We start from the raw sequence: 72089 nt of genomic DNA on the forward strand, positions 1-72089 counted from the left end.
TTGGATGCCACCGTACTTTAGTGTATGATCACATTGGGGTTCAAGTTTGGGGTAATTCTTGAAATATTCCCTATAACAACCCACATCTCTCTTTCGAGCAACAGATGCATCTCATGAATGCCGGTTTCACCCGCATGTCCACCGAGTTTGAGACTATGAGAAAGTCTCACAAAGACATGAAGCTCTATTAGGGAATTGGTTCTACTTGTATCTTATGTAATAAGTGGCATAATAAGCCACATGTTTCGAAAAAAAGAAAGAGCCGCTCACTATTAAAAGAGGCGAGGGCAATGTATGTTTGAACAAAAAAAGAAAAAAAAGGAAAGAAAAATATACTACCTCCGTTACACGTTAAGTGCAACATTTGCCAAATAAGGAAGCTACACATTAAGTACAACAAAGTGAAAATTTCCTAATATAGTAAAAAAATTTCTGCCAAATTACAATTCTGCCTTACTTAATTTTCTTAAAAAACAAATTAACACAAATTTACAGATTTGATTAGAATCCATTCCTTAGTTAATTTATCAAATGACTCCCACCAAAATCAAAACACAACCCTCCCAACTACCCACATTTAATTCAATCAATTCACATTAAATCAACTCCCACCTTCATCATTCATCTTCATTCATCTCATGAACCCAGAAACCCTAACCACAACCATACGCCCCTCTTTCTCTCTCTTCCATCCATCTTTGTCTTCTATCAATCTCTCTCTTCCATTCGAGTTTCCCCCATTGATTTTCCGATCAGATCTGACCGGAATCAACGCTTTTTCCCTTTTTTTTAAACAAATTTCGCTGATTTACTCGTTTGTGTACACTTGAGTCCCTAAAAATGGCTGATTTGACCCCTTTACATGATGCGTTTTTCGCTTGTGATGATGACGACGAACGTGATGTTCTTGATGAGCTTATTGTGTATCTTGAGGATGATTTGCCTTGGCCTTTTCAATTTTACAGATCCGGTGAAGCTAAGGAGGCGTTGTCTGACCATTCTTTTGAGTGTTTGGGAAGGGTCCTTAATTCTATTCAGATGGCAAAAGGTGAAGATCCTGTGGTGGATTTAGAAGAGAACTACCATCCTAGGGTTCCAATTGTCAAACCGACAAGACCCACCTTTAAACCAAGAAGGCTAGGTAGAGCTACAATTATGCGGAGGATAAGTGGGAAGGGGGTGAAAATTTGTGATGCTGAAGAAAGGGACAACGGGAACGAGGGAGGTTCAGATGGAAAGGGAGGGGGAAAACACGGGGGTAAAGGGAAGGAGACGAAGAAAGGGGGAAAGGGTGGGGTAAAAGAAAAGGGAAAGGCTGTTGAAGAGGAGGAGTACTATGGTTTTACAATGAAAAATCCCCAGCCAAAATGATCTTCCCTTCTGAAGAAGCAAAAGATGGCAACAAAAGGATCAGATCTGGGTTCGTGGTTGATGAGGACCAATTCGATCCATGTTACCTCGATTTTCTGAAACATCTTGATCGAAAATTTCACCCTTCTCAGTGAATGGGCAGCGTATAATTTTCTTCACCCATATTTAATTTCTGTTTCTGTTTACCTTAGTCCCTTTGTTTGTTGCATGAAATATATGCTAGCTCTGGTTGTTATATTCTTCAATACATGTTTTGCTTTATTGTTATTGCTATTGCTACAATGAGATAATCTTTCTATGAGTCCCAATTGTGATGATTATCGATGTTGCTCCTATTTTGAATATGGTTGGCTTTTCTGGTGATATTGTGAATATGGTTGTGGTTTTCTAGTTGATATTGTGGATATGGTTGGCTATTTTGGTTGTGGTTTTCTGGTGATATTGTGAATATGGTTGTGGTTTTCTAGTTGATATTGTGGATATGGTTGACTATTTTGGTTGTGGTTTTCTGGTGATATTGTGAATATGGTTGTGGTTTTCTAGTTGATATTGTAGATATGGTTGGCTATTTTGGTTGTGGTTTTCTGGTGATATTGTGAATATGGTTGTGGTTTTCTACTTGATATTGTGGATATGGTTGGCTATTTTGGTTGTGGTTTTCTGGTGATATTGTGAATATGGTTGTGGTTTTCTACTTGATATTGTGGATATGGTTGGCTATTTTGGTTGTGGTTTTCTGGTGATATTGAATATGGTTGTGGTTTTCTAGTTGATATTGTGGATATGGTTGGCTATTATGGTTGTGGTTTTCTGGTGATATTGTGAATATGGTTTTGGTTTTCTGGTTGATATTAAGGATATGGTTGGCTATTTTGGTTGTGGTTTTCTGGTGATATTGTGACTATGGTTTTGGTTTTCTGGTTGATATTGTGAATATGGTTGGCTATTTTGGTTTATATTGTGAATATGGTTGTGGTTTTCTAGTTGATATTGTGGATATGGTTGGCTATTTTGGTTGTGGTTTTATGGTGATATTGTGAATATGGTTTTGGTTTTCTGATTGATATTGTGGATATGGTTGGCTATTTTGGTTGTGGTTTTCTGGTGATATTGTGACTATGGTTTTGGTTTTCTGGTTGATATTGTGGATATGGTTGGCTATTTTGGTTTATATTGTGAATATGGTTGGGTTTTTTATTTGATATTGTGTCTATGGTTGTCTTCTCTGTTTCACATTGAGAATATGGTTGCCTTTTGGGGTTTTTGTTGTGAATATGGTTGGCTTTTCTGGTGATATTGTGGATATGGTTGCCTTTTCTGTTTCACATTGTGAATATGGTTGCCTTTTTTGGTTTTTGTTGTGAATATGGTTGGCTTTTTTGGTGATATTGTGGATATGGTTGCCTTTTCTGTTTCACATTGTGAATATGGTTGCCATTTGTGGTTCATGAATGTTGATGAATATGGAGATGGTTGATTGATGAATGATGAATGTTGCCTTGAATGCATGTGTTTCATTGAATTGGGGAGGTCATTGTAATGCATGTCAGTCCTATTTTGGTTTATTGATCTCAGTGATACTTAGTTGAGAGATCAGTTTATGTTGTAGATTTCCAGATGATGAAGGGACTCAATTGACAAAATGGTTCATGTGTTTGATTTTGCTCCATTAAATTGTGTAACATTTGATGTTTGAGGTAACAAACCATGACTCATGTACTGAAAAAAAAATTACCTTATGATGGAAATGCTTAAAATAAATAAGGCACACACACACATAAAGAGTCCCTACTTGATTGCCTTACATGCCATTAGTTTAATTACACACAAAAGATGGCATAACTACATAGCAAATTTTACTAAGGGGCCCTAGACTAATTACATTCATAAAATGTGGTTACATGTGGCAATCAACAAATGTTACAACTTGTAATCAACTTGATTGCCTTCCATGCCTTTTCTTAACTGTACATACAAAAGGGCAGAAACACATAACCACATTATAAGGAGTCCCTATGACTATTACCTGCACAAAATGTGGTTCAAAATGGCAATATGTACTGTTGCATTTAGTCTGCATCCACTTCATTCCTTCCTTCTTCATTTCCTGCTTCTTGTTCTGCATTTGTGTCATTTGGTCGATCTGATGGCCCGAACCTTTCACTAAGATAGTGGATTGCCTCCTCTAAAATATACTTGTCCGCTGGAACATTTCTGGGCAAAATTCCTGCATTTTCCAGCCTTTCCTTTGCCATATGTGGAGTTCTGAAGTTGTTTCCCCCTTTATGATGAAGAATCTTTAGCATAACCATTTGTAATGTCAACCAACTGTTTCTGTTCACAATAGGGTCAAACTCAGTGTATGCATTCTCAACTTCCTTAATTAACTCAGACAAATTAGTTGGGAAAATATGATATTGCAGTGACTGAATTGAGTTGAATAGGCCTAAGTCTAAGACATTTAAATCAGGGGATTGGGCTGGTTGATATATCATTTGGATGTTGAGGCCCCTTTGGGTTGCTGCTGCCACAAACTCTGGATCTGTTGGTATTTTGTGTGGTCTAGCGTTGTCCCATTGAATGTACACATCCCTGCTTAATTGTCTTGGCCACTTCTCTAGAATACCTGGAATGACTTTGTTTAAAAGAATATCTCTTATGATATCTTTTGTGACATGTTGATGTGCTTTTAATTCCATTGTCCCAGCTTGCCTGTTCTTGCTACTTTTTTTTAGCCATTTGCTCATACACAAATGGGAAAATCCCATACTTCCCATCGTGAATAATTCTGCCTTGTTCATCTTGAAGTACTCTGCCAATGAGTCCCATGAACATGCCTTTCACTTTGAACCTTTTACTTTGTTGGCATCTGTATGGGTCTTCTTCTAGTGGACAGAGATAAAACTTTCTTGTCTCCGGGTTTAAATAAAACCATTTTTCGTCGATATGAATGACTTTATCCATATCAACAAATCTGGGATTTGTTGTGGGTGTGCCAGGGATGATATGGGATAAAACCCAATTCATCCTTGCAATCTTATGATCTGCACTGAGGGCTGGATGATTGTTGCTTGAATGAACCCTTAATTTGCCCTGTTTAACCAACCTATGAAGTGTGACATGTGAAATTCCCAAAGCAGCCGCATAACTTCTTTCGGTTGTCCGCAACCTTAGAGGGACTGACTGTAGTAGTGCATCTGGCCATTCTTTTGGTTTTGGACCAACCCTCCCCAATTTCTTTGTCCTGACATCAATCACCTCTCCATTTTCTCTCTGTTTTTGCATGTCCTTAAACACTCGATGTACTGTTGATCTGTGAACATGAAATTTCCTGGCTATTTTTTATTGTGCACCACGAGGTAATTCATCATCCTCTTGTAGCATAGCAAGAAGATGATCGACAATTCCCCTTCTTTGGTTGAGAGTTAATTGTTTTCTGCAAATCGTTGGCTGCCCCTGTTCATTTTCTTCATCTGTTTCTGTTTCATAACCATCTTCATCTGTTTCCATATCATCAAATTGTTGATTTTCTTCATCGATTAGCATTTGTTCAATACTCCAAAACCCATCATCACTGACCTCTTCCATTGCTTGCTGTCTTTTTTTTTTTTTTTTTTGTGTTGTTGTTTTCAGATTTTTTTGACAAAGCAGAAGGAACCTGAAGTTGGAATATAAGCTGCTGATGATGATTGCTGATGAAGCTGTTCTTGAATGCTGCTGTAGGAATTAATTTTTTGCTTCAATTTTTTTTTTTTAAAAAAAAAAAAAAAACTTTGGTTGTAATTTTATCTAACTCATGCTGACTGGTGGTTGTGTTATGAACTTATGGAACAATGAAATGCGTTTGTAGCTGCCTCTTTATAAAGGAGGTTGCCTTTTGGAACAAAGAATGTTTGACTTTGATATTTGGCAAAATATTGATTTGGAATTTGGTGAAAAGTGGGGCGGGAAATCCACTTCCCCCACAAAATTTTGGCAGACTTATTAAAAGTAAACCAAGGAATAATGGGACCCACTTTTCTCTCTCCTCAAACTAATCACATGCACTTATTTTATTTAATCACTCTTTCCATTTTTTTCTTGGGAAATGTGCACACCTCTTTGTTGCATTTAACGTGTAACGGAGGTAGTAGAAAAAGAAAGGGAGATAAAAAACTCTTCCAAAATTCTCAAAATTTTCACTTTTTCTAATCTAGAGGTCAACTTGGGGATGCCTCCCGCACATTGTCTATTTTAATGTTTCTTGTGTAATTCCCGACTTAGAGTGTAGTTAAAGGGGCTTGGGAGTGCATTTTGGGAGGTGAAATTGCATTTTGAGATTTTATAACCGAAATAGGGCTTGTTACAACATTGGAATATCTAGACGTGCTCTAATGAACTAGTAAAAGGTCTAAAGAAGTATCCTATTGCAACCTTGCTTAGTTCCACTCTCTACCCCCCAACTCATGTGCACATTTGTATGATCGGTAATTCTTGAAAGTCGCTCACTTGTCTTGCTTGTGATTTATATCCCGATGAGTCTACTTGGGCAATAAAAACATTGGTTTTGGTGTGTATTGATTACTTTGATAGTAATGACGTGTTTTGATAGTTTTGGCGTGGGTTGTGTGAGTTGTGGGTTAAGCTCAAGGGAAACCCTCACAAGATATAAACTCGTCCTCTTAGTCGACTTAGGGATTTAAATTGCTTTTGACTTGTGCTAAAAGTGTTTATGGTTGTTACCATGCGGTTTTGTGTTTCCTCTTTAGTACCTCTCCTTGGTTTGATCATTAGGAAGTTATCTTCCTTCTTTAATTGACATGCTTGTTTTTCTCAAGGTCTAACAATAGCTTAGCTTGGGGGGATTTGATAACTTGTTATTCGATATGATTTTAGGGTGATTTTGAACCTTGTTTCCTTGATATATTGGCATTTTGGTTCACTTCTACTCTATTTTTGTTCAATTTTTGTGTATCCCTTGCTTCACGGGTTGTTAGTGTTTTTGTTAAGTTTTTAGGTCCAAAGACAACCATTTGAAGTATATGGATGATAAACCGAGGTTAAAAGCCGAGAAAATGGAGCAAAACCGAAGAAAGAGTGAAGATAAGGGCCTTAGAGAGCTTGCACGGGCATGTCATACCTTGCATGTCCGTGTAGGAGAGCATCACAACGATCAGAAACTTCTGTCTGCTCCTTTCAAGACCTGCACGTCTTTGTGCAGAATACTCAGCACGTCCGTGCAGCTTGCCTAGTCCGAATTAGCTTCAAAACTTATTGTGTAGTTCAAGGCCTGCACGTCCGTGCCATATCTAGCACGTCCGTGCAGGATTTCAAGGGTAAATTAGTAGCAGATTGCCTCTTATCTTTTGGTTGTGCACGACTGTGCACATGGTGTCACGTCCGTGCAGATTAGGTTGCATGACCGTGCCGACCTGTAGCCGTGCCCGACTCTTGTTTTCTCCGTCTTTTTTATTTGGGAGTCTTTATAAATAACCCCTTGAGCTCATTTGTACGGAGCGAAGTTTTTAGAGCTTTCTCAAAGTTTGTAATTGTAGAAACACAAATATTCTCAAATCATTAGTTAGATTTTAATTACTAGCTTGGAAATTTCAATCTCAATCATTGTAGATGTTAAGTTCTACCATTGTTATTCAAGTTGAAGCTTCTAGTAACTTTTTCTCACTCTTCTCTTCCATTTTAATTGCTTTAATTGTTAATTATTTTGCTTAATTCTTGTATGCTTAGATTGTTATTTAGCTTAATCCTTAGTTTGAATCTTATTCATGAGTTACTTGAAATTCTTAATTGCTTTAATCTCCATGCCTTGTGAGTAGTCTAATTTTCTAGGGTTTTGGTAAAACTCTCAATGTAGTCACTAATTACTTGCTGCATGTGTTAATTTTGTAATTTTTGGGTGTTAATTAGTTGAGCTTAAGTGGTTTAATTGCTTAGTTCTTGTATATGGCCATTATTACTAGAACTATTATCCAAGCTTTCTCAACGAAGGATCGAGAGATGAACTTGATTTAGCTCCCTTATGCTTAATAAACTTGAAATGCCATGAGAATAGGAATTTCCAGTCAAGGGAATATTTTTGTCATCGTGATTATGCTTTAATACTTGTAGATATAGACTTTTCATGGTTGAATTTTCAGTGTAGATCTAGACTTTTCATTGTCGAATTTGACCTATTTAAACCAAATTCAAGAATTCAAAGCCAATTTCAGTTAATAAGGTATGTTTTTCGAGTCTTTAATTTTTTTTTTTTTTTTTTTTTTTTTTTTTTTTTTTTAATATTTTCGGTTGTTGGCTGGTTGGTGTGGATGTGGTGGCTTGGTGGTTTGGCTTTTTGGTCGTATTTGGTGGTTTGGTGCCGTGGTGATTTGGTTGGATCTGGGTCAGTTAAAGGGGCTAAGTGGGTGGGTCACTCTTTGTGTTAGAAGGTTAGGAGAGTGGGTCGGTTAGAAGGTTAGGAGGGTGGGTCGGTTTTAGGGTTCGGTGGGTAGGTCGGTTTTAGAGTAAGGTGGGTGACGACTGAAGGGAGGGAGGCGGTGGTGGGAAGATCTGGGTTTTGGGTGGGTGGGGATTTTTTTGATTTTTTTTGTTGAGGTGCGGTGGTTTGGCGGTGGAGGCAGATGGGTAGTGGAGGTGGTGGTATGTTTAGGCTGGTTGGTGGATAGTGGAGGTGGTGGTCTGTTTGGGGTTGGAGATGGTTATACGCCGCACCGGTGGTGGTGCGGTTAATTTCGGTTGGAACATGTTTCGACGGAATTACGGTCGAAAATTTCTGAGCGGATTTACTATTCCGTCGGAAATTTCCAACGGATTATTCTGGTATCAGAAATTATTAAATGATGCAAAATTCCATTGGAAATCCCTTCGGAAAAGTGTTTATGACAGAATTTTGTCGAAAAAGGTGGTTTTTCCTACCAAGGCATTTTCGACAACCACTTCCGACGGAAACCACTTTTTCGATGGATTTCAGGGTGTTTTCGACGGAATTTTTTCGTCGAAAATGGGCCTATTTGTAGTGGTGTGTGCACGATCGATAATTTTTCGCGCCTCAGGAATAACTTGTCTGATAATGAGAAATTACATGTCCACGCCTTGGGACATAATCGCCGACTTCTATGCCTCGAGAAGTGTGCAACGACCGACACTTCTCCCACCTTGGGAAAAACTTGTTTGATAAAGAGAAATTGCATATCCACGCCTTGGGACACAATCGTCGACTTCTACGCCTCGAGAAGTGTGCAACGACCGACAATGCTCCACGTCTCGGGAAAAGCTTGTCTGATAATGAAATTTTTTACGTCCACGCCTTGGGACAAAATCGCCAACTTCTACCCCTCGAGAAGTGTGCAACAACTGACAATTCTCTATGGCTTGGGAACAACTTGTCTGATAATGAGAAATTACAAGTCTCTTTGCCTCGAGAAACTTGTCACATGAATCGTTCTCGTCTCGAGAGATGATCACTAGGTGTTTGATAAATGATATTGGTTCAATTTTCCCCGAACGTGGGTTGTAGATGATGACAATTTGTTGCTTGTACCTGAGACCTGCAAAATAGAATTTGCTAAAGGACTCGTATGGACTGTAATTGACTTGACCAAGCTTGACTTGACATGACTCGACATTTGTATGACTTGTGACTGTGTGTGTATGTATAGTTTGAGTGTGTGCATAGACACAAACAACTGAAAATGCAAAAAATTCAGTCATTTTTTGTCATGAGTGGAGGGTACCGACTTTTCACCAGAAAAAGAAAGACGTGAAAAATGAAGTAAGAATTTTCGAACTTCCCTCGATAAAAATTTTGAAAAAGTTTTTGAACTTCCCCCAAAGAAAAAATATGAAAATTAGAAAAATTTTGTACGTTCACGCTGAGAAAATTTTTAAAAAGTTTTTGAATTTCCCCAACAGAAAAGACATGAAAAAGGGAAGAAGTTTTACGCTTCCTCGTTGAGCAAAGAGAGACAAATCACATGGATTTTCGTCTTGTCAAATTGAATTACTCATCTTGAAAATATTATATGCATGATGAATGTCCGTAGGCCAGGAGGTTAAGGGTAATTACATTACGTGACATAATCAATAAATGCCATGAAGTCATGAAGCTAAGAACGGTAGTTTGTTGACATGTATGTTGCTTTGGTCAGGAAGCTAAGTGTAGGCGTCATTCGAAGTGCGCCTACGTTAAGCATGTGGTGAATATGCTTGACACTCATAGGAAGTGGAAATTGACATAATACGATTAGGGACAAGGAAAGTAGGGAGCCGCCAACAAGTTTTTAAGGAACTTGTAAACCGTTCACGGATCATAAAAGGCAACCACGAATAAGGGACAACGATAGGCAACAACGATTGACCCGTGAAGGTTACACCCCATTCATAATCCATGAGATTACTAACTCCATATGGTTCGGGACCGCGAAAGGAGGATTGGGGATGATGGTACGAAGTGAGTCATGGAGTCACATTCGCCCGTATTGGCCTCTACTCGATTCTTATACTGAAAAGTGATTCCTGCGATCTCAAAGGCATGCAAACAAAGATTCTATTTGCTCCAAACTATTATTATACTAAATTGGTTGAATATTAATGCAACAAATAATTCTAAAATATCGTGATCACATGAATTAAACAACAAGATTAAAAAGGAACCTAAACCAGTTGTCCAAATTATCTTATTAGTCATGATTTTCAATTTCATTTTTCTTTTAAATATGCAATATGGTGATCATAAAAAAAAATAGAATAAACATTAATATTGGAAGCAGTTTAAAAATAATAACGTTAGTCAAATGAAATAATAATAATTACTCTAATCATGATACTAGCAATATTAAAATAAAATAAGAATAATTAAATTAATTAATTACTCACATTCTGCGCATTCCTTTAAATTGCTATATCATGAATAAATTGTTAGTAACTTCAATAAAAAATACAAATCAAATGAAAATTACATTAAATAAAAAGTAGAGTTGATTTGGTCCAAACCCTCAGTTAATTATATCTTTCACGCCTTGGTTTAAGGATGAAACCTCGGGTTAAGTATGGACTCCTTGGAGTGCTTAAGGGAAGAATGGTGTAAATAGGAATATAGGTTTAAGGCTTAGAATATGAGAGAGAGAGCAAAGAATGATTTTTGGTGTAAAAGAAAGGAAGCGAGAATGATTTCGTGCCCCGAACTGCAGAAAGGATGGTTCTATTTATAGGGAAAATGAGCAGAGGGAACACACAGAACCCTAAAAAGATAAAAACCCTAAAAATAACGTCGCGACACGGAAAAATGCACTGTGACATGGCAAGAGCATGCCGCGACACGGCAAGGATTCCCGTGATGCAGGGAAAATTGGTGTGACGCGGGACATATTTAACCTACATAGGATAAAAGCGCGTGAAGAATTACGCGGAGAAAACACGGAAAAATCCCGTGTCATAGTATGTTTACAACGACATTGTAAATATTGCCGCGACGTGGCAAAGTCCACCATGGCACGATACAGTATACCGTGTCACGGTGAAATAAGCACGCGTGAAAATGCGGAAATGAAGCGGGAAAAGCACTGTGTCACGGTATATGTACTGGGACATGGTACAGATTGCCATGGCACGGTACTATATGCCATGCAACGTCGGATATTTCCGCGTCGCGACAATTTTGCTGCTGCGCGGCAATTCCAGTTTTTTATGCGTTTTTCAAATTATCATAAATTTTGATTCGTAACTCAGAACAAGGCATATAATATGTCATTGGAAATCTTATCAAGTATACTTTTCAAAACAATTAGAATCAGGTAAAAATCATTTGTAAATTCTAAGATATGGCCGTTTTAGTAAAAGGGTGTTGGTTTTGGGTCAAGTTTAGTGTTTTGCTCATATCTTCTTCATTTTAAATCGGAATTGGGCTTATTATATATGGTTGGAAATCTTATTTTAAATAATATACAACCAAATAATAACTGGATCAAAATTATTAAGCCACAAAATCAGTTTCTCTTGGTTTTGTGACGTGGACACGAAAAGAGGAAAACAAGCTATGGTTTAGGGAAATGAGCTAGGAAATGGATTGGTTTATGAAATGTATTGGATAGAACATGGATTTAAGCACTCCAAATATTAAATACTCAACCCGACCAATAATGGTGGTGAAAGGTTGCTCATCATCGGGTTTGGTTTTGGGGAGACATTTTTAGGTGTCTACACTAAGCATCGTATATAGTGTGTCAATAAAGAACAAACAATCTTGAAAGTCGCTTAGGTTTGGAAACTAAACACGTATACAACGGTGATTGCTAAGTATTTCTTAATTAGTTTAGGGAGTTAAGAAAGTGTAATAATGAATCTTGATGAATGTACTTAGGTCAGGAAGCTAAGTACATTTGTGATAATGCTATAGAATGATGATGATTTTTCAGTATGCTGTCGTGAAGCATGCGTGGTGTGGGGTTATGGGAACAAGATTTCATGATAAGGGGTTCCTAAGGGAAAGGAGGATATGGACATGAATATGTGAATGAAGTGTGTGAAAGTTACTAAGATGAGGCTGCAAAGGTTATGGTGATGGAAAGAGATGTAAAAAGAGTCGAGATACTGACTCTTTAGGCAGGGTAGGATAAGTGATGTGGGTTCAAGCCCCTAAGTCTAGATCCAGATGGATAGGGATAAGCATTGGATATTCTTTGACTCGATCATGCATATGAATGTGAATATGAATGTGGCTGTACCTTGATGTAAGGTTACCTATGTATCCGTTAAGAATCAGTCCTAACGTAGCTCTAGGCGAACTTTGCACAAGTGTATGTACACCTCAAAGAGGTCTTTCAAGGGTTGTAATGTTATTAAGCTAATGGTTTGAAGAAGAAAAGGGTAAAAGGCTCAGACCCGAGAGAAGCCCCCCAAGATGTGTAATTGTGTGTTTAAAATTTAAATTCGCAAGTTTTATTTTTCACACAATTTTTTTTTTTTTGAATTTTTGGTCTTTTTATTCTTTTGAATCAATGTGAATAATCTCGGATCATGTTGTCCATCACTCACTTAGCATTGATGTTTCTCAGGAATGGTACCAAGCACTTGATGAGAGACGCAATTCGAGACGTGTTCATATCAAAGACATTGGAACACTAGCCTTTAATTTAGACATTGTTTTGTTTTATTTTTATTTCTTTTTTTTTAACTTGCATTTTAATGTTACACAAGTCACACATCTTCCCATCCCAAGTTTAAGTGAATGTGGGTTGAATAAATGAGGCCAAACGTTAGACAAAGCTCAAAGTGGTTGATGAAGAAGTGGAATATGAAACGTGCGTGGATGGTTAAGGGGAAATGATGGGATGCAAAGGGTGCCTCAAATCATTGGTATACCTTGTACTTGGTTCAATTTTTTTTATTTATTTATTTTTGCAAAAATAACATGATCGAGATGTAAAAGAAATGTTCATTTTATTAATGGGAAAAAGGTGAACAAACTATCAAAATACTCAAATAAAGATAGAAAAGAAAATCTATGCTAGAATTGAATGAGTAAAAGGGAAGTAAATAATTAAAAAAGAGAGAATAATGAAATCTTGTGCGAAGGAACCTTCTTGTGCCTTGCCTTCATTACTTCTTGCCTCCTGGAGGGATATGAAGTTTTTTTGAATCAACCAAGTCTTGAATGTCATCTTTCAGCTTCCAGAACTACTTAGTAGAGTGACATATTCCTTGGTGGAACTTGCAGTGGGCATTAGGATTCCACTTAGCACTCCTTTCTTCGGGTTTTGGCTTTGGGAACGGTCCAATAGGTGTAATCAAGACTTGATTGTAGAGGCAATCAAAGGCAGCATTGTAAATCATTCCCAAAGGGTTCTCCTTTTCTTAGGCAATGAAGCTTTAAGAGCTAAAATTTCATTAAGATCAACCTATATTACATTTTTGGTAGTATTTTCGGGCTTAGAAGACGAAGAAGGAAGGTTGTTCTTTTCATTTTTCCAAGTAATATTATTACTAAAACTAACAGCAATCTTTATTAGCTTATCCTCAATATTGATGCCAATATAGTATACAACTTTGAAAGTGTTCAATGGTAGAAATTTGAGATGTTGATTGTGCTTGTGAGTCAGATTTTGGATAAAGAGGCAAACCATCTCCTTTTATTTGGGAGGATCCACCAAGAGTGCAGTTGTTTCCCTCCACCAGTTTAGATTAACGGTGGAGCCTTCACTCTCTTTCTGTTTGAGAATGGAGAGTTCACGTTCATTAGTTCTAGTTTAAATGTTACACTTGTAATGATTCATAAAAATTTCGGTGATATATTGCCAAGTTGCAGTGTGCTTGACATCTAGAGAATAAAACCATTGCTGGCAAGCATGCTCTAAGGAGAGAGGGAACACCATAGGGAAGAGTGTTATGTCCAAACCCTTGAGAGCCATGGTTGTAGATAAGGTCTTCAAATGGAATATTGGATTGTCAGTAGGTTTGAACTTGGGTATGTCAGAAGTGGAGAAATTTTTAGGACGTTTGTCCTTCTCAACCTAAGTAGTGGAGGGTTGTTCCACAAAAGTGAACTCTTCAGAAATTTTGCTCACTTGCTCTTTTATCTTGTCAATTGTATAGAATCCTTTAGAAAGGATAAATAGAATAATAATGTTTCCAATGATTGGTATAGGAGATATTTTGAGAACGAATCTCAAATAAGAAAAGAAAAGACATTTTGAAAATACAACTTCTCATGAATGACTTTTATGGCTAAATAAAAAAGGACGATTATATATCATGTATTTAAAATACTAGGGGATCGTTTGGTTTGCACAGGGTAAACGGAATGGAATGAACAAAGGTAATCAAAGAGAATGGAATTAATGAAACCCTTTCTATATAGTATGTTGTTTGTTTAAAAAAAACAAAGGGAAACACCACCACTACCACACAACCCCTCTTCCCCACTTATCCAGCCACTCCACCACCTAGCTTAGCCACCACCTCACTAGAAATTGCCGTTCGTCTTCCCACATCCCCACCACTCGCCGCCGCCTGAAAATATCTCTCATCCTCGGAAAACCTTCCCCCGCCCACGCAAAACCCTAGAAAACCATCCTCTTCCCCTGAAAACTAGGGGTGTTCAGATCCGGGTACCCGGGTTTTCGGGTATCAAAAAAGCGAGTACTCGGATCTTCGGGTAGTTTTAAAGTCGGCCCATGTCCCGACCCGAGAAAACCGGGTACCCGATTTTCTTGGGTCGGGTCATAGGGTACCCGTTAAATATGAAAACCACTTGACTTTTATTTTTTAATAGGTAAGTCTGCTTGAATGTTGAATCTAACCAAAAATAAAATTACATAACTACTATTTTTATACTAAATCTTTCATTTACCATCGATAATACAACAGCTTGAAAAAAAATTATCATAACCTAACCTTATCATTACTCTCACAAAATACCAAAAATTCAAAGAAAGAGAGGAGAGAAACGTACACCAAATTGAAGAAAAGTCAATGAAATTAAGGTATATAATAATTGAAAAATGGGTAGTATTAGAAATTATTGCCAGAAATGAAAACAATATCAAAGGAAATGCTAGATCTTTCTATGGAAAAGAAACGGAGCGAGGAACAAAAGCTGGGAAGTGAGTCGGCTTTCGCGGCCACTGTCACTTGGTCTGCAACCGCCGCCAAGCCCTCTACTTAGTGAGCCACCGCCGACAAGGATACTGAGGTCTTTTTATAGCTTGAAATTACCGCCAAGCCACCGTCAATCTTAGTTAGGATATAACTTGCTTCATTGTTGTAGTAATATGGTTTTTTTATCTCTCATGGGGTTTTTTTTTTCAGGGGGTTAAGATTTGAAAAGGAAGACGAGAGGCAGTAGAAATGTGTATAGTGGAGGCTAAAAGAAAACCCTATTTCATGTGGCCCTTAAATAGTGACCATTTAAAAGAGAAAAAAAAATAAAAAATTATATAACGGGTCAGCGGGTACCCGGTTAAACAAATGTCTGGCCCATGACCTGACCCGCTAGCATGTGATTTTACCTGGTCGGGTACCCGACCCAAGAATTTCAAGATTTAATATAAAACTACTCGGTTATTTTATGCGTGTCATCGGGTATTTCGGGTCAGGCTTTTTTGAACACCCCTACTGAAAACCATCGACCATCCCTTCCCCTGCCCTCCCTATCGTCTTATTGCTGCTCCCTTGAAAACCATCACCAGAATTGCGAAGCTGAGAACTTGGAAATTTGATAACATAGAAATTGTGAACCTGAGAACTTGATTGGAAATCGCAAACCTGCTGCTCCCTCGTGGCTTGTGTCGGAATATTAGGCGGCAAAGAGATTGGGAAATTTGGAATCTTTGGTAGGGGAAGGTATGGACGACGATTTTAAAGGGAGGAGGATGATTTTCTAGGGTTTAAGAGGGTCGGGGAAGGTTTTTTGAGGAGGGGAGGGAGAGGTGCAACGGGTTCCGACGAGGAGTGGGGGAGGTGTGGCGAGTTTCGGCAAGGTGTCTAGGCGGTGGGGGTAACCGAGTAAGGTAGTGGCTGGTGTGGGTATGGTGGATTGGTGTTGTGATGGCTTAGGAAATGGAATAGAAAAGTCTGGGGGTGGGAATAAATGTAGAATGATTTTGGGTAAAGGGAATGAAAAAATGATAAACAAACAACAACAAAGGGAATGAGGCATGTTCATTCCCTTTCCATTTGATTATTAACCCTAACCAAACGGCCCCTAGGTAGTTTTGAGAAATATGAAGTATTGAGTTGAAGACTCAATTTGTCAACAGTTGACAATCAACATATCTTTTTGTTTTATATACTAATAAATGATGGGACTCATCAATGCATGGTGTAATTTAAGTACAAATTAAAAGAAAATAACTTGGTTTTATGGTGCATTAGATGCTTAAATATGCCTAACAAAGTATAAAAGTCCAAACACTTAAAGAATGAATCTTAAGGTTATGAGATGATGTATGATAAAAAATATAAGAAACAAGGAACAAAAGAATGGAATTCAAGATTCCAATTCTACCTACGAGTTCATGTTATTATTGTAGCTAACTTGGCATATTATCTACACCGACATTATATATTGCTTGAGCGTCTCACTTTAGTAGAAAACTCAAAGCTATAGAAGTGAAGCTAAGTTATTAACATATGAGCTAGAAATGAAGCAATGCAAGTTATGATACATGAGCTATAAGGTCATCTAGTTTGGATCATATTAAATTCCTTTTAAAGCTAAGGCTAGAACAAATAACGGTTATTGTTTTCCATAGTTGTTGGTTTTATTTGGATGACATGGTCGTTTGAGCTATGAGTAAAAGATGCTTGATTATAAACAAACAGCTCCCACAAAATACTAAGCTAGGTAGCATCTAATGAGTCAAAGATGCTTGATTATTATTGAGACAGCCTGTTAATTTGATTAATTACAATATTAGTTATTGATTGTTGTGTTTTGTCCAGGAGTATTAATTATTAGTGAACCTATATCCTCATACTTTTGTTATTGATATTTATGACCCATAGTTTATTTATTGTCGTAGTCTAATTCTCACAAAAATATTCATTCTTGATAATTTAGATCATAATATTTCTTTTATATGACCCAATATTGGGTAAGTAGTGATGATGTGGCATAATGAAAGCTAGAGTGGGTGACATGGCGTGGTTTACGTGGCACAGAGACGTTATTAGTAACGCCTTTTAATAGATTAGTATAGATATAGATTGGACTATACTTTGCTATCTATCTTAGTAAGTAGTTTTAGGAATTACTTTTGATTAGGTGATACGACTTTAGCACGCATGTGAGTGATACCAAAAAAAAAAAAAGGAGTATTTGAGATTATATGTACCCTCTTCATACGATAATATAATGTTTATTTCATTTTGTTTGGTTGTAGACCAGGATTAAAATTTGACTATTAATACTATGTATCTTAAATTATGTTTTCAACAAATATAATACAGAAAAAAGTTGATATTATTAATCTTCACTTTGAGGCATATTATCTCACATGACTATATTTTAATTTATTTCATATACTTTGTCCGTTACTCCATCTTAAACAACTATTATCATTTTAGAAAACTTCACACATTTTGAAACATTACCATGTTTGCACATGATTTTTTTTTTAATCCCTTATTATATGTGCCCGTATTTATTCCTAGAGCTTGCCTTTTAATAGATTGATAAATATTAGTTTAATGGAAAATTGGTTTATTTTTAATTAATTACATTACTTTACTAAATGAAAGTAATAAAAATTTGAACGTATTCATATTCTTGCATATTCGCAAGACATCAGATCTAGAAATTTAAACAATCAACTCAGAAAGATAATGATACATTGGTACATTAGAAATATAAATTGATAATAAATTGATTTAAGGAAATTAGAAATAAAGAGAAAGAAATTTTCAACTTGAGGAGGATGGTGGGGTACGTAGCTGTGAGGAGGAGAGACTGAGAAAGAAGCCGCCACTAGCTGCCATTGTCAACTTGGGAGTGAGATTTTTTTATTCTAGATCTGAGAGGAGAGAGAGAGAGAGATTGAAAGAGGTGGTGGGGGTTATGGGATTGATATTACGGCTATTTTACCAAATGCCACTGAGTAGTTACAAAATTCACAGAATACCATCAAAGTTTTCAAAATTCACCAAATGTCACTGACAAACAATACAATGACACCTCGTGCCACTAATAGCATATGGACGTTAGTTTTTCGTTAATGCAGTTCTTATTTTACCAAATGCCATTACTTTGGAAAATTATTTCACCAAATGTCATTACTTTTTGAAATTAATACACAATAATTATTTATTTTAATGAATAAAAATAATACTTTTTTAAAAAAAAATTTCATGACGAATATTATTCGGGTAAGGTTTTGGGGTTCATTTTGACCCTTTATGGATACAAATTAAACTCGAAATTGGCTAAAAAAACGTAAATAGCCCGTTTTGCATTTTTTTCTGAAAAAAAATATTACGATATTGACATACAAAACGGGGCATATATGTGTTTTTTAGTCAATTCCGAGCTTAATTTGTTACCATAAAGGATCAAAATGACCCCCAAAACCTTACCCGATCAACTTTGATGGTTAAAAATAACGACACACTAATCGAAATAATTTTTAACACAAAAAACGGAGCATTTACGTTGTTTTTTTGTCAATTCTGAGCTTTATTTGTATCCATCAAGGGTCAAAATGACCCCCAAAACCTTACCCGATCAATTTTGATGGTTAAAAAATAACGACACGCTAATCAAAATATTTTTCAACACACAAAACGGAGCATTTATGTTTTTTTTTTGTCAATTCTGAGCTTAATTTGTGTCCATAAAAGGTCAAAATGACCCCCAAAACTACACCCGAGTAATTTTTGCCACGAATATGAAGTAAAAAAAATTAATTTTATTAATTAAAATGAACCAATCATATTATGACACGTGTCAAGACTTAATCTTATTGACTAACAGAGTTAACGGTCGTTAGTCAATGATGGCATTTGGTGAATTTTTTAAAAGCTCAATGGCATTTGGTGAATTTTGAAAACCTTGATGGCATTTGGTGATTTTTTTAAGTACTCAGTGGCATTTGGTGAATTTTTTAAGTACTCAGTGGCATTTGGTGAATTTTTTAAGTACTCGGTGGCATTTGGTGAAATAGTCGTTGATATTACGGTTTCTAGTTTAGGCCTTTACTTTTACTCTTTGAGAGTTTTGAAACCTTTTTTTTTCATTTGGGGATTGAAAATCTAAAATATGCGGAAAATTAAGTAATGTTGGATATTGGATATCCAAAATCCAAATTTTGGATATTCGATATATGATTTGATTTTCGTTTTTTTATCTGATCACTTGATATCGATTTCGAATCAAATATCTATAATTTTCGGATCGTATGCTAATCAGAACATCAGGTTTTTGAATTTTCAGATAGTTTTCCTTATCCCTACCACTATATTATGGTTTGGAAAAGGAAAGTACAGGACTGTGAAAAATGTGTAACTATCCTAATGAACAATAAATAAGGCCTTGTTTGGTTGCACGTCAATAATGGTGGTTTGTAAAACATGAGAATTAATTTACCCCACCGTACCTTAGTCAATCAAACTTACCAAATTTATTTTTTTGATGAAATGACGTTATTTCCATAAAAAATTTAGGAAAGTAGTTCAAGTTATAATAATTGATGGAATTACATGAAATAAAGCAAACAAAACAATAAAAATTAAGTTATAGGAAATACAATTTCCCTTTATTTCCACCAAACATAATTTCATGCATTGTAACTTCGTATAAGTATTCAATTCCCATATGCAACCAGACGAGGCATAAGAAAATTAAGACTATTCATTCCCCTTACCCTTTATTGAAGACCCCACATAGTGATATTCATCTAGGAAAACATATCATTACGTGCAATTTAATAATAATGTGTACTCTTTAATATATTTAATTATATATCTTTTTTTAGAAATAATTAATTATATGTCTTTTAATCATAAATGTATTGTTAAAAACTAAAAAAAAAAACAACATGAAACAACATAAACAAACCAGGATTACATCGTTTAATTTAGGTCTCAAATAGTAAACATAGTTTAATTACTAAACATAATTAATTATTTTTGTTTTGAGTATCAATTTTCGAGGCGCTTGAGTGCGTTATCAATCATTACAAAATCCAGTGGCTTCGGAAAGCATTCATCTAAACCGGCTTCAATGAATGATTGAATGTCAGACTTTGCTTCAGAAGTTGTCATGCCAAATATTAAACACTTAACACCCATAGCTCGCAGCTCTTTAGTTGCCTTTGCATAAAAGAATAAAATTAAAAATCATTATACATAAATTATCATGCACTATTGTTATTGGAATATATTAGTATTATTTATAAGGTAAGAATGCAAGGATGGTAAATTTCCTTATTTATTATCATGCATTATTGTTATTGGAATGCTACAAACATTAAATATATTAGTATTGTATATGTTAAGAATGCAAGGGTGATAAATTTTCTTATTTCATTCAATATCATACATTACTGTTATTGGAACGCTAGCTATAAAAATTAAATTCTTTTTTATTAATTTGAATAATGGAGAATGAACAAGATCGTGAATATAATGATATATATAGTAATTAAACTAAATATACCCAAATTTTATGTAATATTAGCTAGGGGAACATAATTCATATTGTATATATAATTTGAATGGTTCCAATTTATATAATCTTATACATATGCACTATCACCCAATTAGATTTTATTATATATTTTCTAATTAAGTCAAAATGTAATAATTATCATAATTGATTTATTTATTGCCCTTTTGAAACTTTTTTTTTTATTAATAACCATAAATAATTAACAGTGAGATGTTAACACCAATATTTATAAAACTAATAAAATCATCAAGATAATGCACAAATAATTACCTGAATCTCATCCATTACTGGCAATTTCATTTCCATGATAACAACATCAAAAGAATTTCCTTCATTGAAAATATTAACGACCTCTTTGCCATTTTCCACAAACTTAGTTTCAAATCCTTTCTTATTAAGAAAAGCTTGTTCAATCTTTCGAACAAGAACGTTATCGTCTACAATTAAAGCAGTGAACTTCTTCACATCACTCATGCTACTATCTCCAACCATTTTAGACATGTCTAAAAAGCACACATAATAACAACAAAAAATGATAGAAGAATTAGCTCATATAAAAAGTAATACAATAGTTTTATAGAAATGAAAAATTTTAATAATTCAATTCTAAGTTAAACACATGCATTATTGGATTAGAGATAAACTCTCTCTAATCTAATTTCATGGAAAAAAAAATTGTATAAAAGCATAATATAAGGAGAAGGATGATTTTTGAAGAAAAATATTTAAAACTACCTTTTTTCGATAAATTGAAGAATACATGGTTCTTCTCTTACATTTATATTTAAAAAAAAATCATGCACAAAATCAAAATGATCTTGAGAAACAATACCCGATTTGATACGATTTATTTGATATGATATGTATGATTTTGATTTATATTACAGACCCAAAATCATAGTTGTTATTTGCTTCGCATCATCATGATTTATTAATATACTTCATAGCCAAAGTTGGTTAACTTTATGATTAATAATCTAAAGGATTTTTTTTACTTTTACCGGCAAAAAAATCATAAAATTGTTTTTTACTACCAAAAATTTTAAAACTTTTATTTTACCACAAAATTAAAATTAAAAATTATTTTTTACACCTTCCGTCAAAAATCTATCGGAATTTTTTTAATTCTTTGATGCCAAACCCATTATTTTTAGGGGTTTTGGGGGGGTATTTTGTCCTTTTGAATCAAATTTGAGGTCAGAATTGATAAAAAATGATCAGAAATGCTTCCTGTTGCGTGTTTAAAAATATATCAATATGCGTGAAACTTGCAAAACGAGGCATTTCCGATCATGTTTTGTCAATTCTGACCTCAAATTTGAAAGTAGGACCAAAATGCTCCCTAAACCTATGAACAACATGTTTTGCACACGAAAATCGAAGAATTTTTTTAAATCGTTAAATTTAACGGTTTTCTTGACGGTAGGTGGTAAAAAATAATTTTTAGAAATTTTTTTGGTAGTAAAATTAAACTTTTAAAATTTTTGTATTAAAAAACAATTTTGTGATTTTTTTGGTGATAGTAGTCAAAAAATTTAGATAAAATCCTAATCTAAATTTTTTTCATACGGATTTACATGGATACTCTACCTAATTACATTATTAATTTGGCTTAATGATAAGTTTTTATTCAATATGATTTTAGGGTGATTTTGTACCTTGTTTAATTGATAAATTGGTGTTTTGGTTCGCTTTTACTCTATTTTCGTGCAATTTTTGTGTATCCTTTGCTTCACGGGTTGTTAGTGTTTTTGTTGAGTTTTTAGGTCTAAAGACGACCATTTGAAGTATATGGATTATAAACCGAGGTTAAAAGCCATGACAAAAGAGCAAACTGAAGAAAAAGTGAAGAAAAGGGCCTAAGAGAGCCTACACGGACGTGCCATACCTTACACGTCCGTGCAGGAGTGCTTCATAACAATCAGGAACTTCAATTTGCAGCTTTCATAGTCTGCACGTCTGTGCAGAATTAGGCACGTCTGTGCAAGATACTCAGCACGTCTGTGCCAAATCCTGCACGTTCGTGTAGCCTGCCTAGCCCAAATCAGTTTCAAAACCCGATTCTAATGATCAAGGCTTGCACGTCCGTGCCATATGTGGCACGTTCGTGAAGGATTCCCAAGCCAAATCAGTAGCTTCTGATTATAGTCCTCCGGCTCTGCATGACCGTGCATAAGGTGGCACGTCCGTGCAGCTTAGTCTGCACGTTTGTGCCAAGCCTAGTACGTTCGTGCAGACCTGCAGGCGTGCCCGAATCTTGTTTTCTCCGTTTTCTTTATTTGGGGTCTTATAAATACTCCCCTTTTAGCCCATTTGTACGGGCATCCAAGTTTTTAGAGATTTCTCTTAGTTTGTAATCTTAGAAACACAAATATTCTCAAATCATTAGTTAGATTTTAATTATTAGCTTGGAAATTTCAATCTCAATCATTGTAGAAGACAAGTTCCACCATTGTTATTCAAAGTTGAAGCTTTTAGTAACATTTCTTACTCTTCTCTTCCATTTTAATTGCTTTGATTGTTAATTATTTGCTTAATTCTTGTATGCTTAGATTGTTAATTAGCTTAATCTTTAGTTTGAATCTTGTTCATGAGTAGCTTGAAAACCATAATTGCTTTAAACTCCATGGATTGTGAGTAGTCTAATTTTCTAGGGTTTGGGTAAAACCCTTAATGTAGTCACTAATTACTTGTTTCATGTGTTAATTTGGTAATTTTTGGGTGTTAATTAGTTGAGCTTAAGTGGTTTAATTTCTTAGTTCTTGTATATGGGCATTGCTAGAACTATTATCCAAGCTTTCTCAACGAAGGATCGAGAGATGAACTTGAGTTAGCTCTCTTATGCTTAATTGACTTGAAATGCCATGAGAATAGGAATTTCCAGTCAATGGAATGTTTTTGTCATCATTATTGTGCTTTAATACTTGTTTTATGCTTTGTAACCACGAGAGTAGGTTGTATTCATGATTCAAGTAATCCCTCTAGCTTGAGAGAGTAATTGGGTGCTTTAGATAACTTCCCCTATATTACCCCCTTAATTTACCATTGTTTGTTGCATTCTATTTGTGATGAAGTTGAGTGGTATATCCCGAGCCCTATAATCCTCTAAATATTGTTAATCACCCCTTAGTTGTAGTTGATTTGAATTGGTTCATGTTACATAAAACCAACCCAATATTGACTTCATTTAGCTTATTTAAACGGTAGTATCTCGGTGGTTGATTCAAAGCCTCTCTTTGGTTCGACCCTTAATTACCGTTTCTATTAGCTAGTGAGACCAAGATAGGACTTTTATCTTTGGTAGGCTCAACGACGGCCTATCAAATTTTGGCGCCGTTGCCAGGGATGCAAAGTAACATTGAATGTATTATTGTTGAATGAGTCTAAGTGTGTATATTTGTATCATAATTTTTCTTATTTATTTTTTCTTAATTGCGTTTTTAACTTGTGATAGTCATTGCTAACGTTTTCTTAGTTTTGTTTGACTTTGCATGACATGAAATAATAAGCAATCATCGCTTATTCCCATGGATTTAGAGTTGAACAAGACCCTAAGGAACGTAAGGAGACCCTTGCAAGTTACTCCGGAATTCTCCATTGTCTATTCAGATTCTGAATCGGAATAGGTTATCAGGAACAACGAAGAAGACAACATGGGTGATAATGATCTTCCTCCTCCTCAGCCGTTGCTTCGAGATTATGACCACCCCAAACGCATTCCAACTACAAAGTGACATACATCTCCCCACTACAAATGCAAATAATTTTGAGCTTTCACATCAACTTATCCATATGATCCAAAGTGATTAATTTGGTGGTAAATCTCATTAGTGTCCTTTGCTCATTTGGACAACTTTCTCGAGTTGTGCACGACCATCAAGCAAAACAACATTACGGAAGAGTGCATCCGTATGCACATGTTTCAATTATCCCTCCGTGACAAAGAAAAGAATTGGTTGAGAATGGTAGAAGAGGGATCATTGAGCACTTGGGATGAAGTCACTAGAGCTTTCCTTGGAAAGTATTGTCCCCCCAAAAAGACCACCGAACTAAGAAGAAAAATCACCAATTTCACCAGGAGATTGATGAAACGTTAAGTGAAGCTTGGGAGCATTTCAAGGTTTACACTAGGAAATGCCCACACCATGGTTTCACATCATGGATCATCGTTCAAAGCTTCTATGATGGTCTTACTCCTACTTCAAGGGCCAACCTTGATTCCGGGGCCGTTGGTAGCCTTAAAAAGCTATCGGTGGATGATGCATACAAGATGATTGAAGAAGTGGAAAAGCACTACGCATATGGAGATGATAGAAGGCAACCTCAAGCAAAGAAGGGAGGAATCCACAATCTTAGTGCAATAGACCTTATTGCATCAAAGTTTGATATGCTAGCTCACAAGCTAGATCAAGCCACCCTTACATCTCGAAGCTCTTCTTCACAAGTCATGTCTTGTGAGACTTGTGGAGGAAATGGTCACTTGTCCTCCTATTGCAACTCAACTAACCAAGAACAAGCGGCGGCCATTGGGCAAAGAAATGATCAATACTCCCAGCCCTACAATCAAAGTTGGAAACCCCAACAAAACACGGGGTTGAAGCAACAAAACCAAGGCCTCCCTCAAAACCAATACAACCAACCCCATCCACAAAAACAACAAGCTCCATACTGTAACCCTAATCAAAAGGACCAAAACCAACAAAGACAACAATATAACCAACCCACTCCTCCTCCTCCACCTCCTCAAAAGACTAGCTTTGAATCCGTGCTTGAAACTTTCATAACACAACAAGCAAGAAGCAATGCGGATATGACGGCAAAAATCCAACAACTCCAAGCGCACAACAAGATAATTGAAAATCAATTGGCTCAATTGCGTAACAAGTTGGAAGTTCATCCTCCAATCCTAGCGGTCACTTACCAAGCTCAATGGTTGTGAACCCAAAGGAGCAAGATAAGGCCATTACTTTGAGATCGAGGAGAGTTTATGAAGGACCGGTTATGAGTGAAGGGGATCCACAAAAGAGAGATGAGGGAGTTGTGGTGAGAGGTGAGGATGATTTTGAAAATGAAATAGTTGATGTTGAGAAAAAAGAGCAACAAAAAAGAGATGAGGGAGCCATAAAGAAAAATGAGGGAGATGAGGAAAGAATTGAAAATCCCCCCATGAAAGTATACAAGCCTCCCATTCCATTTCCTCATAGGATTGTAGAGAAGAAGTTGAATGAGAAGTTTTTGAAATTTCTTGAAGTCATGAGAGGACTTCGATTGAATATCCCCTTTCTTCATGCTATGTCACAAATGCCTACCTATGCAAAAATTTTGAAGGATCTTCTATCCAAAAAGAGTAGGCTTGAGGAGAGTGCAACCATCTCCCTTCCTAATGCGGTGAGTGCACTAATTCAAAACAAGCTAAGCTTCCTCAAAAGCTTGGTAACCCCAATAGCTATGCAATACCGGTGAATATTGGAGATTTGGAAGCTATGGATGCTTTGTGTGATCTTGGGACAAGTGTGAGATTGATGCCCTATTCTATTGAGAAGAGTTTGAAAGTTGGAGACTTGAACTCAACAAGAATGTCCTTACTATTGGTCGACCGCACGGTTAGGCTACCTTTGAGAATTCTTGAAGATGTATCAGTTCGAGTTGGGAGAGTATTTGTGCCTTGTGATTTCATGGTGATGGAAATGGATGAAGACACAAGGGTAACCCTCATTTTGGGGAGACCATTTTGAACACTGCAGGTGTAGTAATTGATATGAATGAAGGAAGATTGACATTGAATGTGGGGGATGAGAAAATTTCATTTTCATTCTCACAAATGTTGAAAAAGCCATTGTTTGATGAAATTCATAGAATCGATGCATTGGAAAGGGACTTAGAGGAGTTCAAAGAAAGTTTGTTTGAAGGAGATCCTTTACAAGCTATCCTAACAGGAGGCTTAGTTGAGGAAGGTAAAGAAACAAGGGGGTATGATCTTTTGCTCAACCAACCTTTAGTCCAGAATTAAATGAAACTGAAAGTGCTTAATGTGGAAGTAAATTAAGAGGGGAGGACTACGCCTTCTCATAAGGTTGAACTTAAACCCCTTCCCCCTCTACTTAAATATGATTTTCTTGATGATAGTGAGAGTTATTTCGTTATTGTCAATGCCAAGCATGATGATATCTTTCTTGAGAAACTCCAGCTAGTTGTTCTAAGGGAGTATAGAGATGTTATTGGGTACAAAATTATGACATTAAGGGGATAAGTCCCACCATTTGCATGCATAAAATTTTACTTGATGATGATCATGCTTTTTTGATTGAGAACCAAAGAAGGATCAATCCAAACATGAAGGAAGTAGTGAAAAAAGAAGTTTTAAAACTTCTTGAAGCGGGCATAATCTACCCTATCTCCGATAGTAAGTGGGTTAGCCCAGTTCAAGTTGTGCCTAAAAAAGGAGGCATGACCATCTGATGAGTGACATTTATTTCTTATTTTAGCATCTTTAGACTTTAGTTTATTTATCTCCTATTCCGGACTAGCTTAATTGTCGATAACATTTGGTGGTGTTTATTCGTTCCCCGTGGTTCGACCCCTATGCTTGCCTTATACTCGTATTAGGTTTGTATAGGTTGTATAAATTGTATTTTATCTAGGGATAGACAATTGACGATGCGTTTATTCCCTTGTCCCCATCATCAAGAATGATAAGGGTGAGACCATTTCTACAAGGTCGGTCACCGAGTGGAGGATGTGCATTGATTAAAGAAAATTGAATAAATCCACCCAGAAAGACCACTTCCCACTCCCCATCGTTGATCAAATATTGGAAATAGCATCACATAGTCATTATTGCTTCTTGGGTGGATATTCGAGATTCTTCCAAATCCCAATCCAACCCGAGCACCAAGAAAATACTATATTCACATGTCATTTTGGTACCTTTGCTTATCGAAGGATTCCATCTAGACTATGTAATGCACCTTCCACATTTCAAAGGTGTATGATGTCTATCTTTTCCGACATGCTTGAATCATCAATTGAAGTATTCATGGATGACTTTTCTGTTTTTGGTTCATCTTTTGACATTTGTCTTTTGAATTTAATTAAAGTGTTAAAATGATGTCAAGAGGCGAACTTAGTTTTGAATTGGGAAAAATGTCATTTCATGGTAGAGGAGGGCATTATTCTTGGTCACGTGATTTCTAGTAGGGCCAATGAAATAGATCGTGCCAAAATTGAGGTATTTGAGCGCCTCCCACCCCCTACAAATGTGAAGGGGATAAGGAGCTTTCTTGGACATGCGGGTTTTTACCGCCGGTTCATAAAGGATTTTTCAAAATTCGCAAAGCCGCTCACTCAATTGTTGGTAAATGATGCCCCTTTTGTGTTTAATAATGATTGTTTAAAGAGAGATGAATGATTAAGAGAAAATTAAAAGAATGCTAATGAATGAAAACTGATTGTAGGTGAATGTAGATGTAAATGATGAATGAAAACGGAGTTTTTAATACGATATTTATAGAGAAAATCAGCCGAAAAAGATAAATTAACAAAACAGAGTCTGACGCTCAGGAAACAGAGCTGGCGCCAACCCTGGCTAGCTGGCGCCAGGCACCAGCACTAGCGCCAGGCGCCAAGGCCTGGGGTTGGACGCCTAGCTCGATTTCAGCGCGTTTTTGAAAATTCGATAAGTTTACCGTACTGGAGGATAAAATAATATAATTTCTTCGAAAATGATATTTGATTTTAATTAAAACTCTGAAAAGTCAACAAAAGTCAATTTATCAATGCTAATTGAATTAGGAATGAAAAGAACCTTCTAGAAGACTAAAACCATTCCTAATTGCATTAGGAATGATAAATCATATTAGGCCCTCCCCTAGATCATTGGGCCGCATATAAGGCTCGAACTAGGCCCAGTTTGGTAAATTGGCCATAACTTCCTCAATGTTCATCAGAATTGGGCTTATAATATATTGTTGGAAAGGTCTTTGCAAGCCCCATCCAACTAAACCACTACTGGACCCATATCATGGACCAACCAAACTGGATTGACTGTTTTCTTAAAATAAAGTTTTCAAAAACAAAGAGAAGAGAAAAAAAATAAAAACTTTCCGCACCACTAGACCTTTCCACACTTTCGCTTCATTCGATTATGATTCGACGTGAAAGGTACTCATCACTGGGTTTGGTTTTGGGGAGACATAAATGGGTGTCTACAGTTTGCTAGCATTTGATAGGTTGAAGGAGACATTGATTTTGGCCCCTATTATTTAACCCCCCAATTAGAAGCTTTCTTTTGAGCTCATGTGTGATGCTTCGGATTTTACCGTTGGATCCGTTCTTGGACAAAAGAAGGATAAGAAGCTCCATGCTATCTACTACACTAGCAAGACATTGGATGAAGCACAAAGGAATTACACAACCACGGAAAAGGAGTTTCTAGCCATTGTTCATTCAATTGAGAAGTTTAGGTCTTACTTGTTTGGGTCTAAAGTCATAGTCTTCACCAACCGTTCGGCCTTGAAGTACCTCTTGTCCAAGGAGGAACCAAAGCCAAGATTGATATGGTGGGTCTTGCTCTTACAAGACTATGACATTGAGATTAGAGACAAGAAAGGTGCCGAAAATGTTGTGGCCGACCATCTTTCACGGTTGCCTATCTTTGTAGGTGATCTTCATAACTTGACAATCAATGATTTATTTCCGGATAATCAACTATTTGCTATTCTTCAAGCATCGGCACCATGGTTTTTGGACATTGAAAACTATCTATCTTGCTCTATTCTTCCTCCCGACCTCTCCTATCAACAAAAAAGGAAGTTTCTACATGATGTTCATCAATACTTTTGGGATGACCCCTTGCTCTTCAAACAAGGTGTTGATGGCCTTTTTAGAAGGTGTGTCCCGGATGTTGAAATTGAAGATGTTATCACAATGTGCCACTCCTCACCTTATGGAGGGCATATGAGTGCTAACAAGACTTTGGCGAAAATTTTTCAATGTGGTTTTTATTGGCCCACAATGTTCAAAGATGTGTGGGGTGTGGTGAAAGCTTATGACCAGTGTTAAAGAACCGGTAATATTTCAAGAAGAAGTGATATGCCTTTGAACAACATTCTTGAGCTAGAGATTTTCGATGTATGGGGCATAGATTTTATGGGGCCTTTCCCAACCTCTTTTAGGAACAAGTTCATTCTTGTGGTCGTGGATTATGTGTCAAAGTGGGTAGAAGCGATTGCATCTCCTACTAATGATGCTAAGGTGGTGATCAAGCTCTTTAAAAGAGTAATTTTCCCAAGGTTCGAGGTAACACGTGCTGTCATTAGTGATGGAGGTTCACATTTTGCAAAGCGGTCCTTCCAAGCTCTCCTTGAGAAATATGGTGTGAGGCACAAGTTGTCATTGGCTTACCACCCATAAACAAGTGGTCAAGTCAAAATTTCAAACAGGGAAGTAAAAATGATTTTCAAGAAGACGATGGATAGGTCTAGAAAAGATTGGTTAACCAAATTTGATGATGCTTTATGGGCCTACCACACCGCATTCAAAACTTCAATTGGCACCACACCGTACAAGATTGTTTATGGGAAGTCATTCCATTTGCCAGTAGAACTTGAGCATCGTGCTCATTGGGCTATCAAAACATTTAATTTTCACCTTCTAAGTGCCAGTGAAAAGAGTTTTCTTGACCTCCATGCCTTGGAAGAATTAAGGTTGGATGCATATGAGAGTGCACGGATCTACAAAGAAAAGACCAAGGCTTGGCATGACAAGCATATTAGCAAAAGGGAGTTTAAAGAAGGTGACAAGGTCCTACTATTCAATTCCCGGTTGAATTTGTTTCCGGGTAAGCTTAAGTCAAGATGGAGAGGACCTTTTATCGTTAAGAAGGTGTTTCCATATGGTGCAATTGAAATCTCAAATGACAATGGTGAACCGTTCAAGGTGAATGGCCAAAGACTTAAGGCATACTTTGACGGTTTTGTGCATGAAGAAGCCAAGGTTGTTCACCTTGATGAGTTTAATGTTCCTTACTCTCAATGATCACGCAATGTCGTCAAGCTAGTGACGTTAAAAGAGCACTTCCGGGAGGCAACCCGAGTTTCTCAACCTCTCTCTCACAAACTATTATTTTCTTTCCATCTTTCTTATTATTACTAACTCTTCTCTTAATATCTTTTGTAGGTATTGATGAAGAGAAAGTAAGAAAATCATCCTTGGAAGTGAAGTAGTAGCTATAATAATAATGTTGATAATAATAATTTTATTATTATTATGCCTTAAAAAAAAGTCCGTACAGCATTAGGTCTGCACGGACGTGCAGAACATAGCACGTCCGTGAAGAGGAAGGCAGCACAAATCAGGAAGTCAGGATTGGATTTTTGAAGTTTGGCACGGAAGTGCTAAACTAAGCACGTCCATGCCGTTAATGTTGCACGTCCGTGCATAATCATGCACATCCGTGCTACCCCAATCAGGAGCAACCAGGAAGTTGTGAATACAAAATTCATATTCGGCAAGGACGTGCCAAATTCAACACGTCCGTGCAGACATGCACGTCCGTGCCGAGTAACCCAAGAAACCCGAGTATTCAGCTCAGCTTTAAACAAAAAAAAAGAAAAAAAATTCATTCTTTTCTTTCTCACCCACAACCCTCCTCCTCTTTCTCTCTCTAAACTCCTTTCCTCCTCCTTCTTACTCACTCAATTTTCCCTCATACACTCAAATCTGCACCCAATTTCAACAAATTTTTACAAAATATTCACTCCTTTTCACTCTAAATCACAAAGTACTACTCCTTTTCAACATTTAAACCCAAAAATCACCCAAATTATCACACCCTAACTTGAAAACAATTGATTTGGGGGTTTTTCTTGTGGGTTGAAATTGAAGCAATTGGTTGAAGGAGTAAGCTCAAGCAAGTACATGGAAGCTTAGGGAGGTTCATTTGCGGGTTTCACACTCACGATACGCTCGGTATAATCATTCCTCTCCCTTACACTTGCTAGCTTAAGTTTGTGGTTGTTTGTGCATGAAATTACTTGAAATTTTTTTCTAATTGCTCATGAGTGAATGATAGTTGATAATTGTCAAGTTTTTGTGAATTAGAAGGTGTTTGGTGAATGTTGTGAGAATTGAAATTTTGTAAGTAAGTTTGGTGTTGTGGGGTTGATTTTTGTGAATGAAGAACATGCTTGCTTAAGTGAATTGTTGTGTTGATTTGTTTGATAATATTGCATGAAAATAGTGTTGAAATTGTTGTGAATTGCATTATTGAGATAGTCTTGGTTGTTTGGTGATTTGCTTGCTTTGTTTTAGGTGGTGGACTTAGAGCTTGACTTGATTGTGTTGTGCTTGTTGGTGTTTTGTGAGGCTTGATTTGTTGGCTTAGAGGACTTAGTACCCTTTGTGTTGTTGTAGTGATTTCCTTGCTTTGTCTTATTTGATTGCTTGCATAAAGACCAACCATGTCTCGACGAAATTGACCTAAAAACACCGATAATAGGTACCGCAACCCATCACCTCCTCCTTTCATTGATCCACCACAAGTGGATACAATGGGCATTGTTTTTAATGACCCGGACTTCTTGGCCAACTATGTTAAGAATAATAGGAGGCGAGTCAAGCCAACCAAATTCTACAATGACGATGTGGCCGACACCTTAGGGGTGGGGAGATGTAAGAATGCTTTTCGAGGGCTCCAACCTAGGACCTTGGCTAGATTTGCACGCCCCAACCTACTAGAGGTTAACTCTTGAGTTCCTCTCCACCCTCTACGTGCACAGAGACACAATTCAAGACCCTCGTCACATAACCTTCTACCTCATGAATGTCAACCATAAAATGACTATTGGGAGGGTAAGCAAAGCCTTTAGATGGCTTACTACGGTAACCTAGACTTGGAAAATGGGTCATTCGGGTCGGGTATGGGTCGGGTCATTTCAGGTCGGGTCGGGTTATTTCGGGTTTCGGATTGATTTCGGGTCGACTAATAATCGAGTTAGGTCGAGTATCGGGTCAACACTTCAGGTCGAGCTCGGGTCGGGTCAATACGGGCTGGGTCAATTTTCGGGTCCAATTTATGGGTCAACTTCGAGTCGGGTCATATTCGAGTGATGCATTGGGTTAAATTCAACTCTGTATATATATATATATATATATATATATATATATATATATATATATATTTATTTTTTTTTTACGAAAAACTCACTATATTTATTAAGGCTACTTTTTTCATGGAATATAGTAGTTGTTTGACTTTTATTGACCTTTTTTTTTAGTGTTAGATTAAGAATCAATTCCAGGATCTCCTGAAAGTAAGAGGTGCTCTAACTAATTGAGTTATACCTCACTCTCTTATTGATCTTAGTTTTAATACTCTTATTATCATTGTCACTGTTGTAATAATTTCTTTGTATTATTCTTATACTCCCTCTGTTCCAAATTACTCGCAACAATTTGACAATTTGCACTATTCACACATCTCACTTTGACCATTTTTTTAGCCATTATATGAAAGTCAATGTAGTCATGTAAGATGTTGTTGGGTCTATTAACACATCTCACTTTGGGTTTTGAGTCTATTTGGGTCAATTAATTCAAGTTAAAGGTCGGGTCAACTTCGGGTCTCGGGTTAGTTCAGGTTAAATTCGGGTCAGGTCTTTTCGGGTCTCGGGTCAACTTCGGGTCGAGTCATCTCGGGTCGGGTCATTTCGGGTTGGGTCATTTCAGGTTTCGAGTCTAGGTCGGGTCAATTCCACTTCGGGTCAAGTATGGGTCGGGTCGGGTTGATTTGAGTTCTGGGTCATTTTCGGGTCACTGGTTTCGGGTCGATTTTGGGTCTTTCGGGTCAGGTCATCGGGTCTGGGTTAGGATTGCCAGGTCTACGAGAACTATAGGAGCCAAGGACAAGTACCCCCGTAACTATGATTCGGGGGACTTTTGAAGACGACTTACGGGCCTATTTGATTACAACCCTAGGTTTGATAAGGCCACAGCCCTTATTCACCCCGCTTTCAGACTTTCACAGCGCACCATCGCAAACACGACGTTTGCTAGAGGTGACAGCTCAGGGGTAGCGTCAACTAGGGAGCTTTACTTCCTTTGGCACTTGAGCGATGAAAACTCGGCCTTAGATGTTGGGGCTTGGTTTGTGGACCTCCTTGAGGATGTTGCCACGGGTTCCGGCAACATCACCATAGGTGGCATGATCACCATAATTGCTGCTTTTCTTGATCTTGATTTTGCAGATGAAGAGGTTTGTCCTGGGCCGACCTAGTTGGACATGATGTCCTTGGGAACAATGAAATGGATCAAGGATGTACAAGGACCCTACCCCTTTGTTTGGTTAGTAAGTAGGCTTCCATACACCTACCTCCTTAACCCTTGAGAGGACCGTCATTTATGAAGAGAGTAATTGGGTCTTTGCCAAGAACTTTCCTTGGGCTCCCTACGCGGAGGGAGAGGAAAGAGAAGAGCAAGAGCAAGAACAACAACAAGAGCACCTGGAACAATAATTCTAACAACAACAATTATATAAACAACAACACCATGGATACCAACAAGGGTACCAAGTTCAAAGTGTGGGTAAGGACAACCCACACCTTTCATTCAAGCAACAAATGTAGCTCATGAATGCAGGCTTCAACCGCATGTCCACCGATTTTGAGACTATGAGAAAGTCTCACAAAGACATGAGGTCCTCCTATGACAATATGAGGACAAGCTTCGAAGGTCTTCGATCAAAATTGGGTGAATTTCGAAACATGTACCGACATTGGTACCCCGAGGGCTCAAGCTCCCAAGGCGGCCCGAGCCAATGAGTTAGTATTCCTTTTTACCTCCTCTTTTTCTTATATTGTTTTAACATTGGAGACAATGTCCATGATAGCTTGGGGGGAGTCATTGGCTCATGTGTTGGTTCATATGTGTTTTTGTGTTGATGGTGTTGATTTTGCATGTTGTTTGTTCGTTTCCCCTAACATCCAAATCCCTTAAATCTAAAATTGCTCCCTTTGAAATCCAACACCCTAAATCCAAATCTGTTAATTTGTGAATACTTCTCCTCTCTCTTTATTTAGATGTATAGTTATGCTTAGCTTAGTTTAGCTTAACTTTGCAATTATTCTTGCTTTATAGTAACAAAAAAAAAAAAGTCCAAGGATGAGACTCAAACGACGATGCTTATATGTTTTGCTTGCTTGACTCTTGAGTGATGAGTAAAAGTTCTTTTAGAAAGGTGTGTGCAAGAGTTAGGGTCATTTAGAGGTCTTTTAATCTTGATTGCATTAGAGTATATGAAATAAAAACCAATGAATGCTCAATTGCACGTCTAGCATAGGATATTGTCAAATTTGCCAAAAGTAGGATATGTTTGAATCAATTTGCAGTCCCTTGTGCACTTGATGTGCCCTCTTTCCTTCCCGAAATGAAACTCTATTAGGGAATTGGTTCTATTTGTATCGTGTGTAATAAATGGCATAATAAGCCACATGTTTCGAATAAAAGAAAGAGCCGCTCACAATTAAAAGAGGCAAGGGCATGTATGTTGAAAAAAAAAAAAAAAGGGAGATAAAAAAAAACTCCTCCAAAATTCTCAAAATTTTCACTTTTTCTAATCTTGAGGTCAATTTGTGGATGTCTGCCACGCATTGTCTATTTTGATGTTTCTTGTGTATTTCCCGAGTTAGAGTGTAGTTAAAGGGGCTTGGGAGTGCTTTTTGGGAGGTGGACTTGCATTTTGAGATTTTATAAAAAAAAAAATAAAAAAAGGGCTTGTTGCAACTTTTGGAATATCTAGACGTGCCCTAATGAACTAGTAAAAGGCCTAAAGAAGTATCCTATTGCAACCTTTCTTAGTTCTCCTCTCTACCCCCAACTCTTGTGCACATTTGTATGATTGGTAATTCTTGAAAGTCGTTCACTTGTCTTGCTTGTGATTTATATCCCGATGAGTTAACTTAGGCAATAAAAACATTGGTTTTGATGTGTTTTGAATACTTTGGTAGTAATGATGTGGTTTGATAGTTTTGTTGTGGTTTTTGTGAGTTGTGGGTTAAGATCAATGGAAACCCTCACGAGATAAAAACTTGTCCTCTTAGGCGACTTAGGGGTTTAAATTGCTTTTCACTTGTGCTAAAAGTGATTATGGTTATTACCATGCGGATTTATGTTTTTGTGTTTCCTCTTTATTACCTCTCCTTGGTTTGATCATTAGCAAGTAATCTTCCTTCTTGATTTGACATGTTTGCTTTTCTCGAGGACTAGAAAAAGCTTAGCTTGGGGGGATTTGATAACTTGTTATTCAATATGATTTTAGGGTGATTTTGGACCTTGTTTACTTGATAAATTGGTGTTTTGGTTCGCTTTTACTCTATTTTCGTACAATTTTTGTGTATCCTTTGCTTCATGGGTTGTTAGTGTTTATGTTAAGTTTTTTGGTCCAAAGACGACCATTTCAATCATATGGATGATAAACCAAGGTTAGAAGCCATGACAAAAGAGCAAAACCGAAGAAAAAGGGAAGTAAAGGGCCTAAGAGAGCCTGCACGGACGTGTCATACCTTGCACGTTTGTGCAAGAGCGCTTCATGAAAATCAGGAACTCCAATTTGCAGCTTTCAGAGTCTGCACATCCGTGCAGAATTAGGCACGTCCATGCAAGATACTCAGCACGTTCGTGCAGCCTGCCCAACCCTAATCACTTTCAAAACTGATTCTAATGATCAAGGCCTGCACGTCCGTGCCATATGCTGCACGTGCGTGTAGGATTCCCAAGCCAAAGCAGTAGCTTCTGATTGTAGTCCTCCAGCTCTGCACGGCCGTGCATAAGGTAGCACGTCCGTGCAGCTTAGTCTGCACGTCCGTGCCATATGCTGCACGTCCGTGAAGGATTCCCAAGCCAAAGCAGTAGCTTGTGATTGTAGTCCTCCGGCTCTGCACGGCCGTGCATAAGGTAGCACGTCCGTGCAGCTTAGTCTGCACGTCCGTGCCAAGCTTGGCACGTTCGTGCAGACCTGCAGGCGTGCCCGACTCTTGTTTTCTCCGTATTCTTTATTTGGGGGTCTTATAAATACTCTCTTTAGCCCATTTATACGGGCATCCAAGTTTTTATAGCTTTCTCTTAGTTTGTAATCTTTGAAACACAAATATTCTCAAATCATTAGTTAGATTTTAATTATTAGTTTAGAAATTTCAATCTCAATCATTGTAGAAGACAAGTTCCACCATTGTTATTCAAACATTGTTATTCAAAGTTGAAGCTTCTAGTAACATTTCTTACTCTTCTCTTCCATTTTAATTGCTTTGATTGTTAATTATTTACTTAATTCTTGTATGCTTAGATTGTTAATTAGCTTAATCTTTAGTTTGAATCTTGTTCATGAGTAGCTTGAAAAACTTAATTGCTTTAATCTCCATGGATTGTGAGTAGTCGAAGTTTTAGGGTTTGGGTAAAACCCTCAATGTAGTCACTAATTACTTGTTGCATGTGTTAATTTGGTATTTGTTGGATATTAATTAGTTGAGCATAAGTGATTTAATTGCTTAGTTTTGTATATGGCCATTGCTAGAAATATTATCCAAGCTTTCTCAACGAAGGATCGAGAGATGAACTTGAGTTAGCTCCCTTATGATTAATTGACTTGAAATGCCATTAGAATAGGAATTTCTAGTCAAGGGAATGTTTTTGTCATCGTGATTATGCTTTAATACTTGTTTTATGCTTTGTAACCACGAGAGTAGGTTGTATTCATTATTCAAGTAATCCCTCTAGCTTGAGAGAGTAGTTGGGTGCTTTAGATAACTTCCCCTATATTACCCCCTTAATTTACCATTGTTTGCTACATGCTATTTGTGATTTGTGATGAAGTTGAGCGGTATATCCTGAGCCCTATAATCCTCTAAATATTGTTAATCACCCTTTAGTCTTAGTTGATTTGAATTAATTCATGTTACATAAAATCAACCCAATATTGACTTCATTTAGCTTATTTAAATGGTAGTATCTCGGTGGTTGATTCAACGCCTCTCTTGGGCTCGACCCTTTCTTATCCTTTCAATTAGCTAGTGAGACCAAGATAGGACTTTTATCTTTGGTAGGCTCGACGACGGCCTATCACTTAACATTATGTACTCAATCAAAAGAGATTCACAAAATCACTTATCATTTCACGAGATTTTGAAAAAAAAAAAATACATTGTAAGAAAATAAGATTTACAAACCAGTCTCATATACTATATGTTGTTTTAATGAATACTACAAGAAGGGGGGGTTGAATTGTAGTATGAGAATTTAGCCAAACTTTTTGCGGAATTAAAATTAAGTCAGCTAAAGGAACTGAGAGATTAACTAAAGGAACTAACGAATGCAAGAGAGATTTTACGTGGAAAACTCCTTGGCCCTAACAAGGAGAAAAACCACGACCACTTGGGATTTTGGGAAAAGAATCTTCACTATAATAGGGCAAATGATCCTATTACAAGCTAAAGACTCAAACTCCAGTTCCTCTGCGAACTTGAGACCCTGAGGAACAAGTCACCTAACTTGTTACTCTTCTCTTCTCTTTCTCTCTTCTCACTTCTCTGTTCTCTGTTCTCTGTTCTCTTCTCTTTCTCTTCTCTTTCTCTTCTCTCTCTTTCTTCTCTTTCTCACACACAAATGTTCACTCGAACTTCCCCATTCCCCAAATTACAACTCGAAAGAAAAACAAACTCTAGTATAAGAACATTAAAACACTCTAATGAACTTGTGTGGAATTGACACTTGACTCGATTTAAAGCCTGAAAACTTATGTGAGCAAGGTGAAGTTTTCCATCTGAAATTAACAACTATTTATAGACCAAAATTCGTTTAGGAAAACTTCTTTGTGCAGCAAATCCATTACGCCACTACTCCAACCCACTAAGAAGATCATGTCCCTAAAATTAAGGAACCATGAACTCCTTAATGTGCACGGCCATGACTTGAAGAAAATCATGGAGGAGTAGGCAGCAAGGTTTTTAGAAAACGTGTGAGATTTTATTTGCAAAAGATATTTTTAGAAAATCAGAATAAAAATAAAATCCTCTTTTTGTTTGAAAAGATAAACGTTTAGAAACCAACTTTCCTAAAATTTAGCTAGCACAAAATCATCTTTTTAGACCAATTCCACACAGATTTTTCGAGTGCTATTTAATATCTTATACTTACATAAATCCTAAAATATAAGAATATATTTAGTCTTCATGTTCTCTGATGAAGCTTCTACTCCGAGGCTTCTGTTCCTTGGGAGGAACTTCTCTTCTCTGATGAGGCTTCTTCTCTGAACCTTCTGTTCCCTGAGGGAACCTTCTCTTCTCCAGTCTTCATTTCTGAAGCGCCAGTTCCTGTGAGGGAACTCTTCTATATGGTTAGCTCTGCTTCTGGCCTTCTTGTTCCTCATGGTATTTTTACAAGACACTTCATTCTCCTAGTCTTTGTAACTGAGTACACACTTAAACAATCAAGCACTTATTAGTTTGTAAGTAAGTGAGGTTGTGTCATCATCAAAATCATTAAGTCCAACAATATTCCCCCTTTTTGATGATGACAAACAAACCAAACTTACTTACAAGGAAACAGAGATAAACCATTTTATTCCTAAAGAAAGGAAATGCAAAAATAAGATACAATGCAGAATAGAAGCTAAGTTAAGAAAATAAAAACAATGCATAAATAAATAACTTAAGGAAAAACTGAAAATCTTGAAAAAAACTTGTATATACATTATACCTGCTTGTAGAGATTTGGCAGCTTGTGAAGATTTCGAACAGAGACCATAGAATGATTAAGTTTCCTTGATAGTTTGCATCCTTTTCCCCCTTTTGGCATTATCAAAAACTAACATACAAGTATATAGTATACCATAACACAACACCAACTAGTGGTTCAGTGTTAAGACAAGAAGCATGCATAGAGAGAAAACATTCACAAAGCATATAGGCAAAAGAAACATAGACATTCATCATCCAAAACCGATTAAAAACATCGGCCAAATGTACCAACTTTGCAAGTTTACCAAAAAAAAATAAAAAGTGCCCAAAATATTACAGACCAAATAAAAATTGTTCCCAAAAGCAAATAAACATGAGTTTCATCAACATAAAGAGGCTGCAAGGAAAGACAGGTTAAGATGCAATGCTCTGGTCATCATCAACAGCAAGATCCTCCAGCTTCTTGCTGATTTGAGACATTATGTCCTTCACAATGGACTGTCTCCCCTGTTCTGAGCTCGTGACCAGTTCCTTCACATCATCATTTAGAGTGAGCACACTCTTCTTCAGTTCCTCCATCTTCACCTTTGACTGCTCTTGTTCCTTCAGTAATTTCTGGAGCATCTCCTTCATCTCCTTCACATCTTCGCTGGGAACCTTAGGTGGGGAACTGAAAGCTGCAAAACTTGTACCTGTAGATGTATACTTGCCCGAAATAGGAGAGTTTGTGACTTTCTGCAAATCCTCTTGCACCCCTGAGATATCAATGCAAATGGGGGCAGAGGTCTCCTTTTTCTTCATCAGCCTTAAACTCTTCCTTTTCTTCCTTCCCCCTGTCTCAGTCACTTCCTCAACCACCTTTTCCTCTTCCTCCTCCTGAATATCCTGCACCACTCCCTCTATAATCCCAGTAGCTCTCTCCTCTTCCCCCTCAGCTAGTCCACCTACTTCCTTAGGTCTTTTCTCCTTTTCCTCCAGCACAACTTCAAAACATCCATCCACAACCTTCATCTTATGATTTTCAAGGAAAATAGATTGCATGTATTCGGTGTTTTTGAGGGGCAGAGGTTCTTTATTAGTAAAGGAGATGCCAAAGCTTTCGAAAACATAGGTAAGTAGGTTACCATATCCCACCTTCCATCCTTTTGGAACACAGTGAGAAAGGTGTTGGATCATGATGGAGGGAAAGTTAATTTGGATCTTTTTGGCTAGGCAATAGATGAGAACAGAGTCAAGCTTGTTGGCACTGTCTCTCTTTTGGGTTCGAGGAATAATGTCATTGAAAACAAATTTTAGCAGAATTTTGTCAAGAGGGGTTAGGTCATTGTGATTTATGTAGGTTTCCTCCGGGTCTCCACCTAGATACTCCACAATCTCATCAATGTTTGCATCAGGAAGAGGGTTCCTTATCACATTGCTCTTAAAATACAAGTCATATCCAGTATTAGGAACATCAAACAACTCAGCCAAGTACATCGCATCAAACTCAATTTCTTTTTCATACACACAGCAGCGAATAACACCTTTAGAGTATTTGAAACTTTTGCAAAAATCCCTCATAGCATCAACATACATACTCCGATTAAAGCATTCACTCAACAAATTCACCCAATTTTGAGCTTCAATCAAATCAAGCAGTTCATACAATTTAACAGACTTACACCAAGGAAGATTAATAGCCAAACCTGTCACAAAGTGATCACTGATCTTCTCTTGCCGTTTCATGGCTGCAGGCTTGTCTCGGTAATTGACCCCTAGTTCCGGAGCGCTTTATTCTTCTTCTTGCATGTCATCGGACCTCCTTTTTCGAGAAGATTGGGATTCGGTGGTTGAATCCACTTTTGGAGGCTCTTGGTTATCAATGGGGTTAATTTCCGGTGGGATTTCCATGGTAATTTCTGGAATTGGGTTAGTGTTAAGGTTGGCTTCAATTTGGGTTTTTGGAGAGGTAGACATTGGAGAGTAGTTTTGATCGGAGTGATGAGAGAGAAGGTAATTTTTGTGTGGTGTAAATTTGTGTGAGGCTGACATCTTTTATGGTGGAGGTAAATTGGTGAAGTGAGGTGTCGTTTGGGAGGTGAGGTGAATTTAGTTGATTTGACACTTATATTTATTGCTTAGGGAAACGCAAACCGTGTTTCAAGAGAGTAGTGTAAGTGGGCTACTTTTTGAACAAAAGATAATGATGAATTTAGATGCATTCATCCGATTTTTGTGTTTAGATAAAAAGAATTTGGAATTTTGAAAAATAGATAAACACAACAATTTTATCTTTTGAATATTGTTAGTAAAGAACACTTGCAAATACAACTTGATACACGGAACAAATCAACAAGGCTCATGCAACCAATTTCGGACTTTTCATATTTTATGTCTTTCAAGTTTACATGCCCTTAGTAAATATTACTCCTGCTTACAACCTGTCTTAACTATGTAATTAAACATATAACACTTGTGCACAGTATACAACAGATTAAGCATGTCAGTTTGAGTTTCATACCTGAGGGAACTTGATGCATTTTTCTCAGTATAACTTAATCATCCCAAGTTCCATTCTCATCTTCTCATGCCTTTCTCTATTTAAGGGTTTTGTTAATATATCTGCAATTTGATTGTCAGTTTGGCATAAATCTAATTTAATCAAACCCTTTTCAACATTATCCTTAAGGAAATGATGCCTTATATGAATATGCTTAACTCTTGAATGATGGACTGGATCTTTAGATATGCAAATTGCACTAGTGTTATCACAGTAGATAGTAATGCAATTAAATTTAATACCGAAGTCACGTAACTGTTGTTTTATCCAGAGGACTTGAGAGCAACAAGCAGCTGCTGCTACATACTCAGCCTCGGCAGTAGACAATGCAACAGTATTTTGTTTCTTGGAACCCCAAGAAACTAGACAAGAGCCAAGGAACTGAACCATACCTGAGATGCTTTTCCTATTGACTAAGTCACCTGCATAGTCAGCATCTGTGAATCCTCTAAGCTTAAAGTCATCACTTCTAGGATAGAACAGACACAGGTCATCTGTTCCTTTGAGGTATCTTAAAATTCTCTTAACAGCCGTTAGATGTGATTCTTTAGGATTAGACTGAAATCTAGCACACAATCCAACACTAAAGGAAATGTCAGGCCTACTGGCTGTTAGATATAACAATGATCCAATCATACCTCTGTAAGTGGTTTGATCCACACTTGTTCCTTGTGGATCCTCATCAAGTCTTGTTGCTGTTCCCATAGGTGTATGATTTGTCTTGGCATTTTCCATGTTGTACTTCTTCAGAAGTTCCTTGACATACTTCTGTTGGTGAATCATTATTCCTTCAGCTGTTTGCTTTATTTGAAGTCCAAGGAAGAAATTCAATTCACCCATCATGCTCATCTCAAATTCACCACCCATTAGCTCAGCAAAGTACTTGCACAAACCATTGTTAGTAGCACCAAATATAATATCATCTACATAGATCTGTACAACTAACAAATCAGTTCCTCGAGATTTAAGGAAAAGAGTTTTGTCTACTTTTCCTCTTTTGAAATCATTTTTCAGTAGGAACTTTGAAAGCCTTTCATACCAGGCTCTTGGAGCTTGTTTGAGCCCATAGAGAGCTTTATCAAGCTTAAAAACATGATTTGGAAATTTTGGATTTTCGAAACCTGGAGGTTGTTCAACAAACACCTCCTCATTTAAGAAACCATTTAGAAAAGCACATTTCACATCCATTTGATAGAGTTTGAAACCCATAAAAGAAGCAAAAGCCACTAGAATTCTAATAGCTTCTAATCTAGCTACAGGAGCAAAGGTTTCATCAAAATCAATACCTTCTTGTTGGTTGTAGCCCTTCATAACCAATCTAGCCTTGTTCCTTACTATGGTGCCATGTTCATCAAGCTTGTTCCTGAACACCCATTTGAGCCCAATTACCTTCTTTCCCTTAGGCTTTGGCTCAAGGTGCCAGACCTTGTTCCTTTCGAACTCATTGAGTTCCTCTTGCATGGCCACTATCCAATCTGCATCTCCCAAGGCTTCTTGATGATTTCTTGGTTCTAGAATGGACAGAAATGCATGGAATGCTCAGTAGTTCCTCATTTGTGATCTTGTTTGCGTTCCTTTTCCTATATCACTGATTATGAGATCAGTTGGATGGGAACCTCGATATCTGAATGGCCTGGGTTGGAATTCCCTTGCTGGAACTCCAATTTGAGGAGCTTCTGTTTCTATTCCTTCTGCTTCTTCTGCTTGTTCCTCATTCACCTTCTCATCTGGTTGAGGAACCTCTCCATTTTCTTGATGATCCTCTTCTGTAGCAGGCTGATTTTCTTTGGTTTGCTTTTGGGTCTCTTCTTCATCCCTGTCTCTTATCAATCCAATTTCAAAATCATTATCATCTTCTTGTTCCTGTACACTCACAAACTGGTTAACTTCATCAAAGATTATATGAATGCTTTCCTCAACACACATTGAGCTTTTATTATATACTCTATAAGCTTTGCTATCAGAGGCATATCCTAGAAATATGGCCTCTTCACTTCTTTCATCAAATTTCCCTAGGTTTTTCTTACCATTGTTATGTACAAAACACTTACAACCAAAGGCTCTAAGATGAGATATGTTTGGCTTTCTTCCCCTGAATAGTTCATAGGGAGTCTTGTTGATGATACTTCTGATTGTTACTCTGTTAAGGATGTAACAAGCTGTATTCATGGCTTCAGCCCAGAAGTTCCTTGGCAATCCACTTGCAATCAGCATCGTTCTAGCCATTTCCTCAAGGGTTCGATTCTTCCTTTCTACAACTCCATTTTGTTGGGGAGTCCTTGGAGCTGAGAAGTTATGATTCATGCCATTTTCCCTGCAAAACTCATCGAATCTTGGGTTCTCAAATTCAGTTCTGTGATCTGATCTGAGATGGACTATGGAGTGACCACTGATTTTTTGTAGTTTCTTGGCAAAGGCAACAAACTCGTTAAAAGTTTCATCTTTACTAGCAAGAAAAATAACCCAAGTGAATCTAGAATAATCATCAACAATAACCAAAACATATTTCTTGCCACTCCTGCTTTGAATTCTCATGGGACCACACAAATCCATATGGATTAATTCCAAAGGCTTTGTAGTGCTCACCATTTTCTTCAATTTAAAAGATGAGCGAACATGCTTGCCTTTCACACATGCATCACAAACTTTGTTCTGTAGGAACTTGATAATAGGAAGTCCCACAACCAAGTTCCTTGACCTTAGCTTGTCGAGTAATGAAAAGCTAGCATGTCCAAAACGTTTATGCCATAGCAGGGGATCATCTTCAACAACACTCAGACATGTAAGGTTGTTCCTTGGGATTAAGTTGAGGTCAACTTTATAAGTGTTCCCTCTTCTTGTTCCTTCTAGAACAACCTTTCCTGACTTGTTGTTGATGATGTTGCAAGAATCAGAAGTAAAACTTACAGAGTTTCCTTTGTCACAAAATTGTGATATACTGAGCAAATTGTGCATTAAGCCCTCGACCAGGAACACATTATCAATGGAATGAGATTTTGATCTACCAATTTTGGCTTTTCCAATGATCTCGCCCTTCTTATTATCCCCAAAGGTTACTGTTCCTCCAGGGTAGTCTTCTAGTGAGAGGAATTTTGATTTATCACCTGTCATATGCTTTGAACACCCGCTGTCGAGATACCACGAGTTGTTCCCCCTCACTAGGACCTGCAAGAAAACTAAGCATTAGGATCAGGAACCCAGGTTTCCTTGGGTTCCTTAGACGTGGATGCAATATCAGTTTTCTTGACCCACACTTGTTTTACATTTCTTTTATCAGCTTCTTCTCTTATCCTACACTGTCCATAGAGATGTCCAGACTTACCACAAAAAGTGCATACCTTCATGCTAGGAAGCTCAACATATTTCTTTTGCTTACCTTTCCTCTTGGTTATATAGCCAAGGCCTTAAGTTCTTTTTCCTTGAGCTTCAGCTATCCACTTAGGTATGACTTTTGGGTCAATACTTCTATCCTTTCTAGCATTCAGTTCAGATTCAAGTTGATCCTTTTGAGTTTTTAAGGTAGAAAGCTCATTTTTCAATTTTTCAAAATCAACATTGAATTTAAGCAACTGATCACTTGAGGAACTGCTATAACTGATATCATAATTCATGAGCTTATACTAAGTTAATTCAACATTCAGAAGAATACTTTCATTCTTAATCCTATCAGCTATCTCAGTTATGTGTTTGTATTTAAAATCAAGCTCTCTTAGTTTGCTTTGAGACTTGGCATAGGTTGTTTCCAACCAAGCACCATGTTCTTTGCAAACCTTAAGAGCTTTTTCACATTTGTTCAACTTTACACATGTATCTCTAAAGAATTCTTCTTCTTCTAGACATATATCTATCAAGACATCTTTAGAGAGAGTTTTAAGCTGTTTAGGATCAAGAAATACCTCTTTCTGGAGTTCCTCAAGGTAAGCTTTTTCATCATCTGATTTGGCCATCAAACAGAGATTGGCTGTCTCCTCTTCTGGTTGGTCATCATCTTCTTCTTCACTTTCTGAGTCTCCCCAGGCTGCTATCATGACCTTCCTCATGTCTGACTTTTGATAGTTTGCTTTGCTGAATTTTTCTCTTCCCTGTTCCTTAGCCTTTCCTTTCCCTTTATCATTTTCCCAAAGGGGACAGTCTCTGATAAAGTGATCTGGAGATCCACACTTGTGGCAGTTGTAGTCAGGCTTTGGATTTGAGGTCTTTTTCCTAAAGTTCCTTGAGGTTCGGCCTTTCTTGAACATCTTTTTAAATCTTCGCACAATTAGGGCAGCCTCATCCTCGTCCACTTCTGAGTCTTCCTCCTCATCAGCCTTAAGAGCCAAACCCTTGTTCCTCATGGGTTCATTGTTGACTCCAAGGTGTAGCTCATGTGTCATGAGAGAACCTGCTAGCTGTTCAATATTGAACTTGGTAAAGTCCTTCGTTTCCTGAAGGGCTGTCACCTTAGCTCTCCACCTCTCATCTTGTGGAAGACTTCTAAGAACCTTCCTAACCTACTCATCTGTAGGAATCTGTCTACCAAGGGAAACCAACTCATTTATGATGTTAGTAAAACGGGTTAGCATCTCTTGAATGGTTTCCTTAGGCTGCATTTCAAATCGTTCATACTTAGACATAAGTAGATCAATTTTTGAGCGTTTAACCTCATTAGTTCCTTCATGAGTAATCTGCAGCAAATCCCAGATTTCCTTAGCGTTCTTGCACCCCATAACACGATTGTGTTCGTGAGGTCCAAGTCCACAGTGGAGCAATTTCACAGCCATAGCATTTATTTCCATTTTATCAAAGTCCTCTTTTTCATATTCAGACATAGGCTTAGGGATTACCTCGTTATGAGCATTTGTTTTGGTGACTTCGAAATCACCAACCTCGATGACCCTCCAGACTTGATAGTTCTCTGCCTTGATAAAGATCTCCATGCGGTTCTTCCAGTAGGTATAGAACTTTCCGTTGAACATAGGAGGCCTCTGTGTTGAGTATCCTTCTTCGAGCTTCTCATGAGTATTCATTTTCTCCAAGACCTTTCTTCTTCAGGGTTTCCTGATTTTCCTAGAAGTTAGGCTCTGATACCAATTGTTGTTTTAATGAATACTACAAGAAGGGGGGGTTGAATTGTAGTATGAGAATTTAGCCAAACTTTTTGCGGAATTAAAATTAAGTCAGCTAAAGGAACTGAGAGATTAACTAAAGGAACTAACGAATGCAAGAGAGATTTTACGTGGAAAACTCCTTGGCCCTAACAAGGAGAAAAACCACGACCACTTGGGATTTTGGGAAAAGAATCTTCACTATAATAGGGCAAAAGATCCTATTACAAGCTAAAGACTCAAACTCAAGTTCCTCTGCGAACTTGAGACCCTGAGGAACAAGTCACCCAACTTGTTACTCTTCTCTTCTCTTTCTCTCTTCTCACTTCTCTGTTCTCTCTTCTCTTTCTCTTCTCTTTCTCTTCTCTCTCTCTCTTCTCTTTCTCACACACAAATGTTCACTCGAACTTCCCCATTCCCCAAATTATAACTCGAAAGAAAAACAAACTCTAGTATAAGAACATTAAAACACTCTAATGAACTTGTGTGGAATTGACACTTGACTCGATTTAAAGCCTGAAAACTTATGTGAGCAAGGTGAAGTTTTCCATCTGAAATTAACAACTATTTATAGACCAAAATTCTTTTAGGAAAACTTCTTTGTGCAGCAAATCCATTACGCCACTACTCCAACCCACTAAGAAGATCATGTCCCTAAAATTAAGGAACCATGAACTCCTTAATGTGCACAACCATGACTTGAAGAAAATCATGGAGGAGTAGGCAGCAAGGTTTTTAGAAAACGTGTGAGATTTTATTTGCAAAAGATATTTTTAGAAAATCAGAATAAAAATAAAATCCTCTTTTTGTTTGAAAAGATAAACGTTTAGAAACCAACTTTCCTAAAATTTAGCTAGCACAAAATTATCTTTTTAGACCAATTCCACACAGATTTTTCGAGTGCTATTTAATATCTTATACTTACATAAATCCTAAAATATAAGAATATATTTAGTCTTCATGTTCTCTGATGAAGCTTCTACTCCGAGGCTTCTGTTCCTTGGGAGGAACTTCTCTTCTCTGATGAGGCTTCTTCTCTGAACTTTCTGTTCCCTGAGGGAACCTTCTCTTCTCCAGTCTTCATTTCTGAAGCGCCAGTTCCTGTGAGGGAACTCTTCTATATGGTTAGCTCTGCTTCTGGCCTTCTTGTTCCTCATGGTATTTTTACAAGACACTTCATTCTCCTAGTCTTTGTAACTGAGTACACACTTAAACAATCAAGCACTTATTAGTTTGTAAGTAAGTGAGGTTGTGTCATCATCAAAATCATTAAGTCCAACACTATATTTTTGAGCAAAACCCATAATAATATAGTGTTAACTAGTGACCCGATATGTTTAGAAATAAATAAATAGTTGGTTATTAACCATCATGTTTGCCTTTAATTGCCAAACAAAAGAAATGATATGTAAAAGGCCAACGTTCTTGCTAATAGATAATAACCCCTATAAAAAAATTATAGGCACAAAATCATCTATCTTCCTTGCCCCTTGTTTCCTTTTATCATACTTCCTTGCCTTCACTACTCGCATTCTATTATCATTGCAACTTTGACTTACCCGTGGATAGTTAACAAAAGTGTCCGAAATGAGTTTTCACCACGTAGTCAAACTTTATGTTTAATTGTTTAAAATCTACATTTTAAATCGAACTTCTACCTTTAAACTTTAATTATGGGCACAAAATATAGTCTTTTTTGAAGACCTAACATCAAACGCCCTTTTCTCATGTAATCACGTTTTATTTTTAATTGATTAAAATCTAACTTGAATACCAAAATATTACCTTTTATTTCTGTAATTATGAAAGAGAAGTTTCTAATCAATATACAAATACGTAGTATTTGTTTCATTGTACGTATATTAATGACAAACTTGTAAATAAATATAAATATTTACTATATGAAAAATAGAGAAGCTCAATTTTATACACCTTTTAATTTTTTATTTTTTTTTTTAATATTTGCAGTTTGCACCACTGCCACCATCTAACCCAATTAGGATTAAGAAATGGCCGAAATGGTGCAAGAGTGTCGGTTTTGGGCTCTAGTTAATATTCTCTTCATATCTTTTTCGAATTAAATCAAAATTAGGTTGGTGATACGTTGGAAAACTTGTTGAAAGGGATATCCATCGGTATAAGTCTTGCACCAAAATTGTAAGGATTAACGTTTAAGAACAAATTCCCTTTAAACCTGCAAGAGAGGGCGTGATCAAGCAATAACAACAATATATCAAGCAACGTAACATTATTGATACAAAAAAATCATCATCATCACAATAATCTCAATCACATCAAAGCATAATAATGATAGCAATATCCTAGGCATGATACTAACAAGATTAATAACAAACCCTACCATATCACTAGGCAATAAAGATCAATGTTTTAATCCTAACATAATATTAGAAAGCAATAAAAGCAACCTAAATATGATACTAGGAATTAATAAAACAATCTAAGCATGATTTCTATAGAAATAGAGCAATGAAATTACTCACTTTGAAGCCTCTTACCTCTTTCTATCAAAACAGTACACACGTTAGTAACTTCAATGAAAATATTAAATCAAACTATAATAATAATATGAATTGAAAGTAGATTTGGGATCAAACCCTCATAATTATCAACCATTCACGTCTAGGTCTAAGGCAACTTCGAGCTTGGATAAGTGTATTCGAGACTCGTGATGGACGTATAGTATATTTTGAAAAGGATAGGCTTAGAAAGAGAGAAAGAAAAAAATAAGCTTTAGTTTAGAGAGAGAGAGAGAGGATAGATGATTGTTGATGATTTGAAAACAGAGGAAAAAGACCCATTTATAGAGAAAAAACGAACGTAAATGGTAGAAAAGATTTAGAACAGACTCAGAGTAAAACGAATCCATTGCAACGCAACAAGACTATCGCGATGCGATAGCTCCATCGTAGTGCGATAAGCCCATCGCGGCGCGATGGACATATCGCGGCGAGATGGTTATTGTGCAATAAAGTTTTCATATGGAGTCCTTCTTGTAATCAAATTAGGTTACTTGGAGTCCATACTTATCTTTAATCAAACCCGGATTTAATCTTTTAAAAACACTTGTTTTATTCCAAATAGAATTCTTTATCTTTTCAAAATCAAATCTAATTATAATTACTAATCCTAATCCCATTAGAACTCAAAATAATCTTCTAGAAGATTGTAGAAGACTAGGATAAATCCTAACGACTTTAGGAATACAATTATAGTTAATGGACCCTCTACATGATATTTGGGTTGCCCATAAAATTCATTTAGGACCCAGTTCAGTATTTTGGCCACAACTTCCTCGTTGTAACTCGGAATTGGGCATATAATATATCATTGAAAAGGTCTTTTCAAACTCCATCCAACTACACAATTACTGGACTTATATTATGGACCAAACTAAAGTGGATTGGACTTTTTCATAAATTGGATATAAAATGAATGATTTTTGAAAACATAAATAAATCATTTTTATTATAAAACATTTTAGACAACAGAAGAATTCATAGGACTCTTTAACATTTCACCTTGTCCGATATTCAATGACGTGAAAGACACTCATCACTGGCTTTGGTTTTTCGGGAGACACAATCAGGTGTCTACAATTATTTAAAAAACGAAAACCAATAAGATGGTGACATGTGTCAAGTCACCTTCTTAAACAAGGTGTTAATTTGACAAACTGGTAAAAGGCTTGTTTTAAGCATATTGTGGTTAAAGGTGGGATTGTTTCCAAATTTCGAAAAGGTGAGATTGTTTCCAAATTTCGAAAAGGTGGGATTATTTCCAATTTTCGAAAATGTGGGATTGTTTTGAGAAGAAAAGCCAAAGGTAGATTTATCAATTTCCATTTTTCATTTCTTTTATTGTTCCTATTTTGATTTTTCACGATCTCTATAACTTATATTTAACTACATATAAATAATTTTAATTACATATCAACAAAAATTATAAAATTTGATGAGAATATTTCACATAGAAACAAATGTAACAAATTAAATATCTCACATGACTCAAATTTTAAATATATTAATGAGAATATTTGGTCAATAATTTAAAAGTTTCCCTACCTTAAAATTTTTTTAAGAATACTCTTATAAATAGTGCTTGACATTTATATCTCTAAAATATTCTTTTCCATATTTGCCCCTATTGAATTCAAAAGCCTCAGCATTGTCTCGTAAATCACCAAAATTGATTAATTATTTGTGTTTATTTCAATACTTAAAGCATTGCCTCAGAATATTTCACTTTTTTTTTTTTTTTTTGTTTTTTCAATGTGGAATATAAACACTACTTCCTCTGTTTTTTTTAGTTGATACCTTTTTATTATCACGATTGCCAACACATGTTTTTAATGCTTAATAACTTCAGTTATAAACATTGTAAAATTATAAAAATTGGATATTAATAAAATATACATATCGACGATTCAAACAAGATCCCACATGATTATATTTTATCGTATCTATAAATCACAAAGGCGAGTCAAAGTGTAGTGTGTGAACAGTGTAAAAGTCAAACGATGACAATTTAAAAAAAACGGAGGAAGTATTTAATTAAAAGTATTCAAAATTAATTTCAATATACATGGAGTACAAAATTAAGTATGTAATTTTATGATGACTTGTTAAATTTATTCAATTTGTCTCAGTAAGTACTTAAAAATTACCATGCAAATATTATGCAAATATCATTAGGCATAAAGGCCACCAGTAATAATTCTCCTAAAAGGGCTAGCCATCTGCACGCATCGGGCGCGTAAGAATCCCTAGTAACCATGAAAAGTCGAAGAGTTGTACCCAGTTAATTCCCAATTTGTTTATTTGGGGGTATAATCGTCTTTTCAAGTACCAGTGGAGGGGTATATGCATCTTTTCATGTACTAGTTGAGGGTTACATGTGTAATTTACTCACCAAATAGTAAATGCAAGTTGCAATACAGTAATTGAACAACTCACCAAAAGTAATGAATAAATGATCACGCCTTTTCAATATATTTATAGAAATGCCATCAGATTAAGAAAAAATCATTACAAACTTGGAATTATCCAAAGTCAAAACCAACAACAACAAAAGAAACAAAAGAAATATTCGGTTATGCATGGTACCCTACTACCCTTAACTTAAATAGTGGAACATTAATATATATAATTATGAAATTAATTGTTCATTTTCTAATTTATCATCAACGTACCTAGGTTATTGTATGTGCATAATAAAATAATGTGGTTGCAAGTAACTAAAATTGGAGGAAGTATACATTTTATACGTTTGCATTTTGACTTTAATACATTCACAAACTCTAATATTTTGAATGACTTTTGTGTTATTTTGATGATAAAACATAGTTATGCGGAATCTTATTGATTTTTTTTGCGGGAAACTATCACATATTATTAAGCAAAAGCAACATCACCAGCAGCAATAATGTTTACATCACTGTAGGGAATAATTTCAAGCTTTAATCCCACTAGCTCGAACCCCACTGTGATCATACACTAAAGTACGGTGGTGTCCAAAAGGGAAGAAGATAGAGCAAAAGAGTCGCCAACAAGTTTTTTTTTAGGAACTTGTAAACCGTTCATAGGATGAAGGTTACACCCCTTAACGATCCAAGAGATCGTCAACTCCATAAGGTCTGGAACCAAATAAGGGTTCGGGGATGAAGGTACAAATCCAACCTAAAAGAGATTGAACCTGCCCTAATAATAGGCCTCTACTTTATTCTGATCGTATTCATGTGCGCTTTTTCATTAACATGCAATCATTAGGATTACCCTAAACCTGTTTAATCTATGTTGGTTGAATATAATGCATAAACAAATCTATTATTGGCGATCACTTGAATTATAATCACATTAACCCTAAACAAGATTATTAATTATCTCATTAAGCGTGATTACAAGTACCAATTCCCTTTAAACATGCAATAAAGGTGATCAAGCAATAACAATAAATATCAAGCAACAATAACAATCATAATAACAATAATAATAATACTCATGATAATCAATATCAAAATAATAATAATCATAATAATAATCATAATAATAATCACAATAAAGAATATCATAATCATAATTAATAATAATTATAATAATCATAATTATAATAATATTCATGTTAAAGCATAATAAAAGTAAGATCCTAGGCATGATACTAACAAGATTAATAACAAACCCTAGCATGTCACTAAGAAATAAAAATCAAATCTTTAACCCTAACATGATACTAACATGAATAAACATTAGGAAGAACATAGGAAGCATCATAACAATCATATTTAATATATTTGTTACCCTAGACATGATACTACGAATATCATAATAACAACATAAACATGATTTCTGCATCATAACATCAATAAATCAATAAAGTACTTACTTTGATGCCTCGTACCTCTTTTTAATAACAAAATACACACGTTAGTAACTTCAAGGAAAATAATAAACAAACAATCAAATTAAATAATTAAAATAGAGATTTGGGACCAAACCCTCAGAAATTAAACCTTTCACGTCTAGGGCGAAGGCAACTTTGAATATGGCTAGGTGTTTCTAGATCTTGCAAATGCGGAATTTTGTATGTGAAAAACCAAATTTAGAAAAAGATGAATGAGAGAGATGAATGATTTAGAGAATGCTAAAGAAAAACTCGTGAATTGGTGAATGATAGATGTAGATGATGAATGAAAACGGAGTTTTTAATACATTATTTATAGAGAAAATCAGCCAAAAAGATAAAATAAACAAAACAGAGTCTGACGCACAGAAAACAAGGCTGGCGCCACCCTTGGCTAACTGGCGCCAGGCACCAACACTAGCGCCAGGCGCCAATGGCTAGCGCCAGGCCTGGTTCCAGGCGCCAAGGCCTGGGGTTAGGCGCAAAGCCTGATTTTAACGCGTTTTCGAAAATCAGATAAATTTACCGTACTGGAGGATAAAATCATATAATTTCCTCGAAAATGCTATTTGATTTTAATTAAAACTCTGAAAAGTCAAAAGTCAATTTATCAATGCTAATTGAATTAGGAATGAAAAGAACCTTCTAGAAGATTCTAGAGGACTAAAACCATTCCTAATTGCATTAGGAATGATAAATCATATTAGGCCCTCCCCTAGATCATTGGGCCGCATATAAAGCTCAAACCGGGCCCAGTTTAGTAAATTGGCCATAATTTCCTCAATATTCATCGGAATTGGGCTTATAATATATCGTTGGAAAGCTCTTGTCAAGCCCCATCAAACTACACTATTATTGGACCCATATCATGGACCAAACAAACTGGATTGGCTGTTTTCTTAAAATAAGTTTTCAAAAACAGAGAAAAGAATTAAAACTATCCGCAGCGCTAAACTTTCCACACTTTCACTTCATTCGATTATGATTCGACGCGAAAGGTACTCATCACCGGGTTCGATTTTGGGGAGACACCAATGGGTGTCTACAATCACAGGGAGCATCCTCAATCCATACACGTAATTCATTATAATTTTTACTAATAGAAGCTAATTTATGAGCAGCTCCATTCCCATGTCTTCCTATATGAAAAACACCAAAGAAAGAACAAGCCTCAGCTAACTTAAGGATGTCTGCAACAATTAGGCAAAAATACGAAGGTTCCTGTTTTCTGCCTTTTAAGTGTTGCACCAGTTTAAAGCTATCAGATTCCAATATAATCTTGTTGAGGCCAGCTTCTAATGCAATTCCCAAGCAATCCCTCGCAGCAATAGCCTCAGCAGAATCAACTCCAGGGCAGCCCCTTTTCCTGTTGCAAACAGCAAGCATAATATCTCCAACACTGTCACGAGCAATGCCACCCACACCAATATCCACACTGTCAAAAATTGCAGCATCAGTATTCAGCTTATAAACATCATGTGGGGGGGGGGGGGGAGGGGACCCACCTCTTAGGAACCTCAGGTCTGATGCTAATATCGTATGGGCTAATAGCATTAGCCTTATCATACTCACCAATGATCCCTACTGCCTTTCTAAGCACATCAGCAATGTGAACGTCTTTGTTCTCGAAAGTCCAAGCATTTCCCCTCAACCATATTCCCCACAGCAAACTCCAGAAGTTATCCCACCAAGCATGATCCTTGATCAGATTTCCTTTCACCTTACACCAAGCCAGAACAGAATGGAAAAGATCTTCCTGCACATCAAATCTAAGGGGGAAGAGGTACCACAATGTCTTCACAGCATTGTAGAAAAAAAAAAGCATGTCCAATCATTTCAGGAGCATCTCCACACATAGGACAAGTATCATCAGCACATATACCCCTCTTTTTCAGATTACTCCTAACAGGAAGGGCATTTCGGAGAGCTCTCCAACCAAAATGCTTGATTTTTGGTGGTAATTTAGCAGCCCATAAATAAGATAAGGTAGTATCATGATTAAGAGAGGAAGAGGAAACAGAGTTCTCATTCGTGGCCCCAAGAGCAGCATGATACGCACTACGGACAGAGAAGTCACCAGATTTTGTAAAGTGCCATGTCCAAGAGTCAATTTCACCAAAACGTGGGATTGGAATTTTAAGGACTTCATTGACTTCCCACTCCAAAAAATGTGACTTGAGAACATTCAAATTCCACTCATCATCACTGATCAAATCATTCACATGCTTAGGTGCATCATCACCAATCTGCTACCTAATTGGAGGTCTGAAATTTGGCAGCGAAGGCACCCAAAGGTCCTTCCAAACATCAATATTTGATCCCATGCCAATAAGCTTCCTAGCCCCTTTTGCAACCAAATCTCTCGCAGCCATAAGAGATCTCCAAGTGTAACTAGCATTGGCCGGAACTTTTGCACTCATAATATCGGAGTTAGGGAAATATTTTTGCTTGAGGGTTTTTGTCATCAAAGAATGGGAGTTAGAGAGTGTAGGCGTCGCTCGAAGTGCGCCTACGTTAAAAGCATGTGGTGAATATGCTTGGCACTCATAGGAAGTAGGAATTGACATATACGATTAGGGACAAGGAAAGTAGGGAGCCGCCAAAAAGTTTTTAAGGAACTTGTAAACCGTTCACGGATCATTTAAGGCAACCACGAATAAAGGGACAACGATAGGCAACAACGATTGACCCGTGAAGGTTACACCCCATTCATAATCCATGAGATTACTAACTCCATATGGTTTGGAACCACGAAAGGAGGATCGGGGATGATGGTACGAAGTGAGTCATGGAGTCACATTTGCCCGTATTGGCCTCTACTCGATTCTTATAATGAAAAGTGATTCCTGCGATCTCAAAGGCATACAAACAAAAATTCAATTCGCTCCAAACTATTATTTAACTAAATTGGTTGAATATTAATGCACACATAATTCTAAAATATTGTGATCACTTGATTAAACAACAAGATTAAAAAGGATCCTAAACCGGTCGTCCAAATTATCTTATTAGGCGTGATTTTCAATTACATATTCCCTTTAACATGCAATATGGAGATCAAAATAAATATAATAGAATAACATCAATATTAGAAGCAATTCAACAATAATAGCGTAAGTCAAATCAAATAATAAACCTAATCATGATACTAGCAATATAAATAAAAATAAGAGTAATTAAATTAATTAATAATTACTCACATTCTGCGCGTTCCTTTAAATTGCTACATCATGAATAAACTGTTAGTAACTTCAATAAAAATAATAAAGTAAATGAAAATTAAATTAAATAAAAAGTAGAGTTGATTTGGTCCAAACCCTCAGTTATTTGTATCTTTCACGCCTTGGTTTAAGGACGGAACCTCGGGTTAAGTATAGACTCCTTGGAGTGCTTAGGGGAATTATTATGGAAGAATAAGGAGGCTAGAAATTAAGTTAAAGAGGGAGAAGAGAATAAGTTTTGGGTGTAAGGTGAGAGAGAATGATTATTGGTGCCCCGAACTGCAGAAAGGAGGGGGGTATTTATAGGGAAAATGAGCAGAGGGAACACACGGAACCCTAAAAAGATAAAAACCCTAAAAAAGGTTACCGCGACACGGCAGATTCTACCGTGTCACGGGGGAAATTAGCGTGACGCGGGGAAAAATAGAGTGACGCGGGAAATATTTGGCCTACGGGAGTAAAAACGCGTGAAGGGATTACGCGGAAAAGACACGGAGTTGTCCCGTGTCACAGCACTGGCACCGTGACACGGGAATTCCTACCGTGACACGGAAGTAATTCCCGTGTCGTGGCACAGTTCCCCGTGACGCGGGGAAGTTTTAAGCACCGTGACACGTCAGCAACCCACCGTGACACGGCAGAAAACGCCGTGACGCGGCAAAGTCCACCGTGTCACGGCATATGGCGCCGGGTCACGGTACTTATGCCAAGTCACGGGGCACTAAAAAAAATGAAAATCCCCTCCAAATTATCGTGTCACGGGAATTTCTCCCGTGCCACGTCAGATCTTGCCGCGTCGCGGCATTTTAGCTGTTGCGCGGTAATTCCAGTTTTTACGCGTTTTTAAAATCATCAAAACTTTTGATCCGTAACTCGGAATAAAGCATATAATATATCATTGGAAAGCTTATCAAGTCTACTTTCCAACCCAATTAGAATCAGTTCAAGATAATTTTTATATTTTAAGATATGGCCGTTTTAGTAGAAGGGTGTCGGTTTTGGGCCGAGTTGAATGTTTTGCTCATATCTTTTTCGTTATAGCTCGGAATTGGGCTTATGATATATGGTTGGAAAGCTTATTTAAAGTTCTATCCAAAAAAATAATAATTGGATCAAAATTTTATAGCCATAAAATCAGTTTCTCTCAGTGGACACGAAAAGTGGAAAATAGGTTATGGTTTAGGGAAATGAGCTAGAAATTGGATTGGTTCATGAAATATATTGGATAGAACATGGATTTAAGCACTCCAAATATTAAATACTCAACTCGACCAATAATGGCGGTGAAAGGTGTTCATCAACGGGTTTGGTTTTGGGGAGACATTTTTAGGTGTCTACAGAGAGCAAACGCCAAACTTGTTTAGCAAGCATGGCCTTGTTAAAGATGTGCAAGTCACGCATACCCATGCCTTCTTCCGCCTTCGAAAAAATCATCTTATCCCATGCCACCCAAGCTGTTTCGCGCTCCTCTTTCTTTTGGCCCCAAAAGAAATTTCGACACATTTTTTCAATTTCATTGAGGATGCTTGAGGGGATACAGAAAACTTGCATTGCATAAGTTGGAATGGCTTGAGCAATAGACTTGATAAGAATCTCTCTCCCCGCTTGAGAAAGAAAGCCCTCCTTCCAACCTTTGAGCTTTTTCCAAACCCGGTCTTGAATAATTGAGAAAACCCGTTTTTTTGAACTACCAAGATAAGTTGGTAGCCCAAGATATTTGTCGTGTCCGTCAACGGCCTTAAAGGATAACTTCGACTGAAGCAAATGTTTCTTTTCTGGTTCGATATTTCGGCTAAAGGACACTTCAGATTTCTCCATATTCAATTTTTGGCCTGACGCTGCTTCATAGGTGGCAAGAATATCAAGCACATTATCAACTTCTTATTCGTTAGCCCTAACAAATAATAGGCTATCATCCGCAAAAAATAAGTGAGGAATCGGCTCAACTTTTTTCCCAATCTTCACACCATGAATAAGCTTCTTACTTTCGGAATCTCTAAGAAGGGTGGAAAGACCTTTCGCACAAATGATAAAGAGGAACGGGGGTAGAGGATCACCTTGTCTAAGTCCTCTAGAAGGGAGAAAACCCCTTAAAGGTTGCCCATTGACAAGAATCTTGAAAGAAGCACTCTCAGCACATTTCATAAAAGAAGTCACAAAAGAATTCGGGAGCACCAATTTCCTCATCATCATCTCCAAAAAAACACCATTCAACCCTGTCGTACGCCTTACTCATGTCAAGTTTGAGCCCGAGATGACCCACTGTCCCTTTCTTCTTTTTTCTCAGATAATGAAAGCATTCATAAGCCACAAGGATATTATCAGTAATCAGTCTACCAGGAACAAAACCGCTCTAAGATTCATGAATAATGTTAGGGAGTACAATCTTCAATCTATTTGCAAGGACTTTCGCAACAATTTTGTATAAGACATTACACAAGCTAATTGGTTTATAATCAACAAGAGACTCACAATCTTTTTTCTTGGGAATTAAAACAATGTAAGTCTGATTAATAGAACCAATATCACCCCCATTATTCAAAAAATCAAGAACTTTATCAATCACATCACCACCAACAATACTCCAGAATTTTTGATAAAATATAGCACACATACCGTCGGGTCCAGGAGCTTTTGTGGGGTGCATTTGTTTCAGAGCATTGTACACTTCCTCACCAGTAAAAGGTTCACCTAACATGGCTTCCATAGAGTCCGAAACACAAGGGCTAACCTTGTACGCAACATTTTCTGGCTTGACTTGTAGGGATGCGCCAAAGAGGTCCTCAAAATGCTTGACAAAGACTTCTGCCACATGATCTTCATCATAATAAGTGTTTCCTGCTTCATCTCGAATTTTGTCAATTTGGTTTCTTTTGCGCATTTGCTTTGCCTTTGTGTGAAATAAACTTGAATTTTTATCATCGCTTTTGAGCCACTCTTGTCTACTCCGCTGTTTCCAATACACCTCCTCCCTCTCTTCGAGCTCATCCATTCTCTCATCGATAGCTTTCATATGAGCAATTATTTCCGGGGTAGGGTCCTTTTTCATCAACGAGGCCATGGTAGTCTTGCAATCCCCCATTTCCTTGGCAAAATTACCAAAGTAAGCTTTGCTCCACCCACCCAAATTTGCAGCAGTACTAGTAATGTTAAGGGAGATGTCACCCCCTCCTTCCCAAGCTTGACGAACAATGTCACCACAAGAGTCCTCACGTAGCCACATTTCCTCGAAACGAAATATTTTCACTCTCTTTTTCTTTTTTGGGGCTTGGATGCGATCTTTGATGCATAAAATAATAGGTAAATGGTCCGATTTCCTTCGTTCCAAGTGAGTAACAAAGCTACCCGGGAACAAATCACGCTACTCATCATTTGCCACAAACCTGTCAAGCCTCTTTTGTACATTTTCTTCTCCTTCTCTATTGTTCGACCAAGTATATTGATATCCCACGTAGCCAAGGTCACCCAGCTTACACAAATCGAAGGTGTCACGCAGAATTGCAGCTTCATTGAAATCGAAATCAACTCCTCCTTTTTTTTCAGCAGACCATAGCAACAAGTAAAAATCTCCTCCAACAAGCCACGGATATCCATCCCCAACAAACAGATTTTTCATTAAATTACCAGTTTTATATTTATTCTCATGCTCAGGGAACCCATAAACCCCCGTGAAACGCCACTTAAACATCCCATCTCCCTTATCTTTCACATTAATATGGTTAGGAGAGTAAGTTTGAAGTTCTACTTCCCAATCATCACGCCAAAGCAAAGCTAGGCCACCCCTTCTTTTCCTTCCCTCACCCACATACCCTACATCAAACATGCCATTGCATCTCAACTTATTTTTAATTTTCTTCATCTCATACAAACTTAGTTTAGTTTCTTGCAAAAAAACCAAACCAGGATTTTCAGTGATGACAAAGACGCCGCAATGCATTGACCTTCCGGGAACTACCTAGCCCCCGGCAATTCCATGATAGGATGTGCTTCATTGATCACTAAGAGCCCATTGTGTGGGGCCCGCCACTTCATCAGCCATAATCGCATCATAGTCTTCTCCATGAGTGTCACTCACTTTTGATTTTTTCAAGCACGCATTACTCATTTCACCCGAGTTACTCCCTGCTTCCTCTTCTCTAGATTTTCTTACCACTCCACTCAGATTCAGCTTCTGTTGGCTTAGCTCTTTTTCATCAGTTCTCTTCTTTAATCTAATAAATTTTCTTGGAATCTTATTATGAGTATTAGAGATATTAATCGTTAAACTTGTGCATTGAGAAATATGAAGAAAAAAAATAGAGAGAGAGAAACATGTCAAGTAACAAAATAGAGGAAGTAACTTATAATTAAAGTTGAATCAGAATTGGTACTCCATTTAAAGAAGTATGTAAATAGTACAAAAAGTCATTGTGTGTCACTTATAGAGCTATAGGGTAGGTGTTCTAGAATAATTGACAAGTTTGAATTTTTTTTCTCTATTTTCAAAATATGGTAGCTATAGTTTTTTTACTTATCGTATTAAAAAGGACTGGATCTGACCAAATTAATGGGCCTGGTCTTTGGGGTCAAGAAATTTATTTTTCGAATTTTAGTCCGGTCTAAAATCCTATAAAAATCGGTCTTGGATTGGACCAGTTTTTTTGCTTAAAATTATACATAAAATCTTTAATAATGATTAAGTTATCATTAACAAGATTGAAAAAAAAAATGCGTATGAGCTTTTTTTGTAAAAAGTACAAATCTATTCGGTTTGGGTTTTGGACAGATTTTTCAGTCTGGTCCGGATTCGCTCCTAGCTTAATCGGTCCGGCCTTCGATTCTTTTAATTTTTCGGCCTTTGGTCCGGTCCGTTCTTGGACCGATGAATAGGCATACTCACAAGATTATATCCGTTTCTGTGTATAATTCACACACATTGGTTAAAGTGAGTCAAATAAATAGTGCAAAACGTGTCAATAAGACACTATTTTTTGCCTCATTAGGATGTAAATTAATTGGTAGCATGTAAAACTTTTTAGTTTTGTTCCAGCTCACATCTAAATACTCCGTATATGTTAACTAATTTTATCTTACTCAAATTTCATAAGAAAACAAATTCAGAAAAGTTTGGATAATTAAGTTAATCAGTTATTAATTCTTGTTTTCCTAAAAACAAAAAAGTTACTAATTCTAGGGTTACCTAGTCAGTTTAGGGGTTATTTTGTCAGTAATTTAGGGTTTACTCAGTCAATTATTTTGGGGTTAAAAAAAAAGGGTTAATTTTTCCTTGCTAACGTGGACGATATGGTGGGAATTAAAAATACTGTAAATTGGAAATTTTGTATTTTCCCAACATTATTTAAGGAACGGGTATGAGATCGTGTTAGATTCGTAATAATGTGTATTTTATAAATTTGTAATTTTACGGAGTAATATTTTTTTATTACGAAATTAAAGAATAATTAGCGATAAAAAATCGCACATAAAATAATAAAGCGTGTCGTGTTATAAAATAAAAAGAACGAGAGGGAAATTGGGGAGAGAATTGATCGGTATATTTCTATTCCATATGATGGGGGTATATATAAATACAATATAGATAGGGTTTGCTTAGATAAGAATATAAACCCTAGACCTATCTAGAATATTCTAGAATAATATAAGTAGTACAATGGGTATCCACATTATATTTCATAATACCCTCCCAACTCACACTCTCGTGTGTATAAAAACAATGAACGCTCAATCCTACTAGTCGACTCGAAATATGCCAAATCATAACTTGCATTGATAAGCAACACTTTCACATTCATACAATTCTATGCACAAAGGTCGAAAGGTCTTTTAAGCTTGTAATGTAAGGCTAGGTTAAAGGGTAGGATAAATTTGGAAATACGTGAGAGAAAAGCTATGCTTAAGGGAGCAATATCCTAATAAAACTCATGATCAAGAATAAATAATGATCAACATCTCCTACATAACCAACTCTAACATCAACCAAATATACTCCAATCATAATAAATAAACCCAACTCTTACAATTTCACTCATAAGATATAATAATGGAGTAATAGAGTGAATAAACAAACTTTATTTTACAAACTTGAAATTTTTCCATTGAGGCTCAAAATTATTCTTTACAAACCTCCAACTAGAACATTTGAACATTTTTTTTTCTTTTGAAGTTCGCTTTTTTTTTCACATTTTTCTTTTTTTTTTTCTCTTTGAACTTCTATTTTTTCATAACATCATGCTTTATTTTTTTCAAGAAAATATAACTCTCATACTCATCAAAAATAAACATGAATAATAACAAAACAACTTCTCAAACCCCACCCAAATTGTGCAAATAATAAGCACACTACAAACTCCCTCACCTCACTCACTAATAGCTCCCCCAAGCCAAGCTTGGGACTAGTAACCAATGGGGCAAAATAGGCTTGTAATGTGGCTAATAAACAATAAAAAATCAAGGCAACAACATGGGTAGCAAGAAGGGAACAAATGTATCTACAATATCTGGAAGCTACCTAAAAGAACAAATGCCTTCGTCCTCCACAATGTGCATAATAATGAATCATATAAACATTACTAGTAGTTGCAAACCAATACTCAAATTCATTGACATACCAGGAACTATGGAACTATCACACAATCCTACCCAAATCAACTAGTCAAGCACTATATTCACAAGTAGTTGGGCAAAATTGACGCATGTAAAGGTTTCAAGGCAATCAAACATCATATCATGATCAACTAATCCACAATGCCTATCATCAATTACCAAGGATCAAAACAAATTTCTCAATTAAGGGGAAAAGGGAAGCATAATTTATAATTCATTGGAACAAAACTAACCTAAGAAAGTAATAAAATCTATACTAAGAAAAATAAAAAAAAAATAAAAAAAGAAAAAAGAGAGAGTGAAAGATGTACCATACGAACACGAGAACCTCCCCCCAAGCTAAATCAGACAATGTCCTCATTGTCTTAAAGGAAAGCTAGTAGTCAAGGTGACTACTCTTCATCATCACCACATCAATGTCACCAAAGCCTCGAGGATTGCAATGCATCTCTTTGGAACAAAATTGGGCAAGAAAGAAACAAAGTGTTAGTGGGAAAAAGTTCAAATTTGAGTCAGGTGCACTATTATGATAATAACTTTTGATGTATAAATGATAATACAGTGATTCTAATTGAATTGGAAACTAGACTTGAAGATCTTTCCAACGACAGGTCACACGCAAAAATCGGATAAGAAACGCAAAAGTTATGGCCTGTCGAAGTTGACGTAGTTTGCTGACGCGTACGCGCGCCCGATCGGGCCCGTGCTACTGATTTGACGGGGCAGCTTGCTGCTGCTAATTGCCCTGGGATTCCTTTAGCCCTTCGATCTTTTCTCAACTTTTCTAGTATATGTGCACAAAATCACACTCCCACAAATATAAGATATACTCTCCTCTACCTCTCTAAAACAAAACAAAAAGAAAACACACAAACAAATAAATAAATAAAAAAAAAAAAACTAAATAAAAATCAACAAAATACGGGTTGCCTCCCGCAAAGCGCTAGTTTATCAAGGTCCCGCTCGACCATACTCCTTCTCTCAATCGGAAGAATTCAATGCCTTGAGTAACTTATCAAACGCTCCTGCAAACATTTCATTAAGCACTATATAGGGCTTAATAGCAAGCACATTTATCCCTATAAAGAAAAAGTTAGGAGTACATAAAGAGAACTCAAGGTAGAAAGAAAAATCAAAAGAGGGAGATGAAAATACACCACAATCTTCTACTTCCTCCGCTAAAAATTTAGAATTAATATAACGAACATGGAGGTAGTCATTGTCTTTATCATCCAATAATGACTTTAAAATTTTACCCTCACAAATAACCTCATCATCAACAAAGGAATTATCAACCACCGTTTCTACAACTAATGATTTTTCAATCACCGATTCGTCAACCAATGATTTTTCAACCACAAATTCTATAACCGATGGTTCTTCATCCTCAATAACATTTGTATTATTATAGTGTCCGTAAACTTTTTCATCAAGAGCCTTCCAATAACTTTCATTAGCAACTAATCGTTTCCGAATATGATCATATGTATACGGAAAGACTCTAAAATCATACGGAGCACGCACAAAAAACTCACTATAAGGGCATTCAGGATTTTCATGACAAAGACGTTGACAACTACAGTAGTTAGGTGCTGCATAAAAATTATATAATTCTTGTAGTGACATAAGCATGGATATTTTCAAATCATAAAAAAAAAATAAAATTAAAAATTAAAAAAAAAAATAATAATAAAAAAAAATAAATTAAAAATAATCTAGACTCTAATAATAATTAGAAATAAAAATAAAACCGTTTCCCCGGCAGCGGCGCCAAATTTTGACAGGGTAAAGTCGTATCCCCTAATCAAAAATAATTACCTAATTCACTAACTAAAGTAGATAGGGAAGTAGGGTCGATCTCCACAGGGAAACAAGTCTTTTTACTCCTAATTAAATATTATAATCTAAATTATTTAAGTAACCAATATTAAAAGTTGAATATGAAACTAAACTAAAAAGAGTAGGAAAAAGGAGAAAATAATATATAAAGGATCTAGGGCATAGGTTCACCAATAAATAATACTCCGGGGTAAAATAGGGTAATCAATCATTGACATGGCATAAATAACATGATTAACAGGCTCTCGCAATTTATTAATCAACATAGATCTAACAGGCTCTCGCAATTTACTAGATCTAAGTTCTTATCGAAAATAGCCTTTAATATCAAATTAACATCTGCTCGATTCATTAATTTAATATTGCTATACTTTTACAAGCCGCAATTGTAAAACATTAAAACAATCCAATAAGAAATCATCATGCAATACTAACAATCAATAATAGTTAATCATCAATGCATCAATTAACCAGATTGTAAAGGGCTCTCGCTACTTATTACAATCACACAATTAAATTACCGGTATTAAATCTCATCTCTCGAATCTTGATTTAACCATTTATAAATTAACTTGCCTATTGAAACTAGACCTAAACATTAATTCTCATCTCTCGATTCTTGAATCAATATTGTCAAACTCATGCATAAAAGATAGGCCTAATCTAGTCACAGAGCATTAAATCAATCAATAGGAAATTAATCTAGCATTGATAAATAACAACAATAAATTTACCCCTTCATATTATTTATTAGATCCCCATAAACCCTAGAAATTAAACTACTCACACATAATTAGATATAGACTAAGCAAAGCAATAAAATAAATCATGATCAAAGGAATAAAATAAATAACTAAGATTAAGGGAAAAGAAATCGTCACCAAAATAAATCTGGAATTAATCAAAGAAATAAGAACAAAGGTTTAGGGAGAGAGTTTAGAGAGAGAAAACTAAGTAGAGAGAGAAAGTCTAAAAGAGAGGAGATAAGGGAAGAAGAAGAGGAGAAGAAGAGAAAAGAAGATCTCCCCAAAAGAAGAGACGATCTAAAAACGTATTACGGAGGAGTATTTATACTCCGTACAAAAATCCTAAACTAAAACAAATTAATACGACTCTAATTGTTTCCTAAATAAACACGCGCCCGATCGGGCGAGGCACCGCCCGATCGGGCGCGCCTTTTTTCACCTCTAATAACAATCTCGCGCCTGGCCGGGCGCGTCACCGGGCGCTCCTCCCGCCCGGCCGGGCGCGCCTCCGGGCGCCAGCCTTTTTGGCCGGGCGGATCATTTGGGCCAATATTTGGACTTCGATTGGGCTCCAATTCTTCGGGCCAATCTGGGTTTCCTCTTTGGGTCTTGAATACTCGGTCCAAATGCCCCGGTATCACCTCTACCGAGCCCTTAATCACCGGTTCGATGTCTCTAACCGGCCCTGGGCTATAAACTCTGGTCGTACTTCTCCAATGTTCGTGATTGCTCCAAAATATCTCGGGAAAATACTCCAAAAGCATAAATCCCTGCAAAAGTCAACCAAATCTACGAAAACACTAGAAAACACCAATTAGTAATAAAAGTGGCTCTAAAGAGCCAAAAACACTACTAATTATGACCAAGGGACGGGGGTAAAATACTATATAAAACGGATACATCAGTACATTCATGCTATTTTATAATGATATCTGAATACATTTCTCATTGGTACCATCATATCTTTTCTTACATCTATAATATAGGCCATCTTTTATAATAATTCAGATATCTATACCACCTATCAAGGGTATTTCTCACACTATGGTATTAATATACTATTATTATACTTTAAAAGTATCAACTGCACTATCTTGCCATATATCACATATTTATATTGGAACCGATCATACAAACTACACTTCAGGTGTAGCGATTTAAAGAAAAATTGGCAAGATGTATCTTAATGTATGCACATAATATCGTTATCACTATAGTCAAAATATATATATCTCTCTATGCCTCTAGATGGGTCATAATAGTATACAATCAAATCATAAATGTGCAACATATATTGATACAAAAATTGGCATATAACTTTACAAAGTATCATTAGAAGGATCAACTAATTATAATTTTATAATTTTGCCTACTTACTTCAATTCTTCTCCCTAAGTTGGTAAAATATCTCAAATATTGGGGCAATTCTTCACCAACTTTGAATATAATTTCATGTGCAACAAATTTCATCTCGTAGGATAATAGTATTTATTCAACAAATTTCTATCTCTTCTGGAGAATAATGAAATTTTGTTTTCTTCTAGATATCAATATTAACAGAGGGTCGGGGTAGTAAATTGTGCAGTTGTCTAATTTCTTATTCTATTTCTTATGTGCTGACATACAATAGCCCCAATCAAGAGAACTTTATACAAATATAAACTTTCTTGTAATTTCACTCGGTGGAGATCTTCGGGATCATTAGAAATATTGATAGTATGATACTAGTTACTTAAAATTTCCACACATAACTTGTGCGTGGTGAGCTTCTGGTCACCTAATATTTGTCAGCATAGAAATTATTCTAGTAAACTTCTAATCACCAATTATTCGGAAAAACCAATATATTATCTCTTGAACTTTTCTTTTAACACAAACTATTAAAAATCACAATCCAAAAATAGTTCAATCTCACTGTTATGTCTTGCCATTTAATTTATTTCTTATATTTAACATGAGAGAGAGTCAACACATTACTTTTTTTCATATCAAATGAAACTTCAGGTTTTCATAACGGGAATTTATTAAACCCCGGATGGCCTAATTATTAATTATCACATCCAATCACTTTTCTTTTTGTATTTTAATTATGGTCAGTTTTATAATATTGGTGATCACCTAATTAAAGATACTTTATGCATGGCCATGAATATGATGTGATATGAGTACACCAATGTGTTTCTTTCTACAATTGGCAAGACAATTAACTAATACTCATACTCCACTGGAGCATTGATTGTAATCTTGATACATGTTAACCGTATTGGACAACATTTTATACTCTTCAGGAGTACTTTATATAATCATATCACATATTAATGTATTAGAATTGATCTCTTTAGGAGATACATCAAAATGTGTCACTTTCTCAAATTCGTCATTGTCAATTAGTGGTCCTTTCCTCTTCCAAGGATTCTTATCGTTGTAACCCTTTGGATTACCACACTTCAGGTATGCTAGTTCAATAGCAACTAATCTTGTCCATCTAGGATATCAACTTAATATGTACATTTATAGCTAGTATATAGGTAATGACATTTATTCATATCCATCTTTAGGATGGTATCATTTTAAATAATTGATTATCATGTGGCCACCTCTTTTAAATAAATCATTGATATTTAGGCTAGTGTATGTACCAAACTGACCATTAACATATTTAATTATTCATGTGCAAGGATTACATAAAAATAATGGAATAAACACCACTATCTCCCCCTAATCCTTGCATATGGGGGCATAAAAATAGTCCAACAATCTTTAATTAAATCCCTTGCTCTTTTTAAGCCATAAATTCGTTTAGCAATGCATGTATCAAACATAATAAAAGTATTCTTATAAACTCATACCCGTAACTCTTGTCCAATTATATTAATCTTTATATTGAAAATTCTTAAAAATATGGGCATAATAAATACATTTTTCAAGCAAGTTGCTCAAAATATCATGTGTAATTACTTGAACCCATAACACTTTTTTTTTTTTTTGAACAAATAGATATTCTTATGAACTTTTCTATGAATAATATAATTAAAAGAATATCATGCAAACATGCTTAGTTTTTTTTTTTTTTTTTTTTTTTTCAAGCATGCAATTTCTCATTCACTTTTGGGATTGAGCTAGTGAGTCTAATTAGCTATCATTCATCAATTTGATCTCACACAGAATTTGCTATTAAAAATATTCAACCAAAAGAAAGATACATTAACTCTTAAAAAAACTTTATATACAGTAAATTTTAACATGGTGGATAATCTAGTCAACATACTTTAGATACTATATTAATCATTTATGTTTCGTATTATTCTTAAGGGTCTTTGATCCTTGCTTTCATAGATTTCGGTAACTTCAGATCCATTATTATATATATGAAAATTATATGTTCAAATAACTCCATTAATTATTCCAATACTATCAAATACTATTGATATTGATCACACATCAAACATCATGACAATATGTTCTACAATACTATCAACTTAAATATTAATATGATCATGCTATTTTCAATTCAATTGTAATTTAAAAACATGTACATCAACAAAATATAGAACTTCTAATCAAAGATGTATAATACAACATGTTGTGATACCATGAAAGAGTTGAGGAATGATAATACTTTCACTAATCAAAGGAAAGTACAAGCGAATAATACAAAAGATAGCTACGCATTATAACAGAATATAAGATATGCACATAGCTTCCTATAGTTACAAGAGCTAGCAATAAGATAAGGTTGAATAATTCAATTCTTATCGTCAACGAAATACAATTTACTCCGTATTATAGATTACTAGCATTACATTACATATCTTTTCCCATTATGTTGAAAAACATGAAATAGTCATTATATTACCATCACAATTATAATTCATTAATCACTTAATTTCATATTTGATTGACAATTTAAAAAATTGTACTCATATTCATATTCAACATTAAAAGATGATTATTGTGATTATATAGCATAATTTCCTATCAACATATTAAAACATCCATGTGGCCAGTGAATTAAATTATGATACCCAACATAAAATAGTATGCTACAAACATAGTGCAAAGAATTTTAATGACCGTAGCATAAGAGTATCACAAATCACTCACAAATACTTGTGATTCCTAAACAATTAATCGACATATATAATACCTTGAAGAAATCGAATTATATCAAAAAAAAAATTCAACAAAAAAAAATCACATTTGACAACCCTTAAATAATAAGATATAATAGATTAATGAAGAGTATTATTACACAATCACATTAATCTATATTGATCATTAACTAATACTATCGGTGGTAATTGAAACATAAATTTATTGAACTACATCATCTACGCAGATTTCAAAGTAAAAAAAAAAAAATCGAGACATTAAACCCTTGAACAGTTGAATGATATATCAACATCATCTAATTAAGCTTATGTAATGCTTCATTATAAAATATTAACAATGATAATCATTAATCAAGCATTACTAAATTACAGTAGAAAATTTAAATCATAATAATCATGAATATATGTACAAAAATCAAGTTATTTAATCAATTGTATAGACAGCAGTCATGGCTCATGGTTTGTCGGCATCTAAGCGGAACATAACAAACAAATTAAAGACTTAAATGGCTATACACCTATATAAATAAGTATGCATACACTGATGCAACACAAAGCATGCAGGGTAAGACTAAAGAAGTTTAAGCTAATAGGAAAATAGAGGGAACAAATTACTATTAAAAGACTTTCCTTGATATATCTATTTAGAATAACAAAATTTATCATGTTCGTATTCAACTTTGCAAAATTGAACCATTAATTTAGAGACATGCAGAGGGGTTAAGTCTATAATTAAAATAAATATTCTACAATTATAGCACTTAAACAATAATCCCCAAGCAAAACAATAATTTGTACTTTTATATAGGACAAACAAAACGTACTTATACGGTGTTAATCCGTAGGAAAGATGGAAAGTATGTAGAAGTTGCATACCCCCTTTGATAATACATTTTTAAGGCTGATCCGCTATCTAAGTTCGATGATGATTGCTATCTAATCCCGATAATGAATTTCGTTTTTCTTTATCAGTTACAGATTGGCGTTCCACAAATATTTTCAAACAGTAGTAGCAATTAATCACGTGATTCTCTGATTGGTTAGAGAGTGGTGCTGATAACGTGTTATTAAATAAAGAGAACGGGAGGGAAATTGGGGAGAGCATTGATCGGTATAATTCTATTCCATATGATGGGGGAATATCTAAATACAATATAGATAGGGTTTACTTAGATAAGAATATAAACCCTATACCTATCTAGAATATTCTGGAATAATACAGGTAAACAAATTTTTGTCTGCGGCTGACCACATGGTGCGGCAGGGGTTACTTGTAGGGTGTTACTAGTTTTGTCAGGGGTTACTTGTAGGTGTTAATTGTATTCTGGGGTTACTTGTATGGGTGTTACTGGTTTTGGTCAAGGGTTACTTGTAAGGTGTTAATGGTTTTGTCGGGGGTGACTTGTTGGTGTTACTTGTATCATGAGGTTACTTGTACGGGTGTTACTGGTTTTGGTCAAGGGTTACTTGTAGGATGTTACTGGTTTTGTCGGGGGTTACTTGTAGATGCTACTTGTATTTTGGGTTACTTCATTACTTGTAGTGTGTTACTGGTTTGGTATGGGGTTTTGCTTTAAGAGTTACTTGTAGGAATTACTCAGAATACAAGTAACACCTACAAGTAACTCATACAAGTAACCCCACGATACAAGTAACCTCATAATACAAGTAACCTTAGAATACAAGTAACCCCTGCCGCACCATGTGGCTTGCCGCACTGAAAAACTTCTGATATAAGTAATACAATGGGCAACCACATTATATTTCATAAACCACATTATATTTCATAACATGTCAGAACTTATTATTATTATTTTTTTTTTCTGATTTGATAAGAGTATATCTTGTAAAAGAAAAAAGGAAAATAAAAATAAGGAAAATTTGTCAATTACTACCGCAACTTAATACCACTTTGTAAATTACTACCACAAATTAAAAAGTTGTGACTTACTACCGCAAATTTTTTAAGATGTTGCGATTACTACCAAACCTCCATTAAACCCAACTATGACGTCATTATATCACTTTAACCCATGGTTAAAGCTCTTAACCATAGTCAAATATGGGTTAAAGCCCTTAACAATGACGTCATTATATCTCTAATCCATTTTTTTTGGGCTGGTTAAAGCCCTTAACCATGGTCAAACATGAGTTAAAGGGATATAATGACGTCATAGTTGAGTTTAATGGGGGGTTTGATAATAATCGCAATATTTTAAAATTTTTTACGGTAGTAATTCACAACTTTTTTTAATTTGCGGTAGTTTTTTACAAGGGGG

The 72089-nt window shown here is 36.1% G+C and overlaps 2 protein-coding genes, 1 non-coding gene and 1 pseudogene across 3 annotated transcripts; 1 reads left to right on the top strand and 3 right to left on the bottom strand.

Moving 5' to 3' along the window:
* Positions 1–19995: 19995 nt before the first annotated feature.
* Positions 19996–25191, bottom strand: LOC145633011 (two-component response regulator 24 pseudogene; annotated as a pseudogene).
* On the bottom strand, positions 24571–24676 carry LOC145633283 (small nucleolar RNA R71). The gene has a single exon (XR_014112618.1). It is a non-coding gene; the product is annotated as a small nucleolar RNA R71 (small nucleolar RNA).
* Positions 25192–29974: 4783 nt separating the features above from the next.
* On the top strand, positions 29975–30559 carry LOC145633012 (uncharacterized). The gene has a single exon (XM_081685324.1). The coding sequence runs from the start codon at positions 29975–29977 to the stop codon at positions 30557–30559; it is 585 nt and encodes a 194-aa protein (XP_081541450.1).
* An 8571-nt stretch (positions 30560–39130) lies between these two features.
* Positions 39131–55709, bottom strand: LOC145633013 (uncharacterized). Its single transcript, XM_081685325.1, has 6 exons — positions 55543–55709; positions 55077–55494; positions 54795–55009; positions 54342–54724; positions 39835–40004; positions 39131–39136 (listed from the first exon to the last, which is right to left on the bottom strand). Exons 1-6 carry the CDS (start codon positions 55707–55709, stop codon positions 39131–39133), a joined length of 1359 nt encoding a protein of 452 aa, XP_081541451.1.
* Positions 55710–72089: the final 16380 nt, after the last annotated feature.

This window comes from Chenopodium album, chromosome 5 (genome assembly GCF_948465745.1).
Source record: "Chenopodium album chromosome 5, dcCheAlbu1.1, whole genome shotgun sequence".
Lineage (NCBI taxonomy): Eukaryota > Viridiplantae > Streptophyta > Magnoliopsida > Caryophyllales > Amaranthaceae > Chenopodium > Chenopodium album.

What these genes read in the sequence shown, in the direction of transcription:
- LOC145633013 (XM_081685325.1), bottom strand. Translation starts at nt 55,709, where the DNA reads ATGAGTGCAAAAGTTCCGGCCAATGCTAGTTACACTTGGAGATCTCTT. An exon ending in AATTTCAGACCTCCAATTAG is followed by an intron (nt 55,495 to 55,542) that starts GTAGCAGATTGG and finishes TGATTTGATCAG; the next exon opens with TGATGATGAGTGGAATTTGA. An exon ending in AATGCTGTGAAGACATTGTG is followed by an intron (nt 55,010 to 55,076) that starts GTACCTCTTCCC and finishes GCTTGGTGTAAG; the next exon opens with GTGAAAGGAAATCTGATCAA.
- LOC145633012 (XM_081685324.1), top strand. Translation starts at nt 29,975, where the DNA reads ATGATTTTCAAGAAGACGATGGATAGGTCTAGAAAAGATTGGTTAACC.